Here is a 71,641-nt window from a genome sequence, read left to right as displayed (position 1 = left end):
AATATTGTGGGTATTAATGTAAATTGCTTCATGTATCGAATCAACAATGGAATCATCCAGTGGAAATAATGTCTGGTAGATGAATCTTGATTAAAACATTTATGGATCAGAACAGTTTCAGAGACTATACTGCAGTGGGACAAACTTTGTCTTTATTTTTATAGCTATTTTTTAATTGAAAATCCTACCTAAATTGTAATTCAAAAATTTACTTTTTAAATTTACTAAATCTTACATTTATTAAGAAAAGGTTGCTTCTATTACATGGCTGTGGAAGTACTGAATTAATTCTAGATGAGCCTTTAGTGAAGATGGGGAAATGAGGGTTCTGGGAGGCTGCTCTGCAGTTCAGCTTTGCTGTTGCTTGGAAGTTCCTGATGAAGGAACGAAACTGGGCATTCCTGCTGAAACAGGGCCAGGAATGATCTTTGTTCAGCAGGGGAGGTGGGGGCAGAACCCTGGCCCAGACCAGGCCAGTGTCCATTCCCCTGTCTGAGAAACACCAGAGATGCAGATAACCCAGCTGAGGGCAGTGCTCCGTGCCTGCCATTGCAGAAGAGAGGGAATAAAAACATCTCTAGTCCCTGGCCTGTTGAATAAAAATATGAAGAATTCAGCAAAAAGAGGCTGGAATTTCCTTCCCAGCCCAGCCCATAGTTAGTACCTTGTCACTCAGGGATTGGGATTGCCTGCAGCTGCCTGTAGCCCACTGGAGCACTGGCTGGTGTTTTCCTGCCTGAAATGTCTGCCTCTTTTGGAAGTGCTGCTGAGCATTGCTAGTGATTGCAAGTAAACATTCATTTACATTTGCATGTTTTCTTGTGTTCACCTCTTGAAATACTCCAGTCCTTTTCCAGTTGGTTCTTTCTGTGCCAACCTCTTGCAGGTCTGCCCTAATCAATTTATTCTCCATCTCTGTTATCTCTTCTGTTTTGACAACTATGTGCCCACAGCCTGATGTAGCATAAGTGAAGTAGAAAACAGCTCAGGCAGACATGGAAAATGAAATTCTGTTCCTGACATACGGCCAGAAGTGAACTCAGTTATCACCATGAGCAGCCACAATGAATAGTTTCTGCTCTGTTACTGATACAAACCAATGTGCCCTTGGCTCGCACCCAGAGCTCTGAGCTCTGAGCAAGGGCTCCTCACCTTTTGGTGATTCAATGGTTTGAATGTCTTTGTATGTGTGTGAAGGGTTTATGCTGCTGTTCCCTTGGGTTATAAATTCATTAACTGCAGCTGCCATCATATGAAATCTATTGGTGTCTTTTCTAGGTGGGCTTTTAGAGCTTCCATTTGTGTCTTCCCCTCACCCCCTTTTCCCCTTGTTCTGTTGTTAAATCTGTGGAAATGTTTCCCTCTCTGTGGTGGCTTACAGCACTGGGATCATTCCTGCTAGGAGCCCCAGAGGAGAGCAAGGTTTGTCACATGCCACAGAAGGAACCTTCTGGCCACTGGAAAATGCTTTTGCTTCAAAGCAGCACCTTCCATTTCCAGTACAGGGAGCTGTGGCAACACAGTTCTTGGTGACATCCACAGAAAAGACTTCATCTGCTTTATGAGCTGTATAAAAATATGATGAAATGTGCTGTTCACTAAATGGGAGCAGCATTGGGATTCCAGCCAAAGAGTCAGAGGATTAATCTCAGGAACAAAAAATGTGCTCTTTTAGTGAAATGTGAATCCTCCCTCTGAAATAATTGCAGCAGGTGTGCAGCTTTTGCTTGTTTCCATCATATCTGCTAAGGCTCCTCTGGCAAACATTTGATTTATTCCTATACCTAAAATAAATTAGTATATTTATTTCAGCAAATCAATTGGCATGGCATGCTTTCCAGGGAACTGCTTTAGCAGGCATATCACTGACTTCAGCATTTTATCAGGATTCTTAACTTCCATAAGCAAAAAAAAGCAAGGGAGAAACTGGGAAATACAAAAACTGCAGCAGGGAGGTAGAAAACTCTGAGATAAAATGGAAGTTAATTTCCTATTAAATGTGACCAGGTATTTAATTTATTAATTGCCATCTATTGTTATTTCAGTCTTGGGTGCCCATGGAACATGATGAATGAGAGCATGAATGATAAAAGGGTTTGTGAGAGAAATTAGATGGAGGTGATTTCTTGCTTCATTTTTCCACAAAATATGTCTGGGGAAAGTCCACAAATTCGGAGCAGACTTTGAGCCACTGAGGGGATTGGAATCAGCTTGGAGACTTCAGAAAAATCCAAAGACTTGGCATAAAAAGCTACTTCATAGTTGGTGTGGCAAAGCTAAAAAGGCCAATGCCTTGCTGGATCCCATTTCTTAGAACATAGATTCCAGTTTTAATAAATAGGGGGTTTTTAATATAAAACAACAGTGCTGCTAATCTAGTCATTACTGGAGTTAGATGAATTAACGTACAATTAATAGTGTTATTTCCTGTAGCGATAAATTACCTGAAGTAACTTGGTTTTGTCTTTATTACAAGTCTGTCCCTTTTTAGGGAAAAATTGTTCTCCTTTTTTGTTTTTCCTGAAATTGTGAGTTGATAATAGGTAGTATTGATAGTATTTGATGATACTGTCAAGTGCTGCTGCTTCACTTAGAAAGAAGACCTGAAGTAATTAATTTTAATGTGCACTATGAAGTTTTATTTGTGTTTAGCTGTATACAAGTTTTTCCTAAATATGTCAAAATTTCATTTAAACAAGGAATAATAAATGAGAGGGTGTGTTCACTTCTCCTATTCAGTAAATTTCTTGCAAAGGAACAAACGTGTGTATGCCAAGTTGGGCAGCGAAAGCATTACCAGGAAGTAGTTCTAGGCCAGCTTTTTCTGCTTCATTTAAATCAGATTCATTTGGTCTGTCTTGCTGGAATGCCTTCCCCAAATAGTGCTTACACATCCTAAGCTTGGGACAGAAATTCTCTTGTTATATGTGAGATTTATTGCAATATTCTACATTAAAAATAGGATTTCAGCCTAACCCAGAACAGCAAACTAGAGAAGCAAAGCTGATGGGTTGCATTCATAGGTAACTTACTCTGGGTGTGCAGACACTCCTCTTATCCATGTAAAGAGGGAAAAACACATGTTCCTGCTCAGGTCAGACCCACGTGAGACCTTTTAACCCATGGCCATCATAAAGCACATCTGCTGCAGTGTTCCCTGCAGAGCTGCAGGCAATGGATAGAGAAACACTCTGCCAGTTCAATGGGGCTCTTGGAAGGGGTTGCTAAAGCAGACAAGGATGTAGCCACTGGGATCAATTTTTACAGTGATATTCAATAAGTCATTAACAAGATTAATGAGCTCTAATAAAAAATGCAGGCTCCCATGCCACATATTACTCAGCTCACTGTAGCTTAAAATTGTATGTCATGATTTTATTGGACATATTACTTAATTTTTCTCAAACTGGCCATTTTATTTAGGTTAAAACTTATTAAACAGGGCTTTTTTTGCACACTAAAATAGGATTTTTTTATGACTTTGTATAGTGAAGTAACTTCCTAAGGTAAATAGGTTTGTGATCAATGGGCTCAAGGCTGCTTTGTTGCAGCAGCACGAGGCTCAGATGGGCTCTGCCAGTGGGATGGGGCAGAATTGCACTGCCTTGGAAAAGTGCAGAATTGCACTGCCTTGTACAAGTGCTGGGAGTGCGAGCAGTGTTACATCCCAACCCTCCATCACCTGGGGAAGATGATTTCTTTGGGGACTTATACATTGGGGGAGCCCTAGTGAAGCTCTGTTCAGTGCTCCTGCTGAGGAGAACAGAGTGGCTGTCCCAGGACACCCAGCTCAGGGAGCTCCAGCACAGGGTGGCTGTCCCAGGACACCCAGGAACAGCTCAGGGAGCTCCAGCACAGAGTGGCTATCCCAGGACACCACAGGAACAGCTCAGTGAGCTCCAGCACAGAGGTCCAGCCTCCCAGGGAAGGCAAACCCGTGGGAGGAGCCCCTCAGCACAGCTTGTCTGGGTCACAGGGTCTCTCTGTGTCCCAGGGAGAGGCACATTTCCTGCTCTTGGGAACAGTTGTGAGATTTCTAAATTAGTGAATGGGAAGTGGCTCAAGAGAAGTCCAACCCAGAATACACAAACAAGGTGATCTTTGCCATTGATCCAGAGTGAAAGAGGCTTAATAACCATGTTCTTGCATCTGTATCATCTCTCACCTTCTTTCTTCTCTTCTAATCTATTTTTGTGAGTGTTTTGTCTGGTCTAAATAATTCCAGCTTTGTGCAGCACCTGAGAAGCTGCTGCTCTTTCATATCCTTCTGCTTAGTGCTCTTCCACAGAAAATTTCTCCTTGGGATTTATTGTAGTGCTACTCCTTTCACATCCCTTTGTAGTCTGCTCTTTCTGGAGACTGTCATTCTTCCAAAATAAACCCTAGGGAAATTAAAGAAGTCCAGGTAGGAGTAAGAGAAGTTTAGTGGATATAGTGGCCAGTCTTTCCAAATGCAGTTTGCAATCAGTCAAAATGCTGGGAGTTTGTGATGCATCCTTTTGTGCTCCACTGATTCTTCTGTTTTGTCTAAGGGATTTGTGGTCCTGAGGCAGTACTTCAGGAAAGCAATCTTACCAGAAGGTGATGAATAGCACACTTCAGCAGGGCCCCCAGTTATGAGTCAAGTTAAATGTTTGTTTCTTAGTGAAATCTCACCAAACAAAAATAAAAATTTCAATGTATACTTAGGTTCTTCGTCCTATTCCATTCAACTGTTTTCCCTTCTGAGGGAAAAGAAAGGCTTGCTGCAATGATGTAAATATTATAGTAAGCCATCAGGGAAGCTGCTGACTTGTACCAAGTTTTAATTCACTCTGTTCTTCTCAGAAAACATCTAGAAAAGCTTTTCTTTTATGGATTCTGGGAAGGCCTTTAAGAGGTGATGAATGTGGGCAGTGACCTTCAGACTAGAACTGGCTTGGGATCTTAAACCTCATTCCTTTTCAGCAGAGCATATGCTTCCAAATGTGATGAGAAAAATACAAATGAGAAAATCTCCTGTCTGCCTGAAGTCTGGACATGACAGAGAGGAGTATTTCATCTTACTGAGAAACTCCAAATGAAGTTTCTCATTCAGGAACCTAAAAAGCATTAGATAGCATTTGTTAAGTGTAAAGGGATGGCTGTTTCTCAATTTCTGGGGTTCATACTTGTACATACTTGTATGTAGTGTTCATACACTATATAATAGATAAATGTAGTATGTAATGTTCATACAGTGTATAATGCACACTGGTATGCAGTGTTCATACACTGTATAATGCACACTTGTATGTAGTGTTCATACACTGTATACTGCATACTTGTAGTATGTAGTGTTCATACTTCTTGTGTACCAGAGGATCCAGGGAGGCAGAAGACAATCCTATGAAACTTGTGAATGAATGTGCTCCTTTATAACTTTTCTATGCAGAATTCTATTAAATTCTCTAGTTAAAAGATTCAGGAGAATTTACTTGCTGTTGTACTGAGCAGCAATGAAGGTTCATTTAGACAAGATAACACAGTTGTGGTTGATCCCATGTATTTAGGAAGAAAAGGTTCTGGTGTTTACGACCAAAATTGTTCTCCACTGGTGCTAAGGTTTGGGAACAGAAATCATTAAGACCTTTCTGTCATTTAGAGAAAGAGAATTTAGCTTTAACTTTCTTGGTATCCTCTGGAAAGCCTTTGGAGAATTCAGCTACAAGCTAAAATGTGAGAATTCCAAATGCAGAAAGAAAGAAGTAAACAGAAAGGGGCAAAGCAAAATGAAAACTCAGATTGAAAATCCTATGTATTGAAAAGTTCTGTTGTAAAAAAAAATCCTATGTATCCTTGTTGTTCTTTTTCATTTGCACTGTGCAAAAAGCTGAGTACACAGGGGCACATGGGAACAGCAGGGTAATGCCACCAGCCTTGGTAGGATGGTTGTTTCCTTGTGATTTATTTACCAAAAAGGTCAGCCCCAGACATGACACCCGTTTTCAGTGTGATCCAGAGTTCACCCCATAGTTCTGTATGCTGCTGAAATGTTCAGGGAAAAAAAATGAGATGAATTAGCTGTTTCAGTGGCTTCCAAAAATATTCTGAAATACTTTTGCCATTATGGGCACATAGCATTGCTCTGGATGAGATTCAGGGAGAAGCTTGGGAAGAGATACCATGAGGGGAGAAAAGAGCTGTCTGAAAAGAGAGCCATGATGGGACAGGATGGATACAGTTACTGTGTTGGAGAATAAATCCTTCAGGAAGAGAGGGATCCAAAGTGAGTTTATAGCCTGAAATGTGTTAGGTAATATTTATAATGTGCATCCACCTTTCTCTGTGTCTTGGCTGTGCACTGGGTCCTGGCTGGTCTTGTATCAGACACAAATAATGATATTAAACCAAGTGATTAATGTCTGTTTGAGACAATTGTGAGGTTATTTCCAGCTTTTACAGTGCTGCTCTTTGTGCAGCACACAAACACAGCATATGAGGTACTTGGCTAACAGCACAGAGAGGTGTTTTATTGATCTACTCCTGTTCCACTTCACTAATTCTGCCAATTCTCAGCCAGGCACAGCACCAGGATAATGGAGTCAGCATCCGCTGCAGCTGCCTGGGCAAGCCAGGTCTGGTGAAATCAAAGAAATTCTAAAAGTTATGATGAGGGGAAGAAGAAGGGAGGAAATCCCCACTCCTGAGGTAGTGGGGTTAAAGGGATTTAAAACTAATTGGAGGCCTAAAAATAGGAGCTGCCTTTTGAAATGGCAAATGTGAATTGTAGTCTGAAATGAAAATCCAGATTTTGATGAGAGTTGTATGTTCTAAGCCTATATATATATATCTACATATCCTTGGAAGTGCTCATTAAACCAACAGATTTTATTCAATGCAAAAATGAAGAGAGAATTTCTGAGTAGAATGGTGAGAAATAAAGGGATTTTGTCTATATACATTTTCAACACTTCCATCTACTGGAAAAAATTATTTCTATATAAAAAATGTCACTTCTTGGTAAATATTGAAAAACGTTAATGCCTGAGATGGCTGGAAACACAAAAAACTGTGATTAATATCTGATTAATTATTAAATAATAACTTCAGTAATACATTTTCCCTGTAGACACAGTCATAGTTGGTATAACCCATATTAAGATAATTCAGAAAAGCATGTCTATGTACAAGAAATATACATATTATCCAAATGGATTCATTTAAACCCATATCAGCAGTCAGTGCCTAAAAAATTAGGAAATAGCTGATATTAGCTGTTTGAGGGCATACTTAATTTATTCCCACTTGGATTCTGGCAATATTAATTTATTCTTTAGCAAATACCCTAAGTGTACAGTAATTTTACAGTGGGTTGCAATGCACAAAAGGGAATGAAACCAATTAAGCGAGCAACAGAATGAAACAAAAACAACGAGGAATGCTAGATCTTGTATTTATATTTTTCTTAACAATCCTGGGAAAAGGTAAAAGGAAAATTAATTAAATTATTAATTAAATCCAGAGTTTGTACTGTATTGTGAAGCACTAGGATAACACTGCCAAGAGAAATAAATCCATTAAATGGGACTCAATAAAATGAACAATGGTGAAATTTGATTATAATCCATTATTTCCCTTATTATCATCACATCATGGAAACCACTTCTGTAAATGTGCCTCATGTACCTGATGAGCTGACAGCAGAACAGTCCCTGGGAAGCATTTTTACCCCCTTTTACAGAAGAAGTGCCAAAGACATGGAGATACAAAGTTATCAGCCTTTTTGGAGTACTGGAGGAGGAATTTCTCAATAGCATGCATGTTTTGATAAGAAGGCTTTTGATAAAAAGCCAAATTTACTCTAAAACTTCTGTTCTGATAAAGCCTCTCTTAGAATAATGTGTGATATTCAACACCCAATTCATACTTCCAGGATTAAAATATTCCTCTCCCGTACATGAGATAAAAATATCAATTAGAAATTTAAGATCTTATCCATGTTAATGAGGAGTAGACCTTGGACATGGATGGTCTGTGCAGATCACAGATTTACTTTCATGACTGTCAGAACACTTACATTTAAGGCAAAACAGCACAAACTTGTCCTTGTTTGCTGAGGCTGATTTGTTTTGCCTTTTTTTTTTTGTTTTCCAAAGGTTCTGCTGCTCAGTGCTGGTTCCCTGTGACCCATTCCTCATGGCTGCTAATATCCATGGGTACCAGATGTGGTTTGTGGCCACGTGGTTGTGCTGTCCCCAGCTTCTGTGCTTTAGGGTTGGAGGATTACAATTGATAGCAGCCTCTGTCAGGAGCACTGCAAATCTCTTTGGTTTCATGTAACTATTGTCCATTTTGAGAGAGAACATTGGTCAGGTACTTCCACCACCAGGCTGCCTTAACTGCATTTTTTTATCAATTGCACAGTTCATAGGTTGTAATGGTTTCCAGACAGGTGCAGAGTTTTTTGGTATGTGTAATCTGCATTTTTTTATTATGTTGTGTAAATACTCAAATTACTATTTACTTAAGTGCTAAAGAAGGAGCTTAAGTAAAGGTGCTGTTTTAGTATAATCAGCACAGCTGTTTGTGGCTCTGTTTCAGATACCAATGGTGTTTATTTCATGACAAAGATAAGACAAAATGGAGCTGGGATTAGCTTGAGAATTCCAACCCAAGGAACTGCCTCAACAGCAGTTTCTTGTCAGAAGTCAAGCAGGAAGGAGGAATTCTTAAATAAAAACAAAGCAGCCCATTGCAGCATCCAAAGGTGCTTCTTACTTCTTAGGAACAACAGGCCTTCATGCACCTGTATTTCTTTTTTTTTTCTTTTTTTTTTTTTCCTTTCTTTTGGTCTGGGAAAAGCAGATTTAGTTTGTGATTGAAACCCCTGGCTTGAGTTTTGAAGCTTAACAGATGAGACTTATCTGTCTGTAACACTGTGCAGATAAAAGGCACCTTTCAGCAGTCCAGTTTCAATAATTAGTGTTTGAGCTTCATAAACAGCTCATTTTATCAGTGCTTCTGGTCACCATCCACATGTGAAGTCATGAGCTGCTCTGGGTGTAGGCCATAAATGAACTGATAACATGAACTGAGTATGATGTAAATCAGGGCCCTATAAAGCTCGTCGGTGAGCAGGAATCAACAGGAAGGAAACAGTAAAATTTCAGCTATTTTTGCTCTGATAATTAAATTGATTACTCTGGGCTCTTCTGGGAGGAAGCACAGCACTAGAGTGGAAACCTGGATCTCTGCTTTTCACCTTTACTGGGATAAAAGGGGGCGGGTTAGCCAGTCAGGGAGAGCCTTGAAGGAGCCCTGAACTGAGAAAGAACAACATGCAGAAGAAGGAGTCTGTGCAGTGAAGATCTGCAGCTGTAAGGATACGCCGAGGAGGTTTGGACTTTAGAAATCTGATAACAACAGTATGGGACTCTAGAAATAGAACAACAACACATGTGTTCATTAAAGTTAAGGAAACTTTTGAAAATAAAAGTTTTGAAAGTAGAAGTGGGTTTTCAATCAGTGTTTAAAGAAATGCAGAAGAAAAAAAAAAGACAAGAAAACAATCCCAAAATACAAAGAGATTGTTTTAAGGGCAATTTTGATTTCTTTAAGGAAATTCTTCAGACTTAGTGATTTCTTTTGAAAACAAGGAAAACCAGACTTTCTGTTTAGAATAATTATAAAAAAAGGTGGTTGAATATACATTTAAAGCACTGTTCCATAATACTTTTAAGACATGAAGACTTTTAAAAGTAATTTCTTTAAATAGCCTCTACTTATTTAGAGACTAAACTTAATTACAGTCAAAGGTGGAACTGCAGCAGTTGATAAAATATGCTAATCTACCAAGTTCAGTTGACATGAGTATTGGAAGGAAAGAAGATTTCAGACAGAAAAAAACGCCAGAGCAAATTTCAGCTAAGAAGGAATTTTGGAACTTTGAGGTTCAGAAATGCCCGCATACCAGTACTTTATTATTGCCAGCAATATTGGCACAGCTTAGGGATATGAGCCCTTTTTTATAAGCATATTCCCTTCACAGTGGATCTGAAAGCCTGTCAGGAAAATCAACCCTTTTAGCAGCATTTGCATCTGTATTCAGCCTTCAGTGTTGCTGGATCTCTGTGGGACTTAAACATATCCTTCAATGCTGCCCTTAAAAACATTTTCCTGAGGAACTCATTTTCTGAAACATGGCCTCTAAATGCATGGAAAACCAGCAAAGCATCTTTGTCTTCCCATTTCCTGAACTTCAGCGCAATTATAAAACCACTGATTTTTACAAGTTCTTCCAAAGGAGCTCTTTTCTTGTCACCATGTGTCACCCTGTCAGTCATACTTCAAGCCATGGATTTGAAAACTGACCTGCAGAAGCAGCTACCTTTGTCAGAAATTTAACTTGACAGCTTCCCTGGGGGACTTTCAATTAGGATTTTAAAAAACCCAAAAAACCAAAAAAACACTGAAAGTGTCAGTCCAAATACAGTGAGCAAATGCTGGTATATGGGAGGCCTGCACATACTGCCTTCTACTTCAAACTCCAGGATGATCAGGAACAAAAAATGCCAAGTTTTGGAGAAAAAGAACTTTTAAAAACTTATTTCAGGGACATAGAAAGAACAGTTTCTGCTGTTTGAGGGGCTGGATGGCTCTGAGGCCCGATGGGCGTCGCCGAGGGCTCAGCCCAACCGGCAGAGAGATGTCTCTGTGACACTGCTCAGAATCTCGTGTTTTCCACTTAAAACTTGGGAGTCTCGATGGAGGAAGTTTAAAAACCCCAGCAAATTTCAGTGCTGGTTTCTGAAAGCTTGGATTCTGAGGCGGTGGGAGCTGCTGTGGCTGGAAAGAGCTGAACCCTGGGGCCGGCTCGGAGCCTCCTCAGCCTCGAGGGCAAAAGCCCCTCCCGGTGTCCGTGTGAAAACGGGATCGAGGTGTGGGAGCTGCCGTCCCTGGCAGCTCTGCTCCCGGGCTGCCTCCCTGGAAACCTCATTGCTGTGGATGTGGGGGATCCCAGGATCCTGTGGAAACCCTGGCTGCCCTTCAAACCGCCCCGAGCCCGTCCGGCCCTGCCTCGGGACCGCCGCCATCCCCTGTCAGCTGCGGTCAATGTTACAGCCCCTCTCCAGAGCGGAAATTTCCTCGTGAAGTGTGGAGAAAAAATATACATAATTGAGTTTATAGCTCGAAAAGTGGTAAAACAGCCCTTGAAGAAGTCATTAAATGTGAATGGACTCAATGTTTTCTGCCTGAATCATCAGCAAGCTTTAAAGATGCACAAAGTGTGCGTGAGGGGAAGGCAGGAGCCCCGGCCGAGGACTGTTCCTGAAATCCCACTGACTTTGTAGGTTTTGTTATTTTATTTGTATTTGTCACTGAAACTGATACACTGTCACTGTATTTGTGACTGGAAAACTGATACAAATGCTTTACATAGACCCAAGGGGTGAAGGTGCAAAGGACAATGATATCGCCCACCAGCGTTCCTCATTCACTGCCTCTGCCTTCTGCTGAAGCCGGGACTGTGACACCGTGACCGGGTATGTGCTGCGTTTTTTAAAGATACTTTGTTTTTATAGCTGTTAATTATAGATGGGCAAGAAAAACATCCCTTCTCAAATATTGTATTTAGTGAGGGAAACCAGCAGATCTTAAAAGAACTGCAGTAACCCAGGAAAAAGTGGCATGTTCCTATGTAAAGGATCACAGCATTTCTTTTCCAACAGGAAAGTGGGTTTATGATGGCAGAAAGGGAGCAGAGCTCACATGTAAGTTTCTCTGCTTTGGTGGTACAAGAACTGTTCCTTGGGCTGACAGCAGTGGTGAGACAAAGGAGAAGGGAGCTGTTTGTGGGAGAGCTGAGCTTCTCTTTCACTTCTGTGTGTTCCACTTTGTGGCTGTGTCTGAGTTACATGAACAGATTTTTTTAAAGCTAAACAAACAAACGAACCTGAGAGTTCTCAGTCACCTGGGCTGGGGAGCAGATGGGTGGTCATTGTTGGAGCCTTCAGTTGCATTTTCCCTGTAATTAGCTGTCTAATTGCTTGTCCAGAGCTGTTGCTAATCTATTTACACATATAATTAATTCTAGTTTTAAAATAATCACACAACCTTTTTAGGTTGTTTGTTCTTTTTTCTTAATTTGTGAAATGTCAAGCTATCATGCTGGTGAACAATTGCTGTGTTTATTTATGGACTACATTATGACTCCATTCTGGATGTGTCCATGGAAGGACATGTGATAGCTAATTATTTCTCAGGTTAAATAAGGAAATAGTGAATATCAATTGCAGCTACCTGCAGCATGGCAGGAAAACCTCAGGAGTACCTCCAAGGCTTATGCTGGCTACCCATAATTTTGATTCTGTTTTCTAAATTAAGAAATGGGACCCCACTGATGTGGCACATGATGTTCAACTTCCTGAAATTGAATTTGGAGAGGGAAACAGGGCTCACTGGTTTTGTAGGACACTTGGCAGACTGGTGGGAGTGGGTTAAGTGTTTGTATTTGCCACGAGAGAGCCCTGCTGTGCTGAGGGCCCAAAGAAGAGCTTTGCAGGCCTGTAGAGTAGTGGCTGGTGCTGTCACAGCCTCAGTGACACTGAGCCGTGGGACAGGGCAGCTGGGTGTCCCTGATCCCCAGGAGCACAGCCTGGTGCTCCTGCAGCCAGGGCTGCTCAGGTCTGAGTCTGAGCTGCTGTTACAGAGGAGTGTTTGTGAGGGACAGAGGGGCAGAGGAAACTCAGTATGGTACTGACAGTCCATCTGCATACACACAAAGTCCTACAAGTGTGTAATCTATTTTTAAAATAGCCTAGTCTATCTCTCTGAATATTTCCTATGCTGTTAAATAAGTTTAAAGTGTGATTGATGATCTCCAGATCCAAATCTGAGTTTCTAAACTGTCCAGATGCATCTGCAGCCCTGTGGTGAGAGCCCCTGTCATCAAATGCCAGATCTTTTCAAGGCAGCTCACACATTTCCAAAGCTCTCCTTAGCAGTTAAATGACTTTGTCACTGTTATAACAAATGTCACTCCTTTTGTTAATGACAGCATTAGGGCAATGTTTCAGCTGAGCCTAGCAGGCAGTGCTAGTATGTTTTTGGATTCTCAGTTTTAAATTTTTTTCCTCTCTTTGTTTTTAATTGGAAACCTAAGTTGAACGTAGAACATAGAATGTGCAGGTTTTACATCATTGCTGAGCATTTGAATATTTCTTTGCCTTCCCTGCAGTGGCCTTTTCACATCTGTGCCACATTCAGTGCAAACGTCAGGAACACATTAAAGAGATGGGTGGGGAGATGTGGAACATTAATGTGTGGTGCTGGTGGAAGCTTGACAACTGTCAGCTTTGCCTGTGTGCATTTACCTCATCGTCTGTGTAATTTATTCATCTGAAACACTTTTGCAAATGAAGCAGATGAGAGGGAACCTAAGGTAAATGAAGCCCATTTAGGGCAATGGAGATGAGAAGGAGCTAAAACAGCAGCAGGAGCAGAGCACCTGGGTGTTGGTGGCTGCTGCCATACCTGAGGTGTTCCCCTTAAAAACATGGCTTGAATTATTCAAGAGTTACCAGCATCTCTAGCCCCAAAGCATCTTTATTCTTCTGAATGTGTACATAATAAATATTTTATAGTTTAAACTCTGAGTCTTCAAATGATTAAGGGTGGCAAAAGGAGAAAACAGTTAAGAAAGTGAGCAAAGAAGCTTCTGTCTAAAGAGAAGGAAAGGTGAATCCAATCTGTGCATTTAGGCACCAGCCCCACATGAGGAGAACAGAAAATGCAGCCCAGTCCTTGTGCTGTGTCCTGGTACCACATAACTGGGGACAGATGGTGACAAGGCATTCCTACAGATCTTTGCAGGCTGAGTTAAACCCCAAAATGAAACTACTGGAGTTTCAGATCTTCTCATCTCCTGGATGTTTGAATTGGGTTTCACCTAGCTTAGCTCAAGGCAGGGAATTGTTTGGGGAATCTGTGTTTTCCAGCTGCTGCTGGGAGTGGAGCTGATGTGTTGCCACTGCTGATAGATGTTGCATGAAGGATGGGGAGCTGACCTCTGGCTGCAAAGCTTTGTGCTGTAAAGGGTTCTCACCTCTGTAATTTGCATTCCCCTTGCTCAGTTTTATCTCTGCTAGGTGGTAATAAATGGCCTGGGGAACCTGGGTAGAGTTGTATTAATCATAACAATCATACCAGAAACAAAAGGGTTCTGGCTTGGAAAATCAACATTGAGTCCTTCAAGCTGGATTTCTTTTTAAATGGCTGGTTAGCTAAACCAATTAAGAGCTCCTTTACTTATTATTTTGCTGGTTCATTTATTTGGGCAGCAGGATTTCAGACACTCTGTGCCATACAAGCAATGTCAGTTTGATTTGGTCCCATCTTTTCTGTCCCCTCCTACCACATTAGGACCCCATTGCACTTCACAGCTCCGTGTTGTCTGAGGAATTCATTTGCAAGCTGGAGATAATCGGCAACTCCTGACTCTCTAGGGCTGGTTTGATTATTGATTGGTGAAATCAACCTGAATATTGCACAGTCACAAACCCCACAACATAAATCAGCTCTTTTAATGCTTGGGGGTTTTCTTAGGGAAAACCAAGCAAGCCTTTGCTGACACATTGCTGACTGCAGGTAATAGTGGCATTCTTGGAACTCAGAGGTTTACACTTAGAGCTCTCTGTCAGGATATGGGTGCATATTGTGCCTTTTGTCCTTCAGCTTTTGTTCCTCTTAACACCTTTGGAGGTGGGAAACCCTGTCAGAAATACCTAGATAGGTTTTCAAAGGGTTGTTTGGCTCTATTTGCAGTGAGTGCACCCCAGGTTATGTAAAATATGTGAATATTTGTTAGAACAGTGGGAATGAATGCTGCAGTCAGAGAGATCTCTGAGACAAGGGAAAGATGTGGATTCCAATTGCCACTTCAGTTAATACTTCACTTTATTGTAAAGCAGGAAATGCTGGTGCATTTCTTTCAGCTGAGTTATCAGAGACCACGTTCCTGCCATGCTGTGCCCCCTCCCATCACTGAGGATGAGGAGGGAGTGTTTATGTGCCATGGTTGCTCACAGGAGCAGCCCTGGCTGTCTGCACACTTGAGTTACACATCAGTACCCGAGTCTGGCTGGCAAAGGTTGTTTCTGGGAACTGGGCACTCTTGGGACAGGGCAGCTTTTAAGGGTCTGATCAAGGGAATTATGTGCTGACGTTCACTGTGTCCTCCTTGGAGGTCAGGAACTCACTGGACTTGATGAATTTTAAGTGTATCTTTTTCAGAAGGGAATTGTTTCTGCATTTCAGTTCTAGAGATGCCAGAATTCTTCAGGCAGTTCAATATGGGAAAAATGTATTTTGTCATAAGCTTAATTTGTTTTGCTGTTATCACCAGCTCACATCTCTTTAACTGCTTTTTGCAGTATGGACAGAAATTCAGATATTCAAAGCATGCATCACCATTGCTGCTGTCTTGGGATGCATGAAGACTCCTGCTGTCCTTTTAGCACATTTCTGTAACTCACGTGTTTTTATGAAATTTCAGATGAGACCTTTTTTCAAAAAAGTCTTCTTCTTCTATCTCTGTTAATGTGTAATAAACACATCTGGAGAGCTATATCTGCTTTTGTTCAGTTGAAGAGTTACAACATTCAGTGGCCGTAATTTAGTTTCTGAATGGCCTGAAGATTTTCTAGCATGGCCCTGAAGAAGCCACTTCAGAGAGCAAAAAGGCTTTTCCTGTCCTCTTGTGCTGTGATGGCACTGATGTGGTTTTTGGGTTTGGCATTAGTCCTGTGGTTCTCTTTCTGGTTGGAATTGCCACAAAGGGCTTGAGACTTTCAGAATACCTCAGTTATTGGTTAGTAATTGCAGAGTCTTAGTTTTGTGGGCTTTTTGCTTTCAACACCAAATGTCAATTTTTGTTTTTCTTTTTTTAAAATCTGATTGCATTTTGGTTAGATAGAGAGCTAAAAGGATGGTGGTTTAGAGATTTATTTGTCAGAATGTAAAGGAAATGGGTTAAGTGATGCTCAAGTGTGGCTTGTAGCAGCACAGCTGGAAGTGGCAGCAGCACAAACTGAGCAGCCACCATGCACTGACTGGAGTACACATTTTTCATCCCTCCTGATCAAGCTGATATAAATGCACCCCCAGAACTGTTTGCTGTGTGGCTTCAGGAGTTATTTGAGTTTGAGATAAGAACAGTGCAAATCTGTGTAATGTTATCCTGAAGAGAGATCAGTGCACACTGAGAAATTGGCAGACTCCCCTGGTGCTCCAGAACAAATCAAGGCAACGCTGTTCATGTTCTTACCTTTCCGAGAGTGTCACTCATCCTTCATCAGCAATTTCAGGGTGCAAGTGAGATGCCATTTCAGGGATTGTATTGGCTTTGTTATTTGTCTGTGCATTAACCACATTCATCAGTCAGTTTGCTCACAGGAACAGGTTGGGGACTTCCCTTTGCAAGGTGCATTCATAGGGAAACCTGAGAGATTCTGTTTTCTTTTGTTTATTAACTCCTCACTGTGCCTTTCTTGTGGCAGTTTTTATTCTCTCCCAAGCCCTGCAGCGCACAGAGGTAAATAGTTGAGGACATTACATGTTTTTAAGCTGCCCACACAACGTTCATGTATCTTAGCTAAAGCTAGACCCAATTCTGAAGCTTCTTTCATGAAGTTTCATGAACATGAAACCTCATGAACATGAAACGTGAGCCCAACAATTCCTAATTGCTCACCTCACTTTGCAGTTTCTCCACCTTTAAGGTGAGGGGTGAGGAAATGCCCTCCCTTGCCCTCTCCCAAAGGTGCTGTGCCCAGGGCAGCTGGAAGATGAAATGCACTGAGGACACGCTGAGTGCTGTTTGTTCAGGTCGGTACAGGGGTGAAACTGTAGTAAATAAAGGAGAGGTGTCCCAGATATTTGATATGTACACTCTGTGTACAGTTTAATATCCTTTGAATGCTCCAGAAATCAGAACTCAGGAGTTCAAAAAGTTCCAGCTCTCTGCTTGATTTTTACCTCCACTCTCTAGCAAGTGACAACAAACTGAAGTATTATTCCAATAATCTTCTTGTTTGTTGTTGTTCAGAAAAGGGCTTCTGGCTAAATGTTCATTACCCTTTTTTTCACATCCCAGCCAATACAGATCATGACTTTATGGGTGCACTTTAAAAAATGACCCATTTAAAACTTTCTGAAGGCTATTCAAAAAGCTCTCAAATTTGTTGGATAACTGTATAAACTCTGTATGCAAAAATGCAAATCTCCTCTTGTTTTTTTTCATTTGAAGGAGAATGGCAAAATGATTAGTTGTGACTAGTGGCATTTCCCTGTGCTGCCATTTATTTGTAATGCCCTGAAAGGCTGCACTGCCCACATCCATTCCTCTTTTCTCATGGGACATTTCTGCTGTTTGCATCCAGATCAGTCCCTTAACCAAGCCGGCGGATAATTGCAGCAGTGCAAGGCAGATATTGATCACAGAAGTGTAACGAGGGCTCTTTGTTCCAGTGCAGCCCAGGCTGGCATTGCCCTGCCCCTGGAGACCATTAATGCTCATGTGGAGTTTGTTTCCCTCAGCAGCACTTCCAGACACGGTGTGCTCGGGTCTCAGAGATGGGGTTGGATGGGCAGCACTGCAGCCTGAGGTGTGGGATGCTTATTTCTGTTTGTGCCACGTTTTAAAAAAGCATTTTTAATAGCTATCACTTGTTTAATATGCTGTGAAATTCTTACTGAAAGATGCTTAGAACTGTGCTTGACCAAAAAAAACAAACAACCAAAAACCAAAAAAAACCCCACATGGCTCTGGCCAAGCTGATGATCTGCCCCTGTAGTTTGGGCTCTGTAGCTGAAGCGGGGGAGCCGCAGAGCCCTCACGGCTTTGCCGTTTGTGCCTCCCACAGTTCCCGTTGCAGGGAGTGTCCTGTGGGGCTGGCACAGAGGGCTGGGGCCGAGCTCAGGGATGTGCACAGGGAGGAGGAGGAAGGTGCCTTCCTCCCGGTCCCGTTTACTGGGAGCAGTGACTTTCACCTCCAGGCTGTGCACACAGCTGATGCTGAAGTAGCTTCACATTTGTGATGTTCACCTTTTCCCCTCTCCTCTGCTGTACCAGGGCTGCTTAAACAGGACTTCGGCTTAGTTGGATCCTCTACCAGTTACCGAGGTTCAAGTACCATTAGCCAGTAAATTTTGGTTTATTTTAAAGGAATTCAGCAATGTCCTTCAGTATTTCAGCTAATGGCATTATGTGCCTGGATTGCTCTGTGTCCTCTCAGAATTCTTCCCCTGCAGCTGAGCACTGTACGTGAAATTTTCCCTAATTAAAACCCATCATTGTGGATAGCTGCTGTTCTGGGAGAGGAAACTTTCCCTGTAGAAAAGCAAGTAGCCCAATTCTGCACAGAGAACACAGTTCCTCAAAACTTGTCCTGTGCAACATCAGAGCGCAAGCTTTAATGAATGTGGTGAAACCGTGGTTTCAGGTATTCATTCTAAAGAAATCAACATGGAAACAATTTATTTTTGATGATTCAGTTTATTAGCACACAGTTCCCTGTGCAGCCAAGCCTAAAATAAAGCTGTTTTGGGGCTTTTATCCATCACTTAGTGAGGGTTCTTTGAGTTGCCATTCAGCTCAGCAATGTTCCCAAAATGCCTCAGTTCCAATTTCACTTTGTATTTCCATTCACAAGGCTTCACCCTCCCTCCCCCTGCCCTGTATTCTCTGGAGATCCTAAACAATCTACAAAAATTCCATTTTATTGCCTAGGTAATGGTGTTATTTGAGGATTCAGATTGTTTAGGTGCATCCCAAGTAGGATATTTGGCAAGTGCTGGAACTCTGAAATTGTAGGGAGATGAAAGGCAGGGCCCTTGCTGCTTCTGTTCCAGACTAAAGCTGAAATTCTGATGGCTTCTGACTTTGCTGACACTTCTCTGGGATTAGATTGGTACGAGCAGCCCAAATTTAAACCCAGTTCCAGGTTAGAGGGACATGCAGGGTCTCTGCTGGTCCATCTCAAATAAAGGATGTGGTTAAACACTGTTGGCACGTGCCTTCATGGCAAATGCAGCAAAACCACTTTCCCTTGGTGGCCTTTTATGACAATTATGGCATCAAGTAGAAAACCTGGATATCAATGTGGCAACTGGGCTGGGCTTTTTTAATCAGTTGGGACAACTCAGAAATGTCTTAGTGACAGGGTTGGTTTTTTTCCTATTTGTGTGTGTGTGTGTTTCAAACCAAGTCACGAGTAATGTCTGTGTTACCAACATTTAACTCCCACTTGTTTGTTTTTAAGAGTTTCTGGTTTTAAGATTTATGGGCAGAAAAACTCACTGGGAATCCCAAGTTCCTGCTGATGGTCAGGATTTTGTAATGCCAATTTGTAATGTGTTTGTGGATACCACATGTAAGGAACTGCTCCTTTCAGATTCCTGCAGGCAGCCCTGCCTGGGTCAGGGCTGGTGTGGAGCAGCCAGCCCTGCTGAAATCAGTGATCCTCACATTGCACAGCTGGTTTTCCATAGTGAAGCCCCTTTGTGTTTGCCTGAGGTCCTGGCTCCCTTTCCCCATGGCTGGCAGGGTATTACAGGGCTATTCAGTAAATGTTGACGATCACAAATAATTCATATCAGGCACGCTGGAGAGCACCTGGGGGAAAGTGAACTCTGAAATAGAATGGAATGATTCTGTAACATGGTAAGGAAAGGCCTCCCCTGGATAATGAGCAGGAGAAGAGCAATTTCTGCTGCAGCATCCATGGGTCATTGCTCCCTTCAGGAAAGAGAAGGTTCCCATGTCTTTGAGGTAACTCAAGTGGCCTTTGTGGTTTTTAATACAGCAGGTAAATCTTCCAGAAAAGCTCAATGTTTACTGGGTCCTTTGTCTACAGAAAAGATAACCTAACTTATTCAAGTGGAGCAACCTAATTTTAAACATTTTCCATAATAATCTAGTATTAGGAGTATTTATAGGAAGTGCTGACAAATGCAGAGCAATAGTTGGGTAGTCTCTAAAGGAAAATTGGTTAGCATTAGGCATGTTAGTCTTCAGTTCAGAGGCCAGATGTGTGTTCCAAAGCTGTACTTACTGTGCTGGGACAGTCCTGAGACAATCAGGCAGGAGAAAGGTATTCCCAGTGTAGAGGAGCTGTTCTTCCCAGCTGGGCCAAGGAAGTGGCCCCTTTTTCTGAGCAGGATTTCTGTGGCTAACACTGAGAGAGGCCAAGACTGTTAGCAGCTCAGGGAGCTGGAGCTGAGTATGGAGCAGGCACGAATCCATCTGTCCAGGCAAGCTCCAAACACAACTCTTGCACTGGCTCCTTTCCTCCTCCTTTCCTGGCCTGTCCATGGTGGCAGAGGGGCTCAAGGCCTGGCTGAGCACAGCACCTGCAGCCTCAGGCCACTTCTGCAGGCACAGGGACAATGGATGGAAGCTGTAACTGCTGTGGGGAAACAGAATTCCTGGTGTAGGATGTGACTGGGACACTTGGCAGGGACCAGGGGCAGCAGCTTTATCTCCATGTCCCCACTCAGTAAATGAGGTCCTGGCAGTCTGGGCTCCAGCTCCCTGCTCGATGGAGCTGTGATCCATTGGCACTGTGGGAAGGAGCTGCAGGAGCTCCTGAGCCCAGGAGAGATCCCAGAATTTATTTAGTGGAAGCCTCACGTGCCCCATAAATGCACAAATATCTGGGCACAGACACTGGCTTGGTTCTGGAGAGCTTTTAATGCATTCAGATGGAAAGGGAGTGAGAGGCAGGGCACACTGAGACTGCTCTACCTTGCACAGCACTGTCCATTTATTCTGCAGTTTTGGCGTGATTTGGGGGCTTTCAGCAAACCCAGGGGTGCCTTTGTAGCCCATGGCCTAAACCCCAGTGTTCTGCAGGCTGTGGTTCCCAGGATTAGCTCTGTGAAAGTCTTACCCAAAGAAACACCAGCCAGGAGAGCTCTGGACTGGAAATGTGGGTTCCTTCTGGGGGCCCCAAACCTGGGTCTGATTCTTTCAGCCCTTTTTATGGGAGCCCTCTAACAGGGAGGTGCTTGGGCCTCCTCTCATCCCAAAGCAGCAGAGGCACAGCCAGTGTCACAAGGGGCCTCGGGAGAGAGAGCAGCTTCCTGCTCACTCTGCTTCTAGTTCTCCAAAATCCTTGGCAGTTCTGTAGCAAGGGATTGCTTCTATAGCCAAAGAGAGTTTAGCTGGTCCTTGGGGGTGTTGGAAATCACAAAGCCTTGGCACTTGTATTTCCAACAAGCCCATTATCCTGAGGGGTCCTGAAGGGTGCAAGATGGGGGTTTGAGGGAGAAAGATGCAAAATGGTGCAGATGGGGTTTGAGACTGGTTTATGATGAAAATCAAGAATTTTTCCTTTTAAGAGTGCCAGTGTCTTCATCCCAAGGGAGGCTCACTGTTCGCAAGGAGCAGTTATTTCTCCTTTCATCCCACACGTTCAGCACTGATGGACATAGCTGGGCACCCACCTGAAGCAGGGGTGCTGGGAAGTTCCAGTGGAGTCATCAAACACAGTGGAACCACTGACCTCTCTCCTGTCAGAGCTTGGGGAAAATAAACTGGCACAGTTAATCCATGGACAGCTGTTAGGGAAGCCTGGCACTGATACTGTGGGGATGGGCTCTTGCTTAGTCTGAATCTTTGCTCCTATAAATGTTGGAATATTTACAGTAGGTGTGTTTCCATACAGGGTAAATGCTATGAATCCCTTTTTTGATTAAAATTGGGAATATGTAGGCTTGAATACAGCCAGTCATGCTCTGAAAGTGCATGTTCTGGAAGGTTTTACTGAAGTATTCATTTTTGCTGTAAATATTTCATTGGGATGAAGCAGCCCAAGGAAGCCCATAGTCCCTGGTGTGAGCTGGGACCAGCAGTGGATTTGTTTCCTGTTGGCTTTGCTCTCTGGTTCCCCGAGGCAGCTGCAGGTGGGCTCTGGAAGCAGCTGGGACCTGCTGCCCTCACTTGGCCAGCTCCAGCAGCTGGAGCCATGGCAGAGCCTGGTTCCACCCCACCTGGGGGTTTGGCAGCAGGACAGCAGGCAGGGAGCCAGGGACAGAAGGAAGCAGCAACTGGTGGCATTTGGGTAGGTGGTGCTGTTGGATTTCTCTTTAAAGGCGTGGGCACGTGTGGAGTTTGGGAAAGGGAGGAAAAGTAATCAGAGCTCCTGTTGGTGCATCTCCACTGGAGTCAGTCCCCCACGGCCAGTCTCCGTTTATGCCCAGAAAAATCCCCTGGCTGCTGAATTTCTCTGGAGCAACAGTGACACCTCGTGGGTCAATTTTAATCGTGTTCCACGTGGAAATGTTTGTTCCACCCCCTCCACCTCTGCCTGTGTGGAAACCAGCAGTTGGAATTCATGCAGCATCCTTGGCCATCTGCTCATCACATCCCTAGACCTGGCAGCACAAGAACTGATGGATGGCAGAGCTGCTCATGAACCAGGGTGCCAAGGGCTGCATGGAAATTCAGTTAGCAGGATCATATTATTGGGAGATAGGGTTTTAATTGGCAACTGATTGGTAATTGGGTATTGCACATATTTCATTAGGAAGGCACAGAGAAAGCTTGGTTGTGCATGGACAACAGAAGGCTGAGGCACTTGGTTCCACGCAGGAGTTTAGGAATGACAGTGTCCTTGTTTTAATTTGGGAGAATGCAATTAATTAATGTGCTTCGGGTCTCCATTCCCACCATGGTAACCTCCCCTTTTATATTTTGGTTTCCATCTCTGAGCATAGCTGTGTTTATTTGCTGCTGTGTTTGCCAGTCTGCTTGCAAGACTTCATTGGATTCAGACCTATTTTTTTTTTTTCTTTGCATATTGAATTTGTTGCTCCAGAGGATTTTTCATTCCAGCTGGGCTCCAGTTATTCTCACCTTCCCTCAGGCTCCATTCTGAGTCCTGCTGTGATTTGCATTTGTAGCTTTTTAATGAGTAAACATCAGAGCTCCTCCAGCTCTGTCCTGGCACATCCTCTCCATGGCACTCAGCTCCTGCTGGACTTGGGAAAAAGCTGGATGCTTTGCATAATGTTTTGTATGACATTCAATTATGGAGATCCTCACATTTAAAAAAACATGGAACTGGGAGAAGAGTGATCTGCTATTAATTAGCTGTCTGATGCCCTGGACGCATGTTGATAATAATGGTTCCCTTTGGCTATGGTTTTAGTAATGTATAGGAAAACATGCCATTAGAGATATTAAAAATTCATTTCTGAATTTATACTGGCAGCTTGAAAAGTGGCAGTCAGTCTTTTAATTTACTACTCTTTTAACAGAGCAGTTTTAAATAAAACCTCCAGATTTTAAGTACTTATTTCCAGCAAACTTGAAGTTAACATCTTTGTGTGAGCACATACTTTGCACACAAGCCCTGCAATGTCTGCTTAAAGGAGCTTTGAGATCTCTGTTATTGAACATCCATGGAGATGGATGAGGTTTCTAAAGATGAAGCACCCAGGCTGATAGTTCAGGTCCTTTCCACCTATTTCTTCCTGATCCACAAAGCCATGCCCAGACATTTCTGCATATCCAGGCAAACTTCTTCAGTGGCTTTTTGGAAATGAATGTCAGTGGCACACATCTGCTCATCCTCTCTCCTTCCTTGTCTCCCTGCACCATCCTCATGTTAAATCCAGCCCCTGCCTTGCCATAAATGCAGTGCATTGCTCTGGATTTAGGACTGTCCTGCATCTTCTGCCTGCCATTGCTTCTCCCAAGGTTTCCCTTCAGGTTGCCAAAATACTCCTGGGAAAGAGAGAACCATGATTCTCTGTATCCCCACACATCACCTTTCTTGTAAAAGCAACAACATCTACAAGGATTGTCTTCTTGGAATCACAGCTTTAGAAGTGAAGAAGTAGAAAATAGAGCCCACAACCTAATAATCTCCTATACTTGGGAAGTGGTAATTCATCCCAGTGCCATTATTTAGGAACATTCTCAATCAAATGCCTTCCCTCTACCTGTAAGGGTGTCTGTAGCAGATTGGAGAGGTTTAATTTATTGCAAAGAAATTAAGGGAGATAACAACCCAGCAATCTATCAGTTCCAAAACTACATTCTGTTGGGCATTAAACATTAGTTAATAACATAATGCAGGTAGAGTTTGCATTTTTCAATGCAGTGTTTCAGTTTTATCAATTTGTAAGGATTTTGAGGTCTGTATTTTCACCCTATGTGCACATTATCAGGGCAAGGGGATGCCTGTCAGAGCAAGATGTATTGATGCATCATCCCTTAGAATAAATTCTGCTGCCTTTGGAGGAACATCATTTTTACCCACAGTGCAACTATTAGGTTTTTCACCAGGTTCTTTTGGCCTTTTTAGTTTGTGTTCATCCATTTGCCTTCCTGCACTTTTGCATGTTTAATAAATCCCAAGTGTTTCTTAGGTGTAAGAGCACCCTTAACCTGTGAGATGTTGTCCCTGGGAAGGGAGTTCCTGATCTGCAGCAAAAAGTGCTGACATTCCTTTATGCCCATTTGTACCCATCTGTGTGAGCTGTAAGGGCAGCAGCAGCTTCTGAAGGTTGTTCTCCAGGTGTGTTTAGGTCTCGTTCCTTCTTTCCTCAAATGGTTTAAATGTGTGACTGAGGAGAACTTTGTTCCAGAAGGGAGTAAAGGCAGTTCCTTACTGCATGAACGCTGCTGGCACAGCCACTGCTGTGTCCACAGCTCTGTGCAGCCAGCAGCTCTGAAACCAGGCCTGGCTCTGGCATGAGGATCCAGCTTCTGGAAGGGTCCTTCCTTTAGGCTGTGCTCTAAGAGGTGTCTTTAATTAAAAGCCCTCAAAATGATGAGGGAAGATACTGCCCAAGTGCTTGCAGTTTTTCCTGAGGGTCTGTGCAGCTGGCAGACTTTCCATATGTTTGGAATTATTAGAGCATCAAACTGCATTTTTAAAATTGTTTTTAATGACATGAAAGCTAACTGGAAAATTCAGATGTAAGTTTTTCTGAACATGAGAGTTTCCAGTTACACTGCAGTGATTGAAGCAAATCTCAGTATCTGTATTTTTTTCAATAAGGCTCACACTCTCACCTTCCCATATCCTAAACTTTATTACATGTGGTGCTGAGCACTTTTCACACAAGTTACTCTGCAGTTCAGGGAAGTTTGGGATTTTGCCTAGTGTAGCTGAGAAGAAAACTGCCACCTACGTGGGAAATGCAGTGAATTAAAACAGCTCCTGATATTTAAAAGGAAAAAAGACACTGACAGGTACGTCCTGCAGACCTTGCTAAGGCTCCTTAATAATTTGCCTGGATTTCAAGAAATGCCAAGTGCTTGACAGGCGGTGAGGAGCGGCATTTACTGAAGTGATGGAAAGGGATGGAGAACCTGGGAGTTCTGAAACACAAATGGGGATTGTTCTGACTGCAGCCTTTCTTCATCTCATCTTCTTAAATACATCATCAGCTGAAAATTTTAAATACAAAACTGAGTGACAGCATCTTCTTATTGCAAACTTTAAGCAACTCGATGGCATTTTGCTGGAAAGCAGTCCTGAACTGGTTTTGTTGCCAAATGGCAGCTCTGCCAGGGCGCAGCAGCAGGGACATTGCCAGGCTCAGTAAGGGGGCTGAGAAGGTGAGAAGGCCTCGTGCAGAGATGGGCTAAAAAAGGGAGAGCGGCTCCTCCTTCCCACAGAAATTCCTGCGGACATAAAAGCTGGAAAGTTAGGAAGTATCTTCAACAGTAACAGCCATGAACTTCTCAGAGGAAGGTGCACGTGGTTTGGTGTGTTTCAAAGATGAGTGGTGTAACATTCTGGGGGATGAGGCTGGTGAATTTTTCCTCTTTAAATAAAGCTGTGGCATTTGAGGAATGGCACGGCGGAGGCACTGCTGGGTACTGCCGTGGGTGCCGCTGGTGCCTGTTCCAGGAGCAGTGGGAAGGACGTTTCCTCAGCCTGGCGCTGCAGGCAGGGCTGTGCCCGGAGCAGGCGGGGCTGGCTCTGGCCCAGGGGAAGCGGACGGGGCTGGGGCTGGGGCTGTGCAGGGCGGGCGGGCCCTCAGCAGCACCAACAGGGGCAGCGATTTCAGCTACCTCATCTTCTGTGCCAGGGCTTCCTTGGGAAAGGCAAAGGGAAAAGCAGCCCGGGCCGATGCATCTTTGGCATTTACAAGAGAGAACATTTTCCTCCTTGTGAATTATTCCTCTGCAGCTTGGCCATGCATACAGAAATGGCAGGATGTGTCTGGAGTGTCACCAGAGATGCTGTCATTGCCCTTGGGTGGTGGGACCACAGCAGCTGAATGGGATACTGGCTAGAGAGGCTAGAAGAGGATCACAGCTTGGAAGGTCTGCAAGGAATTCTGCAGGTGTTGGTGGCATGGTGCAGGATGGGGCAGAAACTCAGAAAAGGCTTTGAAGAGATGTGACAGTCAATGTTTATTCTGAAATAGCTGTTACTCATTTTTTCATGTTTTCTGGAAGAGGATTTGAATCCAGGCTACATAAGCTGGAAATGAGAGGGAGAAATTGTGGCTAAAAGTGAGAAATTGAGGGATTCGTGAGAAAGACAAAGATTGTGGCATGTTTCAGATTTTTGGTTTGTTTTGTTTATGAGGAAGGACTGGCTGGTTTTTGGAGAGAAGCTGTGAGGCACAGCCAGGGTGTGCTTTGTGGCCCGTGAGCTGAATACACAGAAACATTAACAGCACCCTACATCACCCTGTGGATTTGTCAGATATGTGACGTTTTTGTCACTGTGCTCCTGGTCTGAAGGCACAGAAGAAGCTAGGAGAGGTATTGAGACAGCTTGTCCTTGTTCACCTGGGGATGGAAAACTCTGCTGGGATGTGTGCACATCCTTCATCAAGAGATTATGAAAATCTAGCAAGATTTCTGATGCTTGCAGTAACTTGTAGGAGTTGCCCACATTTTTTCTTGTTCTTTGTGTGTCATGATTCCAATTGTGTTTCATGTATGTGGCACAAAGGGTGATGTAGTAACTGATTTCCCCCTCACCAGTCCATGTGGACATTTCAGAGCAGGAACACATAATTCATCAGGCAGTTTGAATTTTGACAAGAATTTGAAAAGTGTACAGATAATCCAAAAGTCACTCCTTGTAGTAAACCCTGTGTTAAAAAGACTTCCTGTGTTTTAAAAATCTATTGAAGCTGAAGGATTATGCTAAAGTTAGCATTACAGCAAGAGCTATAGTAGGAACTAAAATCTTAACAACTGAAATATTTATAGCTAAATTCACATCTAATGCATTTCCCTTCGTAGAGAGGTGAGGGAAAGGAATTTGTGAAGCCAAAGATTTCTTGGGCCCTTTTTTTCTTTAAGTCAACATAAAATCAAAATATTTGGTCTGGACACAGCAAATCCACTGAGTGCAGATGCTTTTGATAGGTGTGCTGGTTTTGGCTGGGAAAGAGTTAGTTCCCTTTCTCCACAGCAGCTGCCACAGGGCTGTGTTTGGATCTGTGCTGAAATCAGTGTTGCTGATTCAGTGACTTTGTTATTGCTGAGCAGCACACTCACTGTCACTTTTCTGATTCTTTCCCCCACCCCACTGAGGGGGGTGAAGGAGGGGCTGTGTGAGCCTTCCTTGCTGGCTGGGGTTAAACCAGGATGTGTTTAAGGTCTGAGTTTTTCTGTACTTCCAAGAGATAATTTGTGTGTTTGTTACAAATGTTGTGATTTCTGAAGCACTCTGGCCTTTCCTTGCCTGACCCCAGCTGCAGCAGTGCCTTAATGCCTGTGCATCCCACACAGGGCTCTTCTCACTGAGCCCCTTTTCCCTCTCTGGCCAAAGGCCCTCCTGAGCCTCCAGGCTCCTTCAGCAGAAGGAAGCTCCCAGTGCCTCCTCCTTCCTTCCCAGCCTCTCAGTGGATCCGGTGGAGTCTTGAGCATGGGATAGAGAGCAAAGCTGTGCCATGGAAATCCTGGTGGAAATTCCATGTGCAGTTTGGAGGCACTCATCCGCATGGTGGTAAATGAAAAACAATAATGCCAATCTCTGTAGCACAAAGCCACAAGGAGCATAAGATGCCCAGTGTTTTCCTCAGCCTCATTTCTGATTCCTGTTGGTAACTGCTGGTGCCACTCTCTGGCACCTGGCCAGAGGTCATCACTGATCCAGCTCCATTTATTCATTTCCCATCATTGTGGCTGTGGGTTACAGAGGCTGCAGAGTTCAAAGCTGCCTCTGTTGGCTGTGATTTGTCTGCAGCGTTACTGAGGGATGTTTTCAGAGGCTGAGCTGGGCTAAGAGGGCCACTGAGTGCTGTCAAGCTGCATTTAGCAACAGGCAAAAGGACTTTTTTTTTTTTTTTTGGTAAATACTGAGGAACTGGTCACAGGCTGGTGGGAGGGATCCTTTCTGTGCTGTCTGTGGTTTGCAAACCCCTTCCTCCCACTCAGATCAGCAGCTTGACTCACGCAATTAATGGCCCCAGACAGAATTTGGTGTTGGCCTAAAGCAGTTATTGCCATCCAGCTGCTGGTTAAATGTGTAATTTTTCAATTTCATTCACATCTTTCCTTCCTGCTGGTACCAGCCTGGCAATCACTGCAGTGATTTCCCCTCCGTTTGCTCCATGGGCTCCAGTCCCGGGAAGTCGGACAGGGCTGCATCAGGCTCTGAGTTCAGATCCCGTCACTGCTCTTGAGAGGGGTCAGAAGCAGTTCAGGAGCTGTGGGCACCACCCTGGAGCAGCACCTTCCATCCTCGCCTCTGCTCCCTCCCACAGGAGTCGCAGCAGCGCCGGTGTCAGGGCTGGCAGGCAGAGGGGCAGGCCTGCCATGGTCCGTGATGGGCAGGGCAATGCTGCTTTTTCCTTCCAGGAGAGAACATTTCCCAGGCAGGAGCAGGAATTCTCCCCTGCTCCCCAGGGGCTGTTGGAGGCTGCAGATGCAATGGCCACGTGCTGTGGCTTGGGCCTGCAGGAATATTCACACTGTGGGCAGGATTATTGTTCAGCAGGGCAGGCTGGGCTCAGTGAGGTTGGGGGTGTTTTAAAAGGGGCCCCTCAAACACCAGCACTGACTGGGCTGCCTCAGCTGCACACATTCCACCTGCACACTGAGGGGACACTGCAGGGAATACCTGCAGCAGCACTGGCATCAGCAGTGCTCAACTGGGCCCCAGAGAGAAATCTGAATGGGGCATCAGTGAGTGGGGTTTGTTCCTCTTGGAGCACCAGGCTTTGCTTTTCTTCCCCTCAAATTCTCTTTTCTTATTGATCTCCCTGTTTTTGGGTTTGTGTTGGACAGTGCCAGCCTGTTTGTGCAGCACCTCATCCTGTACCTCATCCTCCTCTGGGCTCCTGCTCTTTGCCACCCCAACATCTGCACTGCTCCCCAGCTCCCCAGCCCCTCGGTGCCCTGGGCCCAGGGAGGGCAGTGGGTTATGGGATCCCCAGGGATCCCCAAGGAGCCCCTGTGGAATGGCTGCTCCCAGCAGCAGGGCCCGACATCCCAGCATTCTCCCAGTGCCCAGCAGAGTGGTTTGCCTGCAGGAGCTGTCAGGCAGAATTTGCTGGGTTTGTCACAGCTCTGATTTCTCCATCCCCCGGAGTGGCCTTGCTAGGAGGAAGCATTGATTGCTGCCAGCCACGTGGGAATGGGATTCAGCCCAGTCCTCAGAATAACTTCTGTGAGCTGTTATCCCTGCTAAAATGAGCCTTTTCACAGTTCTGTATTTCCACCTAGCACGCACACAGTAAAATTAATAGAGGGGAGCTAAACTTCCCTTGGCTTGGGAAGAAATTTTATGGTGTTGTAGGGGACTCTTTCTGAAGAAATAACTGAAGTTCTCTTTATACTGCAGCAATTTATATGTACCCCCAGCACCGCGTTTATTTGGTGTCAATATAGGGTCAGCAGAAACCAGCACAGGCAGAAACCAGCACAGGCAGCTGGAACTAAAGGTCCTCTCCTCCCATTTCAAAATATTAGTATTAAAAATGTAAACTAAAGGCCAGATTCCACCCCAGTAATCTGGCTAAGAGAATAAGGGCTTATTCGATAGTAAAATGCTACACTCAAAATGTTTCTTTGCATTAGGATTTTCCCAAGTATCTAATTTAGCTTTTGTTAATAGATTAAAGAAAGGGTGCTATATTTTGGTAACCCTTTTTTAAGTGTACATATTTTCTTTGTTAAATGGGTGAACAGGAGTACAAACCCCTATGGACGAGGGCTGTTGGAGAAATCGTATAAAATTGATTATGTCCTAGAGATTTGAGTCATCATTTTGTCCTATTGCAACGTCTCTTATTCTTTCAGTTCAGATAAACCGGCAAACAATTCAACCTTTAGAGCTTTAATATTTTTAAAGAGACATTCATGTCCAGAAGGTGTCTCAAGGTATTTGTTCTGTCAGGCTGGGTTTGATATCCCTATTAAAAATATATATGGCTCACTTGATGGGAAAATCTTCTTCAGCTTGAAATCTGAAATATAAAATTGAGTATAATAAAGTGAAGAAGCAAGTCATGATGCAAGGGATAGAAAAGAAAAATGACTGTGAACATGTTCTATTGAAACTGTTTGGATTTAATAGGAAAAGTACAGCTAAATCCTCAGTTAGTGAACCAATTAAAATTATTTATTACATTGAGGGAGTTTGTGCCAAATCTGAAGAAATAATTTGAAGAAGGAAACTTATTTGAAAACTGCTATCATGGATGTTCTTTTTTTGACTGAGTAATGAAGAGGTGAACAAAGAGGGCTGCCATGGCTTTGGGCCCCGCGTTGTACCCAGGAGCAGAACGGGCTCTGGCACAAAGGAGAGGAACCAGAGTACTCGGGCTTTGATTTGTGCCTGGGCACGGTCACACCGATGGGCTTTGCTCTGGGCAGGCCCCGGTGGCACCGAGCCGGGGAGCAGGGGCAGAGGGAGCCCCGGGCAGGGCAGGAGGGAGCCGAGCAGCGGTGCCAGCTGTGCCCGTGGGCAGGGCCGGGCCGGGGGCGCTCTCTGCCCTCTGCTGAGTGCCGCAAGTCCCAGCCCTGCGGCAGCCGGGAGCTCCAGCTGGGAGCTGGGGTTCGGCAGTGCTGCCGCAGATCCTTTCTGCACCTCTGGGAGCAGGGATGTGTTCCACAACGTGGCATCAGCGAGGGCAGATGTGTAAAGGATGGAGCTTTGAGATGTTTGTCTTTAAAAAATCTTGGTGCTCGTTTTCCTTCTGTTGTCACAGCTTTGCCCTTAACTCCAGTGGCTGCTGGGTCAGTGTTTTGGTTTGGTGCCTCTCCTTCCTACTGTGCTTGCAAGGAGGGGTGACAATAAAACAATGAGTGCTGCAGACAAAGCTCTGTCCCCTGGCAAAGGGACCTGACCTTCTGCAGCTCTGTTACCTCAGCCCTGGAAGATTCCAGCCTTGGCACTGAGGATTGCTGTGTGCCCTGGGGGGTTTGTAAGGTGAGTTACAAGAACTGACAGGGAAAAGCTCTCCTTGCTCAGGTATCACCGAGTTCCACACACCCTCAGGTTTCTGTGGACAGAAGAAAAATTTTGTAGCTGCAGGTTTGGAAGAAGAATAATCTGTGTTCTAATTTATTTTTGAAAAAGCTTCAGAGAGCGAAGATTCAAACAGCATGGGCCTAGGACCCTGCTGTTGCAGTGGTTCCTGTGGGGAACCCAGGTAGGCAGGAAATGGGCAGGCTGCTCTTCCGCTGTTGTGAGCTCTGGTGCCAGGGTTTGAGCACGCAGGGGTGGGAGCGGTGCTGTGACCGAAGCAGTCTGGGCAGGCAGAGGTGACCTGGCTCTGTGTAAGTGCCACAGTGCTGCAGTGGTGATGTCCATTTCACCACTCTGACACACTGAGGATGCAGGGACACCCTCTGGCCTTTCCGCTCAGAAAAAACTCCATCCTGCATCTTCTGTGCTTGGCCCAGGCTCAGAGCAGGTCCAGCAGGCAGAGAAATGGGGTGGTTGTGCACGTTTTGGATTCAGTGTTCACCAAGAACCACAATCGGTGCCAGAAGTTGAAATGATTTGTCAGTAGCTCAGGCCTTCCCAAGAGCTGTGGATTTGGGTGTAGGTGAAAATCCGTCCCTGTGGTTTTGTGTTCCACTGCAGGAATTCACAGCTCACCCTGGGCTGAGGGCTGACCCTCTCCAGGACTGGGGCTCCTATTTTATTCCTGGGTAGAGGACTGTCTTGGGGTGGGTTTGGTTGGATGAGGAGGTGTGTGGTTGGTGTCTGTGGGACACCTACTCAGGTGTTTTCAGATTTGACATTGAATTTCTCTGTGGTTCTGAACCAGTGCTGTGTGAGCTTTAGCAATAAAATGTTTGATCACCCAAAGTAGCAAACAGTAAATGATCATTCAGCAAATTTGGAAGATGGGTGCAGTTTGTCAGATAGACAAAGCCAGGACTTTCACCATTCCATTGGATCATGGTGGGTGATGATATGAGATAAAACCTCACTGGTATTTCAGCCCTCACAGATTCTTTTCTAGAAATATTCTGTAGGTGAATTTTCAAAGCTAAGCCCTTCCCAAGCAGCACATAATGGGGTAATAGCGAGTGCTGCTTCCCGTGTAAAAGGAGAGGCTCAATCTTTCCATTGCAGGAGAAACAGATTCTGTCCACAGAAACCTGAGGGTGTGTAGAACTCAGTGATACCTGAGCAAGGAGAGCTTTTCCCTGTCAGTTCCTGTAACTCACCTTACAAACCCCCCGGGGCACACAGCAATCCTCAGTGCCAAGGCTGGAATCTTCCAGGGCTGAGGTGAAGAGCTGCAGAAGGTCAGGTCCCTTTGCCAGGGGACAGAGCTTCGTCTGCAGCACTCATTGTTTTATTGTCACCCCTCTTTGCAAGCACAGTAAAGTTCACCAAGATATATTTGAGTAAAGCAGGGATTTCTTGGTGTTTGCCACTGCTGTTCCTGGAGAATGGGGTCTTCTCAGGGGGCATGAGGAGTGATCTCTCTGCAGTCTTGGAAATGCCATCTCACAGCTGGTTTGAGTTTCTGATTCATTTTGACAGCACCTGACACATTCCTGCCTTAAAGGTCAAAGCTGCTCCTTACCAGCCCCATCTGACAAATGAGAATATCTGTGATGGGTTAATCTGCTCTTTATCAGCTGAGCCTGAGAGGGTGCTCTTGGAAAGGGATTGGGGACATTCAGCACAGGCACTTCTGAGGCTGTCAAAAGCTCAGCCTGAGCTTTGCTGAAGCAGACCAGAACTGATCGATGTCATAGCTGAGAAACACTGGGGGATCGAGGCAGGTGCCAAGTTTTCCCAGTCACTTAGGATTGCTCTGTCAGTGAACCTGACTGCATAACTAAATCTGCACAGGTGCCCTCCAGACAGAACAGGTTTTGCAGGACCTCACTGACAAAAGAGCTCCAAAAAAGGTACTTTGTGTTGTTCTAATCTGTGTTTCTGGAGCTGAAAAATAGACAAAGGAATTTTAAAATATTTTGAAAAAGCCCTGAACCAACTCGGTTTATTCCATGTATGTCCACAGTAGCACCACTGCAGGTTTGGCTGGAGTGTTTGGCATAGTAAAATTAGCATGGATACAAAGATTGGAAACAAGGTTGATTGGGATAAGGAACAGGAAGAACAAATGGCCCACAACTCGTGATGAGGAGCATTTCCAGGAGCAATGGTTCCCTGTTCCCCTCAGTTCAAGGGCTTGGGTCAACAGCTGAAGTTATCATGTGACAGTTTGAAAAATGAGAGGCCCTTAACCCACTGAAGGTGGCACCACAGAGTGCTGCTGATGCAGGAAGCTCTCAGGAATGCAAAAAACAAATCAATCAGGCATTCATGGGCAGGGGAGAAAAAGAAGTCAATACTTGCTAAACAGAATTTTCTGCCATGGCCCAGTAAATTCCCAATAAAAAGGGAGCTGTAGCCTGGGAGAGAGCAGGCCAGTCCTCACAGTCAGGTGATTTTAGCCTTAAACTCTCCAGATCTCTCTTAGGAGCCAGTTCTGGACTTGTCCCTGGATTGGGCAGAGGCAGTGGTGAGGCTGGCTGGTTTTCCATGCTTCTTGTGGCTGTATCTTACTGCTCTGGTTTAGGATGGTAGAAGATGTCAGGTAAATTACAGCTTTTGCCTTTTATACTGAGCAGAAAATAGTCCGTCTGTTGGGGGAAAAATAATTGTAATTTACATAAACACCCCTGAAAGGTACTTTCTCTACATGATATCTGTTTGTCTGGATTCCTCTGAGTTTGGGAATGTGGAATCATAGAATCATTTAGGTTGGGAAAACTCCTTATGGTCACTGGGTCCGATGGTGAAATTCTAAATGGGCTTTGGGCTGCCCCCAAAGAAATGATTGCCTTGGGTCTCGGCAGCGCCGTGCACTTGAGGCTGTTCAAAGCCGAGCCCAGCTCAGGAGTGATGTGACACATCACCCTGTACAAAATATGAATCTGACTCTGCAAAGGTTCAGTCTAAAACTGGTACACAGAAAAACCTAACTGGGCCACTTGATCGGTAATGCTCCAGCAAACCAGGCATTCATTGGAATTCCTTCCTGTACCAGAGCGTTCAGGAGGAGCTCGGTCAGAGCCGTGCCCCCGGTGCCAAAAGCCCTCAGGCAGAGGCTCTGAAAGTGCTGGATGGGGTCCATGGAGTCCCTCTGCTGGTGAGGTGACACCCACACAGTCCTGTGACAATGAATGCCAGCAGCGTCAGAGCCACCTGGGACCGGGCTCCTCTCCCCTGGCAGCAGAGCTGTGCTGGAGCTGCAGGGACACCCGAGCAGGTCATTCCCCCCTGCCACTCCCCGCCCAGCCCTGGGATGTGAGATCCCAGCAGGGCACGGGAACTGCAGGGGGAGTGAAGCCTCTGCTGGCTCACGGCAATAGGCAAGGAGGGGCCCTGGGAGCAGCAGGGCATTCTCTGGGACAGAGAGACATGGGAAATAGGGAAGGGCATCTTCTCAGCAATGCCACAAAGTTTCCCTTCAAAGGAGCGAGCTCAGAGAGGCCCAGCAGCCCCTCAGCCGTGCCCACTGAGCACCAGAGGTGCCAGGGGTGGCAGTGCAAGTAACCCTGCCAGTACCTGGGCAGCACTGACACTCCAGAGGGAATTCCTGTCCTTATCCAAGTCAATTCAGTTGATTTGGATGGGGGAGTGAATTCCTCCTCTGAGTCCTCTGTGCAGTCTGTCACAGTTGCCCAAAGTCTGTCGTGTTGCTTACAGAAGTGCCAAAAGCCAAAACCTTGAGGAACGGACCTTAATCTGACTCTATAAATAGCTTTAATAATCCCCTCCTTTCTTTTTTTCTTTTTGAGGAAATCCTGATTGACTTTGGTTTTATACAGCCAGAGTTAATCCAAAATCTGTCTCTTCAGGCCACTTTCTGGCCTTGCATAGACCACAACACACTTTTTTCCCCCTTTAATGTTTCTCCTTGCTGGTAAGGAAATGAAAGGAGTGGGAGATGATGTGAGAGGAGCTCAGTGAGGGGCAATTGCAAAGTTCCTTGCTCTCACCTTTGAAATAAGGAGGGGAGCATTGCCCAGCTGGCAGACGATGGAACTAGTGGAGATGCCTTGTGAGGAAGGTAGAAGGAATTAATGTCTGTAGAAGCCAAGTGAGTGCTGAGGCTGTAACTGGGAGATGCACAATAGACATTCTCCCCACAAAGGGAAGGGACAGTTTCTCCTATTTCTGGGGAATCCCGGGGTGGCTGTTACTGCTGCTACCACTGTAACTCTCAGCCCAGGGCTCAGGCCATCACCAGCAATAATCTCTGCCAGGTCATGGGGATTGCTGAATGTCTCCTTTGCTGCTCAGTGATGCTCAGCAGTCTCGGTTCTGGTCAAAATCATTTCAGTGGGAACTATGAGGCATAAAAATACTGAGACCAATTTTCACAGAGACACCTGTCCCTCGTGAGTGCAGGGTGCAATCCCAGCAGAGCGGGGGCAGCTCTCCCTGGCTGTGCTTTCTCTCAGGACCTGAATGAACTTCAATGTTTGGCAGGAAAGGGGCTCCAGTAAACTGCCTCCTTTCTCCTCTTATTGGAGTCCCAGCTGTAGAAAGAACTAAGCAGTGGGGTGAAATCATTGTTTGAAATTACTGAGAATGAATCTCGATCACAGCCTCAGAACTGAGCCACGATCATTGCATTTGCCTTCTCCTGGATGCGCTGCAGTCACTGCTGTGCCCCAGAGCAGGGATTTGTGTGCCAGCCTTACCAGGCTGAAGTGCTGGAGATCTCTCAGTGGGAAGGAAATGGGCTGCCTTGGCTGCACCTGCTCCTGACAGCTGGATCCAATATCCATGGGGGACTTTGCAGTCACCGCGTGTGTCAGTCCTGGTCCTTAGGACAGGCTCCCAGCTCTGCCCTGGGAGTGATCCGGGAGCTCTGGGACACCAAAGGTTTGGAGCAGCCCCTGACCCTTGGCAATGTGTGCAGGGGTGGAGGCTTCCCTGGGCCAGGGGAGGGAATCCCTGCTTGTTCACAGGCGGGAATTCCCGGGCTGGAGCAGTTGGGAGGCGTGGCCCATGGAAAGGGACGCGAGCTAAAGGCAAAGAGCTCAGGTGAAAGCAGCAGCTGCCAAGGGAGGATGGGAATCCTGAAAGGTGAACGTGCCAAGACTGGCAAAGGGCAGAAAGCAAAAGTCCAAGCAAGCAAATGACAACATAAACCGTGGAGATAAAAAGACTCTTTAATTTGCCTTTTATTAATGAAATAAATACAGCTGGAACAACATAAATAAAAGCAGTTGGAAGGATCATACCAACAGGTGGGGTTTTGCTCACCTCTGGTTTGCTTTGATTGCACTACAAAAGATCAAGACTTATCAGGAAGCTGGAAATTAACACATAGGTTGATCCAAGAGCAATGAAAAGTGGGAATGAGGCACTTTTAGCCCCATGAATGGCTCTTCCCTTGTGCGCTAAGAGAGCTTCAGCAGCAATTCCTGCTTTGGTGGCATTTTACAACAATGTGGATTTTCTAAAGGGGAAGACTTGAAAAAGAGCAGCTCCACGTTTAGATCATGTTGAGAGCTGCTCATGAGTTTCACAGCTGCAGCTCCCCAGAAGCTGAACTTTTATTTATTGTTTATTGCAGAAAGAAGGAGAAGCAATTTGTTTTGCCATTATCAGTATGGTAACAATGTGTGCCATGCAAATGTCACGAGCAGAGATGGCAGCAGGCTTTGGTCTGAGAAGCAGAACAGGTTGGATTTAGGGCATCCTAATGAGATGAGAGTGAGACAAAACCTCAGATCATAGGAGCAGAGGAGCACGTGGATCCATCCAGGGATTTCTGTAATGGAAAGCTAAATATGCAAAGATCTGGCACCAGGTTTAATTTATGGCTGTCATCTTTCTGCTTTTGAAACCTAGTCAGTGGCATGGTATTGGCCAGAGTTTTAAAAAGAAAATGGTATCAGGTGTTATTAATCTTAGCTACGTGTACTTGCATAAAGAAGGAAAGGAGAACAGCATTGTTTATCTTTGTTTGAAGCCTACAGACATTGTGGCGGTTTTGCATAATGCACGTTGGTATCGGTCGGTGTGCGATAGTCTGTAAAATTAATATTAAAGCTTCTGGCCATCCCTAAATCCCGCTCAAGGAACACAGAGCGAGTTCTCCCCTCAGCACCAGCCCTGTCGGCTGGCAGTGCCGGGCTCCTCCCGGGCACTCCCATCCCCATCCGCCTCCTCCTCCTGGCGGAGCTCGAACAGAGACCCCGCGTTCCCGAGTCCCCGCGTTCCCGAGTCCCCGTGCGGGATGCGAGTCCCGGGCTCGGGCACGTCCCTCTGCTCCTGCTCAGTGCCGGCTGCTGCCGAGCCCCGGCCGCTGGGGCTCCGGTTCCTCTTCCAACGCTCACGCTGTCCCTGAGAGAGGCAGGGCAGCTGCCATTGCACGGGAGCACGGCCATCCTTGGGGAGCTGCTCCTTCCCGGCAGCGGCAGGTGGGAGCTCCCTCAGCCTGAGCTCAGGATCCGGGGAGGAGCACCCAGATTGTCACCTGCTGCTGCCCGCTCCGGCCTGGGCACCGGGCACCCCTTCGGTTTCCCCGAGCCGAGCGGATCCGTGGGTGTTCCCTGCGCCGCGGGAGCGCCTGGAGCCACAAGCGGCATCGCTCAGTGAGCCGGAGGCGGCACAACAAACCCGGGTGGGGATAATAGGATATCACATTGCTGGGATAACACGGTATTGCAGATAGGCTGCATTTTATGGCATCCTTTCAGGGCAGGCCTCCTACCTTCTTATGCCACGTGTGGTTTTTTTGCTAGCCTGAAGCAGTTCTCACAACAGAATCAAATGTGTGAGAGGCCCATTCCCTGTCACCATCTGTAGGGATGTCCACAGTCAATTCCACGACTCTGTGAACTGAGACTAATAAATTGGGCATTTTTCTGGTCTCAGAATCAGAGTCTTAAGTCCTGTGGGTGGGTTTTTTTGTTTTGGTTTGGTTTTTTTTTTTTGTGGTGGTGAAGGTGAGGAGGGCTCAGGGACAAAGTCCTCCACTGCTGGCACTTGGACCCAGTCCCACCTGGCCAGGCTGTGAAGCAGGGACTTGAGCCCTCTGTTTCGGGAGTGCAGAACGAGGCTCGTCCAGGCCTTGAGCACAGAGGCCAAGTCCTGCATTTTGGGGTCCGGGAACAGAGCCCACAGGCCGGGCCGCTCCCCGAGCACACGGTGCCGGTCGGAGCCCCCGCGCCGGGCCCGGTCCTGGCCGCGGTTCTGCGTCTGCACCGGGGAACGGCCGCCGCTGTCCCGCCCGGTTCCCCGCCGCTCCTCCGGGGCGAGAGCGGCGGTGTCAGACTCGGCCCCAAGTCCCGCCCGGAGCGGCTCCTCCCACCCCATACCGATCCCGGTCCCGATGCCGACGGGAGAGAGGCGGCACCGCCCGGCAGACCCAGGCAGCGCTCGGCCCCCGCACCCCGGGCCACGGTCACGGCCCTGCAGCAGCGCCCCGGGCTCCGAGCGGTCCCCGGTGGGAGCAGCCGTCGGACGGGGCTCGCACAGCGCCGAGCGAGGCTCCCGAGCGATGGCCCCGGGACTAGGGGGAACAGGGGGGCGGGGCCACGGAGAGCGGGCACGGGGCGCTGCGACGGTGCCACCGCCACCGTGGCCGGGGCCAGAGCGCCGCTGGGGTGTGCCGGGCGGTGCCCCCTCTCCCCCGTCGGGCGGATCGAAGCGGCACCGGGCCCGGAATCGGTTTTGGGCCCAGGGCGCTGCCGGGTGCGGGATCGCGGCCGTTCCCCGGTGCGGAGCCGCCGTGTGGAGCCGGGACCCCGCAGGGCGCCCTCTGGCGGACACGGAGAGCAGTACGAGCGCGGCGCCCCCGCGTGGCGGGGAACAGCGGTGCGGGGGGCGGGGCCTCGAGCGATGCCCCCGCCTCTCACACATTTGCCGGCCGGGCACGGGTGGGCGGGGCCCGACAGAACGGGGGCGGTGCCAGGGGCGGGACCGGGCGGCACAAGGGGCGGGGCCAGCTCAGGTGCGCGGGGCCCGAGGGCGGCTGCGCGGGGCGGGGCCGAAGTGATTTAGACCCCGGAAATCGCTTCAGTCACCATTTGCTCACTCAGTGCACGGTGCGGACGGGAGCTCCCCGTGGGGACTCCGCAGGTAAGGCGCGGAGGCTTCGGCCTTTCCTTCTGTCTCTCTCTCTACCCCTCCTTCCTTCTTCGTGTATTCCCTTTCTATCTCCCCCTTCCCTCTCGCCCTGAAACGCTCCTTTCCTCTCCTCCTAAACCCGACCCCCCTCCCCCCCCACTCCTTCCCGTCCGGTCCCTTCCCCGCTACTCCCTTCTATTCCTCCTCTCTCCACCGTCCCTCTTCTCTCCCCTCGGCCTTTCCCTTCCTCTCCCGCTTCCCTCCTCACTCCGACCCCTCTCCCTCCCCGTCCTCACCACCCCCATCTCTCCTGTCTCCCCGTCCTCCCCTCTCCTCCTTTCCTCGCAGCCGCGGGGCTCGGGGTGCCGGGCAATAATAAAGCCCTGAGTGCCGGAGCCCGGCGCCCCTGCCCTCGCTGGGGTCCCCACACGGGGCCGGACCCGCTCTGCGGGTGCCCCCATTGCAGTCCAACACACCGCCCGACACCGCCGGGGCTCCGGCTTTCCCAACATCACACTGGGGGGGTCCTGGGGTGGGGGGGGGGTGTGGGTAGATTAGGCTGGACCCCCTCCTCCGGATGGGGCCCTCCAGGCCCCCCCGCCTCCGGACCGGGACCCGAGGAGGGAGGGGTGGGCGGGGAAGCAAAGAGGGGCACGTCACTCTGTAGGGTGAACACAAATTAAAAAAGCCAACCACACGACTCTCCCCTGCCCCCGCCCCTCCCCCCGGCCGGAGGCGTCCCGGGGAGTGGGCGGGGCCTGGAAGGGGAGTAACCCGTCAGGCCCCGCCCCCTCCCCGATTTCCTCCTCCGGGGAGACCCCCTCCCCCCCGGGACCCCCTCCTAATGAGGCGGCCCCTGTAACTCGGACCCCTCTCCCCAGGACCCCCCCAGTGTGATGTTGGGAAAGCCGGAGCCCCGGCGGCGTGGGGCGGCGTGTTGGACTGCAAATGGGGGCACCCGCAGAGCGGGTCCGGCCCCGTGTGGGGACCCCAGCGAGGGCAGGGGCGCCGAGCTCCAGCCCTCAGGGCTTTATTATTGCCCGGCACCCCGAGCCCCGCGGCTGCGAGGAAAGGAGGGGAGCGGGGAAGAGAGAACGAGAATAGGGGAGTGGAGGAGTAGGTGGGGGGAGATCGGGGCGTGCAGGGTAGCAGGGGATGAGGCTGGGGGTAAGCTGGGGTGGAGGAAGGAGCAGGATTGAGGGCAGATGGGGCGCGACTCGGGGGGGGGGGAGGGCGGGGAGGAGGGAGAAGGGGCAGGGGGGAGCTCGGTTGGGGAGGGAAGGAAGAGGACGGAGAAATAAGGTGGGGTAGAGGAATGAAGTCGGGGGGGGGCAGGGGGGTTGGGGGCGGCTGTAGGTTGGGGGGGGGGGGGGGGAGAAAGGTGAGGCCTAGGGGGGAGGGTTTAGGGGGTGGGGTGGAAAGGAGGGTTGAAAGGAGAAGTATACAGAACAAGAAATACAACAGAAAAAGTAAAGAAACGTAGAGAAAAAGAGATATAGGCCCCGGCCAGTAGCAACCTGCCTCACCAAACGCCGAGGAGCACATGGTTCCACCAGCCCCTCTCCGCGCCTTAAATCCCCTAAGGCCCTCCCCGCGCAGCCGCACTGGGTTCCCTCGCACCTGTGACGGCCCCGCCCCCGGGGCCCCCGCCTCCCCCCCGCCCGCCCATAAATCCCGGCAGATCCAGTCCTGTCCTGCTTTCTGTGGGGGGTGCTCATCTCGGGATGCGGTGGGAGCGGCGGTCTGAGTGCTGTGCAGAGATCCTGATTGGAGGTTACTGCTGGTACTGAGCGGGGTCCAAGGTGCTCAGGTGGGGCCGGGATTGGGATTTAGGCCTCGGGATTCGGGTCCTGATCCTGCCCCTATTTGCTGGGGGAGCCAGGCCGCTTCTTCCTTGGCAGGCAAGGTATGGGTGGGTGCTGGGGCCGGAGGATAGAGGTGGGACTGGGGCTGGGATCGGGACTGGGACCGGCATCGCCGTGGTCGGGAAGAGCCGTTCTGGCTGCAGCCAATACAGGGCTGGGTCCCGCCAGGGCTCCAGGCATGCTGCGGCTGTGGTGATAAGGAGCTATTCCCTCAAAAATTCCACCTTGCTCCCCCTGACATCCCCTCACATTTTCCTGCACAAACAGTTCTTGTATCCCCTCTAGATTACACCAGGTTTTCAGCTAAATGAATGGCATCATTTATGCCCACTGCTCGTTATTCACCCAACCAAAATCAAGAGCAAATGTTGGTTGGGCTTTAATAACAACTCGAAATAACTTTAAAGCAAAATAAATCACCTTTTTCTTCTGTGTTTTTTTCTCCTTCAGCTGCTGGACTTACCTCTGAGGATGTGTGCTGAGCTCTGGGTGGAGGGGACTGTCAGGCTGAATGGCTGTGAGTTTGTGTTCTCACTGGGGCATCAGCAATTCCCCCAGTCCCTTTGCCCAGGCTGTTCCATGTGGCTGTGGTCAGGCTGTGGCAGCACAGGCAGACGCAGCTCTCAGCACTCCCTGCTCCAAACACAACTCTGGCCTCCATTGCAATCTGTCTCTGCTGGGAGGTTTTCTCCTAGAGAAATCCAAGAATTGCTCATGGCAATTTGAAGAATGAATTTCCACAAAGGGAAGTAAGGAATAAAATCCTGCTCTAGGAGCCCTTGGGATCTGCAGGGCTGGTTAGGGAAGGGGACATTCGCTCCCTGCAGTGCACACACACCCACCTGCAGCACCCAGCCCAGCCTGCCAGCTGGGCTCTGCCAGCCCCTCTCTGAGCACCCTCCCTGTGCTGCTCCCTCTCAGGGCCTTTGGCAATCCAACCCTGAGCCTGAGCAGCCCAAAGCTCTGTCTGGCAGCCCAGGGACAAAGGGACACTCCCAGGGTTGAGGCACATTCCCAGCAAACACTCCCAACAGAGCACAGAGGCACCCCTGGAGCTCCTGTGTGGGGCTGGCAGGAGGGCACAGCCCACAGGTGGGATGGCAGTGGCAGTGACAGCAGCAAAGTGCCACGGTCTGATGGCACAACACAAGACACCAAGGCCAGCAATGCCCGTGGGAGGTGCACAATTAATTCTGCTCCCTGTGCTGCCCCATCCCAGCAGGAAAGCTCCAGAGGGGATGGAAACTCCTCCCCCTTCCCCCCAGCCCCAGATAAGCACTCCTCAGTTTCAAGCACCCAGTTCTCACCTCCAGCCTGCTCCCGGGGCTGCTGCCACATTCCTGACAAGGTGCCAAAGGCCACTTGGGACAGGGCTCCCTCTGTGTCTCAGGGCTTGGGGATGGCAGGGACCAGGCTGCTCCAGCAAGGACAGCCTGAAACCAGAGCAGATGTCTCAGGGTTAGCAACGGGCTGGGGACAGGAGTTCTGAAACCCAGAGTTCTGAAAACAGCCCCCAAAATGTTCTATGATCATACCCTTAAAATGGCTCCAAAGGGCAGCAGCTCCGGTGCCAGACCAGTACCTGCACGATTCCCTGTGCCAGCCCTGGCTCACTGAAAAACAAAACAAATCAACAATCACCCAGGCCTTGTTTGCAGAATTCCTGATCCAAACCCTCACCTTTCCTGCCCAGCACTGAGGGAAATCTGACACAGCATTAATAAGTGACCTTTGCTGAGAGCAGCCATCATCCCAGTCCTCCAGCCTTGGCAAGATTTTGCAGTGAATGGACCTAAGTTCTAATCCTAAACCTAAATTTCTGTTAAGTTTTTGTTAGAAAGACACTGGACAGTAAATCATGCAACGGAATTGAAAAATTGCACAAGGAATAACAAGGCCCAGAGCAAACCCAACCACCCCCACCACTGCTGCACCCCAATTTTGGGAGAAATGCTGATATCATTTCTAAATACTCCCCTTCCCTCCCACTCAGTCCTTCACTGCACATCCCTGGAGAGGACTGACTCCATCTTTTGTTGCCAACAGCACCTCTCCAGCCCAAAGCCCACTTCTCACGGACACAAACTAAGCAAGCCTAAGGCATTGTTCCCAGCAGCAGATGCAATTCCTGAACTCCCATTTCCCTGGATTCTAAGCACTTGCAGGAAAGTCACCTCAGCCCAGAGACTGTTCTGCTTTCCCAGAGGGAAATACAGCCTGATGGGATGGGCCACAGCTCTGGCACCACATTCCCCTTGTTCCTGCTGACCTGGAAAGCCACAAGTAAACCCAGTCCCTCAGAGCCCATCCCTGGGCACCAGGAGAGCTGGAGCTGTTCCCAGATGCCAGGGCCCTGCAGGGCTGTGCTGACACGAGCACAGGCTGACCCCTGTGCCCAGCACCATCCCTCATTCTCCTCCCATTGCTCCCAAATCCTCCCAGCCCTGCCCCTGCATCTGTGCCAGGGCCAGTGCCTGCCCCCGGCCCGAGCAGAGGCTGTCACCCAGCCCTGCACCGGCTGCCAGCCCTGGCAGAGCTGGGAATGCACTGAGAGCTCCCGAACCCCCAGAGCAGTCCTTGGGTGCACAGATAATGCCCAACCTGCCCCTCAGGGCACAGCCAACACCGCAACTCCAGCATCCCCAGGGAACTCTGGCATTTGTCTCTTCACCTCTGCCCTTCTCCAGCAGACACAGCTGGGGCTGGGCTGTCAGCAATGGCATTCCCATGGCAGTTAATCCCAGCAGAGAGGAAAAGAGGAGCCCTGTGTCCCTCTGACTCACCCCACAGCATGGGCAGGAGCAGAGCCCTCCAGTGCAGACCCCTGGTGCTGAGGCCTCTTGCCTTGGCTGCTTAAACACCAAAGCTTTTGGCAGAGATGGGAGGAGTTTGATGATTTTTCCTGCCCTGAAAGAGAGGAGAAAAAGAAAATTAAATCCACTGTGGAAGTCAAAGGATCCTAGCTCTCATACTTCTGCTCTGATTGCTCACTATGGGGTTTTATCCATGAGAGGTGACACCAATTCAAACATAAACGTGTCCTTTTCCAGCACTTTTATTCCTGACTATTTCAGACAATAAAAGGATGCTCATTTTTCTTATTGCATTCTTTGCCTAATTTTAACAGAACCATTTTTATCCCAGATCCCACGTGTCAGCCATTCCATCCTTTATCATTGGACTTTGCACAAAGGAAGGGACACCCAGGATGCTGCATCACAAGAAATCCCAAAGAGAATCCCCTCCAAAACCTCACAGAGAAAGGGTTTTTGCTTTTGGAACACAAGAGAGGCCTTTGACCATTTGCATCCACATGGAAAGCCAACACTGAGCACTTGGTTTTAAAGATGTTGCACTTGAAGTTACAGACATGGAATTGCCTTGGGATTTGGCATTTCCTGCACCCACACAAACACATTCAAGGAATTAAGTGCAGAGTCCTGAAGTTTGGTTATTCCAATGCTGTTTTGGTAGTGCCACTTGACACACCAAAATCCACAGCAACACTTCAAAAAATGAAAAGCAACTTTCACCCGCACATCCCCCTTCCTTTCGATTTTGCAGTTTTGGGGTCCTCTTAAGAACAGGTTAAAGAGAAGAAGAAGAAAAACCCAGGACCTACTACCAGCTAGTGCACCAACCACCTGTTTTCCATAGATTCTCCTTACAGCTGGTGGCTTTTCTAAGAAAGCTTCAGTTCAACCTTATCACAATCACCTGGCAGCACTCACTATTAGCCCCAAAGGCCAGTGCACATCTGTGTGCTACCTCAGGAAGCTCAGTCGCTCTCTGTGGGACAAAACCTGGTTTGGGCCCAAGAGCTGACTCTGCTCCCTGCGAGCTGAACTATGCAGCTGTAGGATGCAGCTGGATGCTGAAGGGCAGAGTGTGTAACCCTCTGTGAAAGCCAGGCTCCAAAGGCAGCCCTTGATGCCCCAGCAGTGCTGCTGGAAGCGCTGGCAGCACTTGGTACAGATGGGATGGAGCCTCCCCACAGCTCTGTCCCCTGGCACCGAGGGTGGCACAGCAGAGAGGCCGATGGAAGTAAAACAAACGCTGGATTTCAATGGACGCTGATGGGACTGAAAGCCCCAGGCCAGAGCTGCTCCCTGCCCAGCACAGGAGCTCCCAGTGCTGCTGCAGGGCACAGGCTCTGAGGGAACCCTGCAGCTGGGACAGGAACGCAGCAACAACAATTCCCAGGCACAAAGAGATCCCCACCTGCTCCAACAACTGAACCTCTGTGGCTCAGCCTCACGGGGTGTCCCTGCTCCAGGCAGGATGAGCCACACAGCCCCCGAGGCTGGGCTCACACCCTGCCCTACCAGCAGAAAACAAGGGGTTAATGAAGCTTTGGGGACACCTTCTGTCCCCAGAGTGCTCTGACACAACATCCAGCAGTGTGGATCTTTAATAAAGACAGCTTGTACCTATCCTTGCAACAGACTCACCGATGTTATTTCCTCAAAGTCTCTGTTTTAAAATATTTTGCTATTGCAAGGGTTTAAACAAGACTGACCATGAGCCCTGCACCCTTGCCATGCTCCAAGCCCTAAGGAAGCGCTGGATATCCTCACACTCATCCAAGCTGAGGGAGCTGCTGCAGCATTTAAAACATTTCAAAACCACCCCTGCCCTGAGGGTGTCCAGACCTGGGAGGTGCCTGGGTGCCAGCCCAGCATCAGAGATGGGACATCGGGAGACCGAGCAGACAACACCCACTGCAGCCTCTGCACTCTCAGCACTCCAGCTGCACCATCCTCATTGCTCAGGGACTCTCAGCTCTGTTTCCAGGGCTCCCATCAGGAAACTGAGGGCCCTTTCCAGATGCAAATCCCCAAAGAGCCACTGCTCTCCTCTCCACCCACCCTCCTGCTCCAACTTTTACCCCTTTGATAGCCACCACCCCACCCAGGACACAGAAGGAGGCTCTCAGGTGCCAACTGAGACCCAAATCGTTCCAGGTGGCTCAGGAAATAAATACAAACAAACTCGTCCCTTCTAGGCTAACAAAATGTCTTGGTGCCCAGTTCCTGTTTCCTAAGGCAAAACACACGGATCAGGGGAAAATGGCAAGTCCAAAACCCAACAAAACCTGGTTTTGCATTGGTTTCCATCAGGACTGTTCAGGTTTCCCACTGCCCCTCAGCTGCAGCCACAGGAGCAGCTTCTCTCTGGGACCCAGGGGGGTGGGCACAGGGACACCCATCCCACTGCTTCCCGGAAAACAGAGCTCAGCCCACCCCAGAAATATAAATAACAAATGCAGTTATTGCCTTTGCCATTTATCTATTAGCTCTGGCACGGTATTATTGACCACAAAAATCCTGAGAGGGTAAAATCTGTAACTACTGCTCTTGATAAAGTATAATCTGTCAGTTCGTGTATGCACTGCATAGCTTTTATAAATAGCAGTGTAATAGATACTATTTTAGACTGCAGCATAATAGAGACTGTGAAATGTTAAAATGCTTTTACATGCAAGTAACTCAGAAAATGGTGTCAGATAATTAGGTGATTTCCCATATTTGGGGACAATCTTATCTGAAACACAAGATAACAGAAACAGAAACCAGAGCACTGAAAAAAAGAAAAAATGTATTGACCCTCGTTATCAAATAACGAAGGAGTGAAAATAAAACAGGATGGCACCACAGGAAGAAATAAAGTATATTGGTTTAATCCACAAGATGGCACGAAGGTTAAAGCCAAGCAAAAGAACATCTAAACTCAAAGGACTGTTTGAATATGTATAAACTATAATGAATATGCTCACACCACTGCAATGTAACACAAAATAGAGAACACGGTTTAAGGTAACCGGGTGCTCCTGGCAAACAGCCAAGCACCCCAGCGCTGCCTTTTATCCCTTAACAAACGTGTAAAAATTCTAAAGAGTGAACTTTGTTTCTCACACAATAAAGCGCTGTCCCCGCAGCTGGGACGAGCCCCAGCTTTATTCCACGGAACACGATCCCAGAGAGCCGCAAGGCCCGGGACAGACCCGTCCCACCCACAGCGGGTCCCACGCAGCAGCGCCCGAAGCAGCCCCGGCCCCCTGTGGGTGCCCCGGCCCCGGTGCCCCCGGCCCAGCTCCCTCCCCTCCGGCCGCTCACCTGAGGGCACCGCCCGCTGCCTCCCGGCGCTGCTGCCGAGCCAAGGGCATTGTCCCCGCTCCTGGCCCAAAGGCCGCGTTCTGCGCTGCAGGGCGCGCTCCGGGGGACGCGGGGCCGGGCAGGGACAGGGTGACCCGGGCTGAGGCGGCTGTCCCAGCGCTCTGTCCCCTCACGGGGCTCAGGCCAGGGAGCGGGGCCCCGCCACCGACCGCCACTGCACCGCGGAGCAGAGTCAGGTACGGCCGAAGAGCCGAGTGTGGCCGAGTGGAGCCGCCGACAGCCGAGTGTGGCCGATAACAGCCGAGTGTGGCCGATAACAGCCGAGCGTACCCGAAAGGCCGACTCTGGCCGGGATTTGCCGAATCGATCCGAGTTTAGCTGAGGTGAACTGAACGGAACGGGACGGAACCGCGTTCAGCCGAACCGAACTAGATAAGCCCAACCGAACTAGATAAGCCCAACCGAACTAGATAAGCCGAACCAACGCGAGATCAGCCGAACCAACCTGAACATTACGGGGTCGCTCACTCACCCATCTCTCAGTGTGGGCAGGCACCCTCAGCTCCAAGGAGCTGTGCAGAGCGAGCGCTTGGTCCCTTGGGAAGCACGGAGTGATCAGCCCCAGGGACAGGAAAGTACAGACAAATGCCACGGTCAGCCCTGAGAATTCAGGAGGATTCAGAGCCAGCGGCCTAGAACCTGCCACAATTATATCTACAATTGCAATGTAATTACGGTGTGACAGTGCAAGGCTGGAGTTAGAGAGCTCAGCCATTCCACCAGGGCTGGGGACATTACTGAGGGGGTTTTGTGTCAGTCTGATGGGCCTGAGCAGCATCAAGAACTAAAAGGAAATTTTACAGAAATGTTTTGAGACGGATTGCCCCAAAAACTTGGGCTGCTTCTAGGGGGACAAAGATTGAAAAAGATTTCTGTTGAATTCCTGTCAGAAAGTCCAGACCCACTGGTTCAGCTATGGAAGGGATGGATATGATGCACCACAGAAAGAGACAAAAGCAGAAAGGTAAAAAGGTCTATCTCCCATCCTTCCCCAAACACGCTCCAAGGAAAAAGTTTCAGACAATGAAATAACAAAGAACTGGTTCCTACCTCTGGAGTTCAGTCCTACATTTTGTCCAAGTGCTGAGTGGGATGAGTGGCAGTGCTGTGCAGCCCTCATCAGTGGAGACTCACCCTTAAAAGCTGCCACACATCAGGTGGCACCGGGCACATCTGCAGGAGCAAGGTCTGGCACAGAGCTGGTCTGGAAAAGGAATCACCCTGAGCAGGAGACAGGAGCAGGAGACAGGAGCTGCCTGAGCAGACCTGCCATGCCTGGGCTGCTGCCTCTGTGGGCACATCCATGGCCTCGTGCTGCAGAGGACTTGGATGGGTGCCATTGCAGACACTGGCTTAAATGGTATCATGTGCTTATCCATATGGGGGACTGCATCTACATCTCTGGAATAAAAGCATTGGCATATAAATTCTGTTTTGTAGGAGGGTAACTATATACTGAAGTCATACAAACACGTAAAACTTACACTGTTCACAGAAAAAAAAGGAAGCACTGCCATTACTGTCAATAATACAGAACATGAGAATATGCACCTCCCCTGTCAACATCTAAAGGTCAGAGCATTTCCATCCTGGAAGTGCTTCCCAGATGGATCCCCTGAAGATTTATAGAAGCATGCTGAAGTAAAATACAAGCTAAACATATTTGGGGTGAGAGGACAAAAGAAGGAACTAAGACAATTATTCTCATCTAGTGTCAATTCTGGGTCTTAGGTAGATCTGGAGGAGCCCCATTTCTGCTGCAATCCTCTTTCTGCACAGCCTGACGTGGTGTTCTGTGGCTACCTGGAAACTCTGCTCCTTCTGGGCTTTGACTGAAACACTGCACAGTGTGCAAGGCAGCAGAGACTCCTCCCGAGACTTCGAGACTTCTGAGTTATTCCTGTTCAGCTGGAAGCTGACATTCCTCTGACAGGCAGCTCCTACCTGCTCTATGCTCACAGCTTTTCAGTTTCCCATCTTAGGGACACAGAGCAGAACAATGCTCTTTTCTTTTTCCTGGCTTGTGTTCTTTGTTGATTCGTGAAAACATCTCTCGGGATAGTCGATAACTTCTGGCTTTGTATTGCAGGCACAGTTTTTCTCCTGGTATCAGCTCCTTCAAAGCCTGAAAGATTAACTTTTTTTTCCCTCACTTGCTAACTTCATGGAGGTCGCCTTCCTGCTACTCAATTAGATTGCATTTTTGCCATGTTGGATAGACAGGAATAGAAAGGAAAGAAAGCAGAAAGAGCCCCCAAACGTGCCACTGTTTCCCATTTTTGGCACTTCACATTGCAAAGAAATCAATCAATTCCCATAACTCCCATTGTGGCAACACCAAAAATCTGAGGTTCATCTAAGCTCCACTGAATGAGAATTAGAAACAGGGAGTTTAATTTTAATGCAATTTTAGGATTGAGACATAGGTTGAACTTACATGAATCTGATTGTTTTCAAGTTCCCTAATGCATGAGCCTTGACTTTTCACGTGACACGAAAAGCTGTGATTGATCTTTACTTCTTTGTTTTGCCCTTCAGCCAATTAGGTACTATGAGCTCCAAATTCCAGAACTGCAGCTTTTTGCCTTAATTTAGGGTCAACAAAATTATGCTGCAGCCTCTGACTGTTTAGTAGAGGTTACTACATGAAATGAATGACACAAGTGCACAGGCAGAGTGAGATAAAGGCGAATCAAAACATTTCATCTACAACTTCTTCCCTTTTACAAATCATCTTGGAAGAATGCAAATCACCCTGCACTGCAGCTCACTTGTCTCTCAGCTTCTGCCTCATTAAACAGCGTTGTGTCCCTTGAAGTCTCTTCCAGTTTCTTACGCTTTTCACTCTTGCTTCCTTCCTTCCTTGCCCCTGTGTCTGCTAGAACACCACTCTCCTGCTCCATCACTCTCCCTGACAGACTCCTGCCTGCAGCTTTGGCAGAGCTCTGCTTTTGGTTGTAGGTCCTGTGATCTGTTTTGGTGCCCAGGGTGTCAGCTTGTTCTTGACAGGACAGATCTGATGGAAGTGAAGATCTCTGCTCCCTGAATTCCTCATGTAAACAACTCAAACTCTGCCTGTGGAGGGACTGGGAGCCAGACCTTCCTCTCCTTTTTCCTTCACTGTGCATGAAGGAATGTGGGCGCTGACTCCCAGAGATGGGGAGAGAGGGACAGGTTTATATCAGAGCAAAGAAAAGTAAGGTGGGAGGAGGAGACTTTCCGTGTCTGACCGTGGCTGGACCCTGTGAGAGCGCTTGCTATCAAAACATTTCCATCTCTGATGAGTCTGAAATTATTCAGCCCAGAAAAGTGGCTGTGATTTACCTCTAAATGTGGCAAAATATTTTAAATACAGGGCAAAAGCCTGTCTGCTCTTTTTATTGCATAGAAAAAAGCAGCATGAACAGATAAAATGCTCATGCAGCAGATGAGAGCAGACAGAGCCAATAAAAAGAGAAATAAAGAAGGTGTTTTAGTGTGCTCTGTGGGTGGGTGAATGGTGTCTCTGGGATCTCTCCCCACCTCCCTGTGCCCAGGCTGGGTGCCCAGCAGCCCTGTCTGTAATTGCTGCCTTGTGCTTGCTGAGCAGCTCCAGACAGAGCAACGGGGCAATGGCCTCTGGAAAAGCCCCGCAGTGGCCGAGTAAAGCCCAGCACTGAGCTCCCTGACAGGGCTGCAACCACTGCAGAAGGAATCACAGCACATTAGGGCTGATCCCAGGACATGCAGCACGCCCTCCATAATATCAGCCAGGTACCAGCCCCTTGTGAGTGCAGGCAGATGAGTGGCACAGGAAAAGGTCACGGGGATTATGCAGAGTAAGAGATTTTCTGGGCCCAGGATCATCAGATAGTTCAGACTCAGCCCCTGTACAACACATGGGCAGTGACCCCACCCTGTGGCCCTGGAGTCCCTCAGAAATGGGCAATCAGACACTGCCTTTAGAGTGGTGCTTTGGGGATAAAATGTGCATTGTTACCTCATGCTGAACCAATTCAGAAAGTTTTGAAGATCCCTTTGTCTGTCTTGAGACAGTGAAATACTCCAGGGAATATGCAGGAACGACTTGATGTGTTTAGGCCTTACTGAAAAGGAAGAGCCCTGGGAACCAGGAATGCTGATTGTTAAAAGGAGCACCAGGACTCACTGCAGAATTGATTTGTCCTTCCTGAGATCAGTCTTCAAGTGGTGACCCATCATCCTCGGGAGGACATCCTGCCCAAAGAGAGGGAAAAGGAAAAGGGATTTTTCTGATTTTTCTGAATGGCTACTCTAGGTTTTAACAAAAGCATGATCATATAAAAGGAGAAATACCAAGAGAGTAGGGAACGTTCTGGGGGGAAAAGAGAAGAGATTGAGCATTCCAGGCCAGACACCGTCAGAACAGACTTGGCCACCAAGTTCAGCTGCAACTGCAGCAGTTGAATTTGCTGGATAAAATCTACTGTGCAGGAAAAATCTCTTCCCACAGACTTCTGACAGAGCTTGTGTTTTGCTAAGGACAAACCCCCAGACCATGCAATATGCACTGCACATACATTATACACGGATTTTGTAAACCTATTTCAGACCAACACGGAGGAGCAACAGCTTTGGAACCCGAAGCACCAAAAGAGAGCAATTTGCACAGCAGCCTGCTGCACTGAGAGACTGCACAGCCTGGGCATGGCCCCGCTGCAAGTGCCCCCATGCTGCTGAATGCCACTGTGAACTCAAACCCAAGCCAACAGTCAGGACTTGCCTTCTTAATTCCTCCTCTTGGGAGTGCACCCATTCATCACTTCTAGGTTGTGACAACGGATTTTCATATTAAGGAAGCACTTGCTTCCTAATAGTAGTTATATTAAAAAGATTAACTTGGGGTACCTTTAAAATATTTATGTTATCACACAATAATTTATTATCCTACACATTCATTACTGATATCAAAAGACAGAGAAGAGATTGATGAAGAATTAGATTGGTCCAGCAGAATCCAGTGACTGCATTTCCAAGTCCCATTTGGAGGTTATGGCTGTTGACATTAATCCACCTGATTTGATCTAGTGTGGAATTTTGGCCTCTGTGCAGCAGCAAAGCCCTTGGCAAGGCAGGTTTTACCCTGTTGTGCAGCAGCACCTCAGGTGAGATGAGGTTGCTGTAACATGAGCTCGAGTTTGCTGCTGCCTGAGAGCCCAGCCCGCGTCCCCGAGGGCTGCAGTGACACCCAGGAGCTGGATTTGCTGGGGCAGCTCTTCTGCAACTGTGCCAAAGGTGGGGCTTGCCAGAGCTCTGGGATGCACTTCCATAAGTGCAAAAAGAAAGGAGGGCTTTACAGACCTAGGCACTGGGGAACAGTGCTGGGAGCAAACAGCCATTAATGCAATCCATCATTTATCACCCAGGAAGAATTTGTACAGACAGACACTAACCTAACTCGTGTTTCACTGCTTTTTTCCTTTTCCACAAGGAGTGAGGCAAATCTAAATCTGGTTTGGCTGCCAGATGTGAAGAGAAGCTCTGAAATGCTGGGTTTGTGCACGGGTTTGCTCACAGACTGCAGGCTGTGCACTGGCTTTGAGCTCACTTCAGGGCTCTGCTCACTGGTTCCCTACAAACACCCCAGCTTCTCAAAGTGCCACTGCAGCAGCCAGAATGTCTCAGTCAGTCAGTAAATCCAAGCTGAGAAATAAATATCCATACTCACAATTGCAGAAGGGGCTTGGGGCATTTTCTGATTGTCTGAGGAACTTAGAAACTCTTGGTAATTCTCCCATTCCTGGCAGGGATCTCAGAAATGAGGAATGGCTCTTCACAAGTCATTGACAGGTGCAAGGCTTTCCTTTGGCAGGTCTCTGAAATAAAGCACAAGTCAGGTTTGGTGGGAAGCAGTTTCTGTGATTTACAAAGCAATATTTAATATTAAAGCAGAACATGAAACTCCTCGTGTTTCTTGAGCTGTCAGATGGAAAAATTCTGACTGAGCTCTACTGAAACAGAAGGTTTTGACCATTTTGTAACACCTTTGATGCTTCTAAAGGAGAACAGATCTTGAAATGACAACTTAGATGTTCTACATCTAATATTCAGGAACATTTTTATATAAAAACATGTAAAAATCAAAGATCCCTTAGTAACTACTGAAAGGATTTGGCATTTTTCATTAATTCTCCAATTTAAAAAAAAAGTCAACTCAACCAGTCATGAATTCTCTGCAGAAGGAATGTTTTCTGGTGTCTGTAAATAGCACTTCAGTGCACAACAGTGCTTAAGAGTTTCCAGCAGTCTTGGAACATGGTAATCTTTTTTCCTCACATATTAAGATAAACACATACTGAAGTATTTATAAGTGTATATATGTGTTTGTGTGTGTGTGTGCTGCTGTGCCAGATTTAACAGGCATTCAGCAGCCAGCCACAGCACATTTTGTGACCTCACACCTCCACTCAAAGCAGGAAATCTCATTTGACCTCACTCCTGTCTAACACAGTTATATCCTAATGATCAAAATGTGAGGGAAAACTTGGACAAGTAGGAGAGGAAGACAAACAAAGACATTCTTTGAAATAGCCCTGTAGGATAAGGGCAGCAGTTCAGCTGCCTGATAATTGCCTTGCCATGGGAGATGTTGTGAGTGAGGGATTTGTTTGGGCTGTGTCTCACCTGGAGCTCCGTGGATGATCTGAAATTTAGAACAAAACCTCCCAGACTGGGAAGGTGATTCCAGTGACCTGTGCTGGTGAGAGGATGGTTTAACATCAGCATCCAATTCCCTGCCACAAACCAGGAGGACACATCACCCCAATCCCAAAAGTGAAAATCTCCACTGGCAGGAGAAGGTGTTCTGTGCTATAAAAAAATTCCCTTGTCAAATGGCTCCTGCTGAAAGGATGCCAGGAAAATTCAATGCAGTGTAAACAGAACATGGACTGGGAGTCCCTCACTGTGGGTTTGGTTTACCTGGATGGGTTCCAGGGAAAAATAATAGAACACAACACGGTGTATGGATACATCAGCCTGCTGCACTTAGCACATCTTGCATGAAGTAATTAAAAACCAGCCCCTTGTAAATTATGCAGCAGGAGTTTTGTACTGCAGGAATTAAAGTGCAGTTTCACACACTTTTATAATCCTTGCTTTCCCAGTACCGAGAATCTGACAGCACTAAGTCAAAGAAAGATGAGGAGATCTCAAATCCTTGTTTTGTTTCCAAGGTGGGCCTCCTGTGCACAGAGTTGTTGGGAACTGGGCTGCTACTGCTTGGTAGTGAGCTGATGTTAGCAGAGCAAACAAAAATATCCACCAGAAATAACTTTCCATGTCTGTTTTTAGCACCTGCCACCTGGGGGTGCTCAACCTCGGTGGCTCCTTGTGCTCAGACACAGAAAGTCTCCCCTCCCTTCCTCCCTGTCTTTGATATCAGTGCAGCTGCACCGACTCTGTGATCTCTGAGCTGGACAGAGAGCAATAAGGGAAGAGCCAATCCTTGGGAGTACAGTTCCAGTTGAAGTGTGGGCGCCTGTCCAGCCACTCACCCCGTGTGAGCTCCGTGAGAGTCACGGAGACTCCGGGTGGGAATCCAGGTGGGATCCCACCCGTTGGGAATGTGCTGCACTCCTGAGAGGAGACAAAACAAACCCGAAGCCCTCCCTGCCAGCCTTGGAAAAGCATTCCCATCTTGGCATCATCTTCTAGATAAAATAAATCATAGCCTATCTTTTTGCAAATTGACCTGTGAGTTCCTGGCAGCAAATCAATAGGATACAAATGAAAAATAACAAGGCAATAACAACACTGTGTATTATCCCAGGCCCCAGATGAAAGCCTGGGGAACGATCAATATGATAAAGATTCAGCACTGCTGCTCTCTTACAAAGGAATGGCAAAGTAACAGACTCATTTCAGAAGGCAGCTGTAAAACACACCAAACCCACCTGCCATGAGATGCAAAGAAAATCCCAAATATAAAACACTTCCTTGTTGGTTTGTCTCTTTCCTCTCCCCCAGACTTCCATTAATTGGACTGGAATTTAAGGGAGCAATTTTTTGTCCTTGTTGGGAGGAAAAGCAAGGAAGGGAAAAAATCATCCATTTATCCTTAGCCCAAAAGCTCAAAGACAAAAACTCACTTGCCCACCACAGGAACGTGAAAGGGGGAGGTTTTCCCCCAGCAGCTCCGTGCACTTTGTTCATCTCTGATTTGAATGTCAGTTTTAATTGCCAGTGGGCACAGCACACAGAGACAGCCATGCTTAGGGGGATGGCCCACGTGTGGCACCTCCCTGCAGGCTCACAGGGAATCATTTCTAGTGCCACCTATAGGGCTGGCTGGGGCACAAGGCAACAGAGCCAAGCCTAAGGCCAAGGACTGACTGAGCAATTGATACCCAGTGGTGTTTGTTTCTCCCTGTCAGTTTGCAACCTGCTCTTTGGACAAGCAGCACAGCACAGACTTCCCAAGGTCAGACAGTTCAAGGAGAGGGGATGAAGGAAGAACTGAGGGAGAAGAGGCAAACCCACGGAGGACACCAACTCTGCAAACAGCCCTGCCCATTCAGCCTGTGCTCCTGCCAGAACAAGCTGAGCAGCTGCCTCAGGCATTGCTCTCAGGATCTATCCAATGCTACCTTACTGGGCAAGGTTTTATAAATGAGAGCATGAAAAGATGATGGCAACTTGTGCTAGAATTCCCAGAATTATGTAAAATAACTTCCACAACCAATGCAAAGTGGCACATGGCAGCTACCCTTCCATCTCACTTAGATTTTCATTCTGGATCACCAAGGGCAGGGTGAAAATAAAATGCCTTTCCTGAAAGGCAGCCAAAAGCCAACATTTTTGAATTCCAGTTTATGTTCAGAGCTTCATCACAATTTCACATGAATAACAATTTCATACAAATAAGTTCTTTGCATAGAAATTTCCACAATTGCTTCAGAGTGCATTTAAAGTCATTTATCTCCATATGGGTGCACTGCTCTAAGAACTTCAAGACTCAACTCAGTATGAATCCACAGTTTGTGGTTACAAGGACAGAGCAGAGATCCTCACACAGCTTCAGCCCCAAGACAGGCACCACCCATGGGGTGACAGGGGACAGTCCCCTCCTGATCCCATAAAACCACAAGCACTGAAGTTACTGTGCCCTTCCAAGTGAAGGGTGCGAGTCCCAGTGGATGTGATGGCTTCCAGTTCCTGTGGCACATCAGCCAAGGGAGGTGTTGGAAAGTGCTGCTGCAAGGCTCTCTCTGTCAGGGTGTGGTCCCACCTTAATTCTGGGCATTTTTAGCCAACTCTGCTTGCATGGAGTTTTTTACCCTTTACAGTGTCTGTCTCTCTCTGTCTTTTAAACAGCATTTGTTGCAAATCAGAACCAACACAGAACTGAAAAATCTCACTTTGGGGATTATCTAAAAAAAACAATCAAAATTCTTTCTAGAAATCAGATGAAGTTTTTCAGACAGCTGCAGTTCCCAGCTGTTTGCAGCATTTAGGGAAAGAAACTCAGAGGCCTTTTCCCAGATGTGCCGAAGTGATTTCTGCATTATTCAGTCCTGCTGTTCTCCCTTAGCAGCTGTCACTGTCAAACCTGAAGGGATGAGTCTAAGGGGATGCTCCTTCTGAGCCCACAGAACAGTCCCTTTTCCATGCCCATGGCACTGTCAGGAGTGCACTGAGACACCCAGGGAGCAGCAGCAGCAGCTGTTCCCATACCCTGCTGGGCAGCAATGCACCCACAGCAGTGCCAGCAGCAGCCACTGCTGAGCCCTGTGCCAGCCCCTGCTGTCCCTCAGTGTCCCCTTCCCGCAGGGAAATCTGCCCCAATGCCTCTGGGAGAAGGCTTGGCTGGGAGGAATCCGCTGGCACCTCTTCCAGTGGTAGTGACTTGGTTTCCATTTTAAACACCCAGGAAAAGATATCCTACGAATACTCTTTTCTACAGCCAGGGCTGCTTATTACCTTGAATGCTAAATCAGAGCCATATATATTTTCAAAGACCAAAAATCAACTCTCTTCCTCTGCCATAAAGCTAAACAGAATTCTGCTCTCTGTTTCCAAGTAGGCTGGTAAATCACACAAAGTATTTTTTTACTGTTTTTTAGCTGCTGTCCCTTGTTTTCTATGGCTCATGGGCTCTAGGAGCAGCCTGAGCTCAATGACACAGGCAGGCAAACACTACACAGCCCTCACTGAGAAGAAAGAATTAATTTTGAAATTTCCTATAGGATTTGTAATTATCAGAACCTGATTCCTACAGCTGAGGTATCTCAGACCTCAGGTATCCCATTTCAGGAGCCATAATGCTTTCATTCAAGCGGAACAGTTTCTTAATCTTGATTTTTTTGTGCTCAGGTGTTTATATTAAAAGCCTACTTAGTCATAATGTGGAGCAAAACAGGGATAATTCCAATCAAACATCTAAACTCAAGGAAAGTCGGGGGGGGGGGGGGGAAAGACATGTCAAAGCCAACAGGGAGTGAAATATTTGTGATCAGTCGTCAGCCTTCCTGATTTTAGGAGAGGACAACAAAACCAAAGGGTAAAAATACACCACATGTAAGCAAACAGCTGCCTACTCTAGTTAAACAGTGTGGAAGGAAACATTTTCTTGCTTCACAGTGTGCCTTCCTTTCCACTGATACAGTCTAGAGCTCTGGAAGACCACATGGTGATCTGCTGGTCCAAAGTGCTTTAAAAGTAGAACCCACACTACTGTCCTAAAATTAAATACAGCTTCTTCTTGCCAGTATCCATTCAACCTTTTGTGTAAGAAAAATGGGAATATGTTGGTTGGATCTTCAGACCCCTGCCCTCAGAAAGGAACATTGATACCTTGAGCACAGAGCTGACAATTAACCTGTAGATATTCTCCCGAGGTAGGAGGGGACCATCCTGGCTGCAGCCCAAATCAGGATCTCACCACAGCAGAGGGGATGGATCTGTGGAGAGCTGGGAGCCCCAAGGAGAGCCATAAAGCAGCATCTCCACGTGGAATACCACTTGTCAGCCTCACCCTTCTGAGGGAGCTGGAAAAAAAAAAGGTCATGTTTAGATTAAGAAAATGGAAAAGGGAAGGGCAAGGGAAGATATTTTCTGAAACCATTTTGTATTTTGTCTTCAAACATAGGTGGAACAAAAGTGCTGTGTAAAAATCACAGTGTGAAACAAAGTCCCAGAAGAAGAGCTAAAGGCTGTGCCTCCCTTCCTCTAATTTATGGCCAGAGTTATTCAGAGTGCAGACACTTAATCCCTAATGTAAACCTGCAGGCAACATTATTTATCTTCAGGAAGACCTGAAGGCTAATGCAATTCTAACTGGGATTTTTGTCTTTTAATTGTGTGGGGTGGGAAGGAAAGATGGATTAAATTGCTTTCTGCAAATATCAATATGGAGTTTAAGGAGGTGGAGGGGCTGGGATTCCTTGGAATGACTCAAGTGCACATTTGCTGTCTCCAATGAAAGGAGTTTACAGTGGACAATGACAGAAATACGATCCCATCGTGTTGGGTCTGTGGCATTTGGACTTGTTTAGTGAGGCACCTAAAGGAGGCATTTCTTCAAAGCAGGGTGTGAAGCAACAGCTGAAAGAACCAAGTGTATGTGTGCAAGAGTAGAGGGCTTTCCTACCTAAGGGTGATTTTATGTCACAAACAAATGTTCATGGTCATAACGAAAATGACTCTGCATTCCTTCATAGTTATCACATTAGATAGTTTTCATCCTTCTTAACGAAAAAACTATTAATAAGAATGAAACTGGCCTCTAAAGCATTTCATCACTGCTTCCAGGAAAATGGATCAAGGGCTGGTTCTCATTATTTTTCCAAACTGAGAAGAATACATTTTAATGAGGCTGCTTTAAGCTTTACTCCCTGTCCTTCTTCTGTCTGGCTTCTGCCATTCCATCCCACGGCATTTCTGTGCTGAGGTCACAGCTGCCTTAGCAATATTAAAATATGTGATGCATGCAGGCCTGAAACACACGTGATCCTCCCTTAGAACAAGTTTAAATTTTAAACTTGTTGGAATGCATGATCCGAGTACCTGGAACAGCTTTCTCAATAACCTTTCCACAAGAAAACGGAATTAAAAACACCCAGTGGGAACAATTCCAGCTCCAATCAATTTGCTTCTGATCACGAAGTTTGACAGTGTGTGACTGGTGCTGGCACCTTGTGCTGCCCAGGGCGAGCAGCCTCCAAAGGCACGAGTCCCCCGGCCTCTGCCAGGGCTCCATCCACATCCCAGAGAGACACGGGGCTGGTCCCAGGCAAACGGGGCCCTGGGATGGCAGCTGACCCTGGGAGCGCAGGGACACCCGCAGCCCACAGCACCTTCAGCCCCAGGCACTTGCTCCTGCAGCTGCTTCTGAGGCTAAACGTGAATTCTCCTTTTCATGGTCCTAAAATGCAGCCTTTTCCCAGAGGTAAAGAGAGGCAAGGGTCGGGCTTAGGTTCACACCCTCCACTTGCAGTGCCTTCTGCACCCAGGCCTTGATATCAATGATCTTTCCCTCTGCTCATGGTGCAGTATCCTGCCAGCACCATTTTCCATGCCATTCACTTCTTCTCTTTTCCCTTTGCCAACTCCAGCTTCTCTACTGCATTAGGTAAAATTCATTCATCCTCACTTTAAAGGTTCTCTGTCCTTCACTCCCCATTCATTACCTCTCACATGGGATCCAGGGAAGGACCTGGGCACCCCTGCAGCACCCTGGGACAGCAGCCAGCCATTTATCCCCTGTGCTTGGGCTCTCCTCCATGCCTTTGGCACAGGGGCATGCACAGATGGCCCTGGAGCCAGGGCTGAGGCACTAAACCCCCTAGGAGGGGACACAATCTCCTGTCCCAGGCCTGAGAAGTGATGTGCACAAAGTACCCACGGCCCTTCCAAGCTAAATAACAGAAGGAAATAAAGAACTGGGAAATGAAGGAGAAGAGAGGACAAGCAATAAGCAAATATCCCCTGATTTCTGCAGAAAATGTTACCCTAGTGCCACTGGGCACTGATGGATGAGAGGAGTAGGGCAAAGCAGGAGGATTTTTCCAAACCTTTGGCAGCCATCCGTTGTCCAGAGCTGGGAATGACACCCTTGGTGCAGCTCCTGAGGCAGGGCTCTCTGAGCCACCCACACAGAAGATGGATCCTCAAACAGCAGGCACAGGTGACAAGGTAAGGAGCCCAGCACATCATGCCTAAGAGATAAATGGATCCATCTGTCAGCTGTTACTTCACAAGTGAATTGCTCCCAGTTATGCTAGGAACAGCTTTTAATGAAACACGGATCTAAAGTACCACAGAGAGGAGGAAAATGTGCCAAGGAAATTCCTGATATAATGGAAATTGAAAAGAGCACTGGATTCTGCTGTTATAATTGCAAAGAAAAGGGAGGGTTTGATAGAGGTGACAGTGGAACAGCTTTTGGGGTATTATTTGGCTGGGACAGCAATCTTCTCATCATGTGTCCAGCCTGTCCCCAGAGGTCATTTTCAAGGTGCATGCTGAGATGAGAAATAGCAGTGGTGTGTGACAATCTCTGATGGCTGCAAAGAAATGTTCATTGTGCTGCCTTCCTGCCACAGAAGGGACAGCCACATGTCAGATGGTGGGGAGGGTGTCAGTGAAACACTGGAGTTTGGGTAGTCTGAACTGAAATCCTTCACACAGCCCACACCCAGCCCTTTCTCTTATGACAGCAAGTCAATGAACCCATATCAAGGGGCAGGCAAATATTCCCCCCCACCCAGTTTCTTTTGGGTTTTGGTGTGAGAGATGTGGATTGCACAGGTGGCCCCAGAGCTGCTGCCCACAGCCCTGAGGGAGCGTGACACATTCCTTTGGGCTCCAAATCTCTTGGAGCTCTCCCCACAGCCTGGCTGCTGGAACACACCACGCTTGTTTGGCAGGCACCAAACTGTGCCTCAATTGGTGCTGTAGCCCCAGAGAGGGGGTTCAATAATGCTGAATTTAAAGTGATTAGAAACAGCATTGCTGTCACAAGGACACAAATACTGAATTACTGCATCTCTTTGAGATGGGCTGAATTATGAGTAGTGCTTCACTGACTGATTTATGCTGGAAATCCACATTTACAAATTACATTCACCAATAAACTCGGCTTCGGTGTGGCACAGATGTTATTGCTGTTACCTGGGAAATGTTTTCTGCTTTGGCTTTTGTTCCTGGGCATGCTGCACACCAAACAATGAACTTCCCACATCAAACAGCTTCCCTGAAACATCCGCTGCCAGAAAGTTTGTCTGGAACTTGCAATGATGGATGAATTTTTGACAGGTAATTGCAATTCAGATCAAATGCAGACAGATTTAGTACCCAGAAGCTCCCAGTTTATTAAGATCACCACTGATTTATTCAAGCACCCCCCTCTCTTTTCAGCACCATTCAGAAATTAATCACTTGGCTGCGGTGCTCAGGGCTCATCCAGCTGCTCATAACACAGAATGCATCAGCTCAGCCCAACTTTGTCAACCTCTCAGCACTTCTGAAGGACCCATCACCACAGCACCCAAACACCACCAAACCTGACATCTGTATTTAGTGTACACCAGAGAAATCCAACCATTTGGATCAGTTACATGCTTCAAACTCCTCAGGCTTACTAAAGCACATTGTCAGCACTGTTCATCATGCCTATGGAAATTATGTTTCTGTGACACAGAAATATAATCCCAGTACAGCTGTTCTGGGCTGTGCCAGCTTTAGACAAAGGAAACGTGCATTCTCCTCCTTAGGTTCCAGACAAAAGGACAGATCACACCCAGACATCTGATTTTAAATCCACGTTGGTTTGAATAATGTTATTGGCACATGGCACTTCTACCAGTCCTCAGTGAAGTAAGCAAAGATTCACTGTAGGTCTGTACTCAGCTCTGGCTGTTCCCAGACAGATTTCCATCAAACCTTTTGAAAAGTCAGACATTCACTTTCTTTGCAACTCACATCTGTTCCCATAAAGAATTAGTTATGCATGGATAGCAGCCATATGACCTCCAGCTAATTTTCTTACACCTTTCCCAGACTAAACAGAGCTAGGGAAGTGTGGGACATGCTTGGAAAAGAGCCATAGAAGGTTGAGGTGAAATGAGCACGGCAAATGCAGACACTTAAAGCACTTCTACTGGATTTAACCCAGAACTGGCATTGCAGTTCTTTCAGAACGGCCACTGAAGTGGCTCAAGGAGAAGAATGGCAGAAGGTAACAGATGATATCGTGCCTTGAAAATAACCTAAAACCCCACACCTGCCAGCAGCTGCTCTGAGACCCCAGCATTTCCTCCTGCTGTGGGCACAAGCAGACATCCAAAGCCAAGTGGGACAGAGCAGTGGTGCTCCTTTGAGTCCTGTTCCACCTGCCAGTTACTTCCAGCCCCCAGGGACTTTCTCAGCCAGATGCAATTCCTTGCATTTACTGTCAGAGGTAAGTACCATTAGGCTCATGTGGATACAAGTGTCTGCTCCAATTTGTTTGTCACTTAAAGTCTATTTGGGATGCTGCTCTTGCCCTAAGCCATTGAGTGTTTCTTTTATTATTCCATATGCCAGTAAGTGGAATAACTTCAAGCAGGAACCTGAAGGCTCCTTTGTCTCCTTTGAAGCAGGCAGCACAGCCTCTTGCTGAAAACAACAACCAGACTTGTTTTAGCAGTGACTCTCAGACTAGTTTAGCTCTCTGCTGGAGGGAGCAGTGCCCACACCAACGCTCTTCGTGTGCCTGACCCGGTGAGTTACAGACACATTAACACCCACAGAAAATCCATGGCATTCCTGCCACCACAGAGCTCTGGGTGCTGCCTTTCCCACCCTGCCCACCTCCCTCCTGCTGTTCCACACCGTGGACTGCAGTGCTGGGATTACTCCATGCCAGCACCCATTCCTGGGCTGATTGTGCCTCTCCTAGGCTCTGTGTCCCAGCAACCATTCCTGGGCTGACTGTGCCTCTCCCAGGCTCTGTGTCCCAGGTCCTGCTGTGGCTGTTTGAGCCCCTGGTTCTGGTTCCTTGTAGCTGACCCAGCTGGCTGTGCCAGCCCAGCCAGGGAATACAGCTTTGCCAGCTGTGATCACTCCTCACTCTCCTGCACTGAGTGGGAGAGGAGAGGAAGGATATGATGTTTTTACCAATGTTCATCCTCTCTTTAATTACATGGGCTGCTGCAAAGGAGTCATTCTTCTGCCAGAATTTCTCAGCTATGAACGTCTGTCCATCCTTTAATGAGTTTAGATAGAAGATGTGGATTCCCTCTCTCGCTTATAAATAGTGGTTGAAATCTTTAGTAAGCCAATATTTTAAGGAAAGAGGGCCCACAGTGCCTCTGACAAAGCTGATTACAGAACATCAGAATGAGGATACGCCTCTATTAAAAAAGTTTTATAGGGAGTGAAGATTTATAGAGGTGTTCTGCTGATTCATGAGGAGTAGATATGGAAATGCATCTCTGGCAGCCACTCAGTGATGAAATATGTAGCACATAATGCATTTGTCTGTAAGACAAATACGTGTGTTGGCTGATTAAAAAAGATATACAGACTTCTGCAAATAAAGAAGAGGAAATTCTTCTCAGGAACAAACCAGCTAATTGCAAAACAAACAGGAAACAAAATGTGTCTGTTGAGCAACTACGATTTTTGCTAAACAGGAAACTTTCAGTATTAATTTCTAATGTGCTTCATATGCAACCTCAGTATGTGATGAATACTTGAAATGCACCACCCTGCTGGTTCCAGGCCACTTCCAGGGTCTGTGTGGCACAGCAGGCACACACAGGTGGGTCAGGGGTTTTTGATCACTTTTTTTTAAGTTACTATCAGAATCCATGAATCCAATAAACAATTTATTCAGCAAGAGCAGTTCAGCTTCAAGCATTCAACAAGTGATAAATGAAGCTTTTCCAAACCAGAAGTGCCTACATGTGTTGATAAGGCAGTATGTGAATGCTGATGGATAAATATCATCTTCCTGAGAATGCCAGATTTCAGCTTGTGCTCACATGGAAATGATTTGCATTTGTCCAGATGTGCTGATGTTACATGCCTTTTGGAGAAGAAAACAGAAATGCTAAAAAATAGCTTCTCCCTATTTATGTTTAAAAGTAAATGACTCAGTTGCTCTGTCAGGTTCAGAAACTTGAAGCAATTGATGATGTTGGAGAAAAAAATATCAGGATATAAATCATCAGGCTTGTAATCTAAAATTTCTGAAGTCCTTTGGCAAAAATAAGACCAAATTTTGTTATGGGTTCAGGCACAAACTCCTGAGAGATGAGGGCTTTGAAATCTGTAGATTTCCCTGAGACTTGGTGGTTCCAAACATTTTCTCCCAAGTTTCAGCTCTGCTAAAAGGAGAGACAGTAGATCTGGATATGTCTTTTGATTCAAAAAGGAAGATGGGGTGATACCTCAGAACTGACAGTATTTTGGATTTTTCCCTGGTTCTGCTGGGTTTAATGGAATGCACGATGTTCAAAGGATGTTCTGCTTTTCATAAATCTTTTTTGCATTTTCTCTTCTCTCCCTTAAGAAAAAGGAAGGAAAAGATAAATGGCGAGAGGGAGAGGAGCGTTTGTTGCTTTGTGGTGTACAAAGGAGAGGGGAAAAAAGAAGCGTAACGTGGAACACACAGAAAATGGTTGTTACAAATTTCTGTGGAGTAGGAGCACTAATTTTAACAACTGCTACATAAAACCCTCTATGTTGTTCTCTTTGCTCATCCATAACCTCTTTTATCTAGTTAGGATGGGATATAAAACCACGTGGTGCTAACAAAAACTACAGAGCAGCAGAGCTGCTGCATGTGCAGTCACTTTCCAGTGAGCAATTCTGAGGTAGCTGCAGCCTTTCAGGAAAATTCCCAGTGGCAGAGCTGGCAGCAGAGCCTGTCCTCCTGTGCTGAGGATCAGTGCTACTGCCCACAGGGAGGTACAAGAGGGGACTGTTTGCTGTTCCTCACCTCTTAGGCTGCAGGGGACAATGCTCAGCTTGGAGCCAGCCTGGGAGGCCGTGTGAGGACCATTCCTGCAGTGAGGCAGAGCAATCCCAGGGCAGTGCCAGCTTCTCCCAGGAGCTGCACCAAATCCATGCTCTGAATATCCATGGGCATGGGACCAGGCACTGTTCTTTCAGCACAGGCAGCCATGAACTCAAGTTATGCATTATTCTGACCTTTCTCATCCTCTGACATCACATCTCCCTCTTCACTTGCCCAGGAAGCTCTTGCCTGACCCTCCCTCCCTCAGCCATGGGCCAGGGTCACCCTTTGAGCTGCACTGCCCTTGGCAGCTCCCCCTTAATTTGATCCCCAGTGTCCATTTTGTAAAGGTCACATTCAACAATCTGTTCTCTTCTAAAACCATGATAGAGTCCCCCTTGCACAGTTGTTCACCCATGACTTCATTCAAGGCTGGAACTCTCCTCTCCCTGCTCTTAAGCCTGAAGGATCCTTAGGATCAAATCCCCCTGGGCAGTGTTTAAGTGGAAGGAGGGCAGGACAGGACAGGGGAGAGGAAAGGGCAGGGGAGGACAGAGCAGGACCAAACCCCTTTGGTGCATGGGAATTTCTGCATCCGATCAGAGAGATCACAGGAGTGGGGTGCAAATACACAAACCCCAGAATTCTCTCATACTGAGAATTTGCTGTTCACCTGGTAATTCTTCCTCAGCCTCTCAGTAGTGGGGATTAGAGGTTGGGACTTCCTAACTGCACAAAACTAGCTTTGTTATACAACATATTTTAGGTCTTTCATTTAATAAAGTTTTACTCTCTTGGTTCATCTACTCTGAGAACACTGCATCTGCTCCATATCCCTTGTTGGCACCCTCTGGCTAACATGAAAATTCAGCAGCAGCAATTCCCTGTGTCACACTTAGGGTCTCCTTTCAATAAAACACTAAAGCTGTGCTAAAACCCTACAGAAACCTGGAATAAGATTTCAGTGGCATGCTTCACTTTTTGCTACCCTGGGCCCTTGAATCCTGCCATGCTCCTGGAGCCATCCACAAGCACTGCCCAGGATGGAGCCTTGCTCAGTAACTGCATCCTCTTTTTTTCTTCTTTAGCCCTGCAGTGATTGGATGGAAGTACCCAGCCTAATTATTACCCTGCAGGATACCCTACAGGAATCCCATCAGATAAAGAAATTGTTTTAACACCATAAAACATTAACACAGCCCAAAATATCTGAGCCCAGGGCAGAGGTACAAAGCCAGCTGTGCCTGCACAGACTCAGAGGGCTTTGGTTACTCTGCTCTGCTGAGGAATAAACATTTTCAGTTGTATGAGCTGAAACAGGCAACTGAGGGAAGGAGATGTTGATGCCATAGCCAATATGGATCAAAGCTGAACTCACCATTTGCATGATTCCCCTTACACATACAATAAGAACAATTGAAAGAATGAAATACCAAGCTCTGAGGCATTGAGAGAAGGTGGTGAATGAAGGTTTCTGTATAATTCCAAATATTCCTGGTAATCAGGATCTAGTAAATAGTTGATTGAAGGCAACAGCTAAAACCTTGTGTTTTTCATAACCAAACCTTTTGTTATTTATACCAGAACTAAGCCTAAGGGATCTGGTGTGCTGGTGAAAGATCAGCTCTAAACCTGTTCTACTTCTCTGCCAGAGCTGACAATGTACGGAACACAGCTCTACAAATTAATGGGGCTGATCCTATTGCAGGGCTCTCTCATTAAACTGCACATTAATATCATAAAAAGATGCTGCACCTTTGGTAAAACACAACGTGCTTTTTATGTGATCACTTCTGTGTGTAATCCCAGAATTATTTGGAGAACAGTAAAAAGATTTTTTTTAGGGTAGAGAGAGGCTGAGAACAAATCCCTCTGATGTCACTCTTTTAGAAGTTGTCCTTCTGGCAGGTATGGTTAAATGCTGGAATTTTGAGCAGAATAGTTCACAGTGCTCTGATGGCTACCCAGAAAGGACCAGAAAACAGAGGTTTAGTGAAGTCTTTGACCAGGCAGAACAAAAACAGCCAAAAGTATTCAATGTAACACCTCCACCCCCAATGAGAAATCCAGTGACCTAAACTGTAAAATCATAGGAAGACACAAAGGAATGCAGAGACAATCACAGGCAGCTAAAACCCATCAGCCTCAGAGACAGAATCAAACCCAGTAATGTGTCTTCACCACCTCACCAGTGGACTTTGCCATCAAGTCCTAAATGGGGAAGATTTGAGAATAGGTTCAAGTTGAACAATTTGTACCACAAGGAAGAAAACCTAACCAAGGTTTGCAAAGAACATTTTTCTATCCATAATTCTGATTTAAATATCACTTCTCTTACAACTATTACTTTACTGCAAAGTGTATTTTTTGCAAGTGGAAATAAGAAATTAAATGGGTATTCTTACTGAGAAGATGGTTTGCTATCTGTTGAGAAATCTGCGCTATAATTTACAGAAAATAGGTTACCTAATAAAAACTCATTACAAAAGTAACAGGATTGGAAAGGACCAGGACGGCTCATTTCTCACAAGGAAGTGATCCATTACTGATTCCAATGATGCTAAAAAATCAATAGTTCTCTTATTTTTGCCTTTCCTAGGCTGACAGATTGGTAACACTTTTTTCTCCCACCTGTGCCTCCAGCTGCCAGCTGATGCTGAGGAAGTTTCCCTGTTTCCCTTGCAAGTGGCTCCCACTTTGGTGGCAGCAGGCAGGTGATGGATGCAGGGATAACCCAGCCTGCCCCCATCTGTGCCCCCAGTCTGAGTTCAGTGCCCACCCAGAGCCATGGAGACAGCTCAGGGCTCTCCCCTTGGCATCTGCTCTGTGCTGGGTCTCATTTCACACTGACAGGAACAAACCCCTGCCCAGTCATCCATAACCCACATCCTGCCAGCATTGCTCACTGCCACAGCCAAAAGGCCTTTCCAAACCTAAATCACAAAGTGGCATCAACTGTGGAAAAACCAAAGGACTCTGCTACAACTGATACCCATTTCCTCCAGCATTTTAGGCACTGATAGGGATGGAGGTGTTTTGGGGTACTGCCTGTGTTTCACAGGCTGCCAGCTGTGGGAAGGAGCACAACAGGTGACCATGAAATGCTGTTTGCAGCAGGGACAAACAGAACCTAAGAAGTTAACATGGTTTTATGTGAAACCTAATAAAAAACCTCAAAGCACAACAAAGCCCAGGTAAATTTACTGCAATTGGAAAGGTTAGAAATATTATAAAAATTATCTAAAAGGCTAATAGAATCTAATGATGTCATTTTAGGTGCCTCTCACAGCTTGTCCTTTAAAACTCAGCAGCATCATAGATTTGGAAGGTCAGGAGGAAGAAAAAAGGCCACCTGTGAACCATCTCCTGCTTGTTTCCCATCTCACTGCTCCCTGTTTTCTCTGCAGTGACCTGGTGAGAGACATCAGCCTGAAATATGAACTCCAGCTTCAGAGTCAGAATTGCACTGGGACGGAATCACAGCTTGGGATTTCAGTTTGCATTATACCCAAGAATGGAGCTTCACAGTCATGGAAAATAAGAAGGAAAGGAGCACAAGATCATGACTAGACAATGAGCACTTCTTTCTCTCTAGAAACTTGTTCATCAGGCAAGTATTTCTCCTCTAGTAAAAATTAATTCATGCTAAATCTGCAGGGAGTGCAGTCACACATCATCTATTACAAATCATGCACCACCCCTACTCCATAATGTCACTGAAACCAAACTACAACGTTTTACATTAATGCAACTTAAACAAGCAATCAACAGCATATGGTAATGTTAAATCAAGATGAGTCACCATAAAAAAGAGGATTTTTTTCCACACAGAGGAAAGATTAAGCACATCTTTAGCTGTAGAATCATGAGAACACCTTGAGCACCCAGGTTAAATGCAGCCCAAACCCACTGGAGATGCACAGCTGGGCAGGCCAAGGCCAGGGGGTACAGCAGTGCCTGCAGAGGGCCTGGGGCACCCCTGCACACAGGTGAGAGTGTGAGGGGCTGCACAGCTTCACTGGCTGCAGCAGCTCATGGGGACACTGGGGTTACAGAAATGTTCCTGGCACAGCCCAAACCCTTCCTGTTCCAATCTGTGGGACAAACAATCAGTGAGGATCTGCAGCAGGTCCCTTTCCTAAGCACTGGGCTGGGGTGGGATCAAGAGGGGACTTTTCTCCCCTGTGCTCCTTTCACTTAGACTTAGCTGCAGCTACAAAAATGGGGAAGGAAAAAAGATCCCAGTGGGCAAAATGCCCAGAGCTCGTGAATGACAAGAATTACATTGGCTTTTGAAGTAGTCAGAGAATGACCTTCATACTGAGGGAGTTTAAACTAGGAAAAAAAAAAAAACAAACCCTGCTCATCATCATTATTAACTATTTTCACAGCAGAGTGTGGGGGTCAGGGAAAGAGAAGGAAGCAGAAGGCCCCAGCAGAAGCTGAATGAAGGGTAAGAACTATCAGCTCCTGACCTACCGAGAGATTTGAGATGAAGGACTGGCTTCCCTTTCTTGGGCCATTCCACCACTGCTCCAGGTGTTCCTTGTCTTCTCTTCTGTCCTGTCCATAACCACACTGTGATAACACAAAGAGCACCTCATGCACAAGTATGGTACAGTCCTTATTTCTTCACATGTTTTGAGAAACAGTCACACATTGCTTCCATGTATTTGCTTTTATTCTGACAGCTCCTGATTAAAGACAATTCAAACTTCTCCAGGTTGCTCCTCAGGGTATTCTCCCTCATCATCTCACAGGGGTTCTGCTGTGGAGTAACAGTGTAAATATGGCACCTCATTTATAAGGGTGTCCAGCCTGTTTATTCTTCATCTCTTTCTCCTAGACTTTTAAAGAAAGCGCTCACTATAACATCAAAACAGTTCACAAGTGAGCAGATACTAAAAATTGCCAAGCCCTGATCAAGTTATAATCAGTATAATCCCACAGAAATATTCCCAAAGCTTTTATAACAATGCCTGAGTTCAAGGTGGAAAGACTTAAACAAAATCCACTGCCTTCAGATGCTAAAACCTACGCTATTTGATAAACAGGGATTTAGTTCCAATTAAACAGATGATTAAAGAAGAAAAAGCTCAGAGAATAATCAGCACTAATTATACTACTGCTGCTAGTGTAATTAATCAGTTTTGTGACCTGCAGAATTGAGATAAGGAGCTACAAGATGTGGAGATGAAAATGTGCTGTGTAGAAACTAAGGATCATCATTACCCAAACTAACACATGAACACCAATTGCTCCTGGGGATGGGCTGTGTTTGGCCCCTTTCTCCTGCCTGCTCTGCTCTCCCGTGGTCCCTGGCCCATAGAGCTGCAGCCACTTCAAATACCTGCAGTGGCCTAAAAGGACAAAGAACTTTAACCTAACACTGCCATTCACACCCCTGTCTGTGCCTCAGAGAACCCCATCACAGCCTATTGCTGTTTATGAAGCTATTTTTCAAGAGCATATAAAGTTCTCTCACACCCTGCACTGGTAAAACAAACAATAAAAATAACTTTACAGTGACATGAAAGCCATAAATCACAAAGACAGAAATTCATGGATGCACCTCTATCTAACCTGCTGCCCCTGAGCCCTCCTGGTAAGCATTTCCTATAAGAACACAGCACACAACCCCCAATAATCTGTGATTTCACATGTTAGCTGTAAAGGGATGGAATAATGGATCAGTAAATGCTCTTTATCTCAATTGTGTTTCAACATCAGTTTTAAGTTGTCCTGGCCCCGCAGGTTTAGAAAGCACCCTTAGCACTACTTCAAAGTAGTTTTTGTGATTTAATTTCATATTTATGCCTTTACTCAGCTGCAAGAGCTGTTTCCAATAAATAAAGAGAGCAGCTATGAATCTTCCATCCCAGCTGTAAATTCCTGCAGCAGATACATTTTTAGGGATGCCAAGGCTGGTGCTTGCAGGCTCTTTCTCCATAAATACATCAATGTCAGTCTGAAGCCCTGGTGGAAATATGGCTTCAATTTTTTTCTTAAAAACATGGATCAATCATTGTTGCCCTTGCCTAGTCTTTTCTGTCAAACGCTTCAGATGTGCTGGAGGATCTGTAAAAAGTTTGAGAAGCACTGTGGATACATGCCTTA

At 47.0% G+C, this 71,641-nt stretch overlaps 1 long non-coding RNA gene across 1 annotated transcript; it reads right to left on the bottom strand.

Annotated features, from left to right (window-relative positions):
• Positions 1-36,595: 36,595 nt before the first annotated feature.
• Positions 36,596-47,761, bottom strand: LOC136556295 (uncharacterized). The gene is made up of 6 exons (XR_010783621.1): positions 47,503-47,761; positions 44,170-44,293; positions 42,922-42,999; positions 42,694-42,819; positions 41,850-42,077; positions 36,596-37,218 (listed from the first exon to the last, which is right to left on the bottom strand). It is a non-coding gene; the product is annotated as an uncharacterized lncRNA (long non-coding RNA).
• Positions 47,762-71,641: the final 23,880 nt, after the last annotated feature.

This window comes from Molothrus aeneus, chromosome 4, assembly GCF_037042795.1.
Source record: "Molothrus aeneus isolate 106 chromosome 4, BPBGC_Maene_1.0, whole genome shotgun sequence".
In the NCBI taxonomy this organism is placed as follows: domain Eukaryota; kingdom Metazoa; phylum Chordata; class Aves; order Passeriformes; family Icteridae; genus Molothrus; species Molothrus aeneus.
The sequence above is the reverse complement of the archived record's forward strand: the minus strand, read 5'-3'. Positions and strand labels throughout refer to the sequence as shown.